Source organism: Apium graveolens, chromosome 10 (assembly GCF_009905375.1).
Source record: "Apium graveolens cultivar Ventura chromosome 10, ASM990537v1, whole genome shotgun sequence".
NCBI classification, from domain to species: Eukaryota; Viridiplantae; Streptophyta; class Magnoliopsida; order Apiales; family Apiaceae; genus Apium; species Apium graveolens.
The window spans coordinates 105181489-105253577 of NC_133656.1; the positions used below are offsets into that span (position 1 = coordinate 105181489).

Sequence of the window (72089 nt, forward strand, 5' to 3'; positions counted from 1 at the left end):
AAGAAAGCAAGCTTTCGTTTTGCTGAGAGTTGAATTTCAAAGGAGCGCTTCCAAGATCTATAGTCTGAGGCACCTTGAAGTTTTGATACACTCACAGAGAGAGGCCCATCAGAGGGGTGTATAAATAGTGGATTTTGCATATCCGCAAGAGTAAATCTAGCACCATTCGCCATAATAAGCTAATAAAGGTGCCCACTTTCTCAGATCTGAAAAGAAAAACAGCAAGAGAAAGGATGAATGAGTGACAGATGACTGAAAAACACTAGCTTTTAGCTCGAAAAATCACCAAAAAGCATGTAAGAAAGGCTCTGATACCATAAAGATTGTTAGAATAATATGCAGATTTGGAAGATGAGCAAGCTAGAGATGTCAAAGGTTAAACATTCATTCATAAAGGAGACAGTACACAATGCATCTTACATATAGGTGTGAAGAGACAACTAGGGAATCAAAATAACAAACTATCAGACCAGAAGACAAACAAGTCCTCACACCAACTAATACATGACTCGCTAGTAGCAAGGTATAAACGACTATTTATTTCTAGTGGTCCTGTAACAGAAACAATAGAACACAGTAGGAAACAAACAGCATGCAAGGTCATAAGGTGGCCTGTTTCCATTAGCAGGCTTTTCCCAGACGATAAATTGTGGCGTAAAACATAAAAATCCACACAACCAAGTTTATAGAGTCTACCGGGCTTCAAAGCAATTCCGCAGCTTGTAAGCTTCTTTTGTCTAATTCATTTTGTGTATAGGCATTTATATCATGTACTCAATCTTACCCATTGTTTTTGTGTATCGTTTTTTTTCTATAACTTTTATTTCATTTACTCAACAATCGGTTATGTGCACGAAGGTTCCTTCTAATATTAGCTAGGGTTTAAGTATTAAGATCTACTCTATATTTTGTGTAATTAACATGTTACATACTAAATATGGCCAAACTAGATTCACCCCTTGGCCTTTGTAAAAAGTATCTAAAGTTTTTACTTTAATATGACACGTGAATTGTTTTGATTTGAAGACGCATATTAGTGCACACACAATGACATATTATTAGAAATACGGACAATCTATCTTACAATATATAATGGGAATTTTTTTAGGACAAATTTTTGGAGTACATAGATTGGTTCCGTCATGCTCCGTATATAATCGGTAAGAACATCACTTGAATCTAGGTATTATAATTTGCAAAATTATTGTAGGATTAATAAATGGGGTTGGGGTTTTCCGGTGTCCGTCCATGAACACACTCAATGGCGGAGCCAGGAATAAAATTTAGGGAGGGCCGAGCTATTAAAAAATTGAATAAACAACATTTTGGAAGATAAAAATTCCATTCAGAAAAATGTGATTTGAAAAGTTAAAGAAGATGGTCTTGGGAATAAAACTGTGGCCTCCCTAGCCAATTTCCTTCATCATCACCACTAGACCAAAGCCACTTTTTTGGCATTTAACAGCACAAATATTACTTAGTCTAAATTTCAGGAAGAGTCAAAGCAGGTGATGGGATCAATGTAGCTCCGCCCTGAACACACTCTAACAACTAATTTTTTATGAGTTAGGATGATTTTAATTGTATTTGATTTTTATGCATACGTGAACATGAGGCCCATTATTATTAGAAAGATATGGGGGTTTTATTTCAAAGAAATATAATAATAAAATTGGCTGGTTTGAAAATTGCTGTAGATTAATTAGTCCAAAGTGGAGCTCAGTTTTTGGGAAATGAGTGATTCCCTTATCTGCTATAGGATGTGTTTTTGTGCCGTGTTTTGACTTTGAGGTGTATTCAATTCAGATTTTTGAGGATTTTTGTGGATTTTGAAAATTATGGAATATTTAATTTAGATTTTAAATAATTCTTTAAAATTTGAAGGTATTCAACAAGAATTGGAAAAAATCCTTTAAAATATGAGTGGATTCAATTTGGATTTTAAATAGTCAATCAAAATTTGGTGGTATTCAATTTAGATTTTAAAAAATCCATCAAAATATGATGGTATTTAAAAATCCATGAATTTTCTTTTATTTTAAAAAATTGTGAATTTTGATAGATTTGCTAGTACATTTTTAATATCTTGAAAGTAAATGAAATTTTGATGAATTTCTGAAAAACTCCACAAAATCTTACAAGATTTTTGGATCAACCCCATCAAAATCCGCGAACAATTAAAATTAACGAAAATCTTTTAAGATTCATAAATTATTAACAATTGTTTTAAATCTGAAATGAATATACCCTTATTTGTAATCATGAGCAACTTGTGAAATGTCCAGTTCAAGATTAGGTAAGGCATGATAACCGAGCATTCTACTAGGTCCCGGGCGGATTTAGGAACGGGAAAAATACTTGCACCTCTTTGAGGCAGAGATTGTCATAGAAATAAAGGGCTGTCTTTAAAAAAACTGAAAGTAGAGGGTGTCGTTAAACTTGTTCTGTTTCAGTCCTGGATCCTCCTTCTATTATTGGATTACAGGGGTGCATTGTGATGATTTCTATAGTTGAAATATATTTTGAGTTGTAAACCTTGAATAATTTCAGTAGAGTTTATGTTGATATATTTTCGGAAATAAGGGTGAAAATTCCTTTTGCAGAGAAAAAATTGCATGGAAAATATAAAATAAGAAGCCTTCTTTTTCTTTGGCTTGTTTGTATGTATGTGGGGGGTTTGGAATCTTATCATATTCATTTGATTGTACCGCCAAGTATACAGAATTGTTTACTTCTGAGTTTAGTTACTGATTCAGTTGTTTCTTTGGGGCCAGCTTTTGTTATCCACAAGGGCAGTGTTATTTGCTCAGTATATGGTTTTCTAGCATGTTGTCTGTTTTTGGCTCTGTTCTTATTGGATTCCTTGTTTTATGTTCATCAATTTTAGGCTTTGGAGTTGGTGAGGACCTCCTTCGGATCCAATACGGATGTATTTGTTGGCAAGCTAGCAAAGAAAGGTTAGAATGGTGCTTGATTAGTGCTTTGAACTTCATGAAGGATGTAGTTTCTAGTTTCCGGTTCATGCATTTTCTTTTTCAACTACTGTTTCGTTCTTAGTTTCTCAACTATCTGAATGTCGCCTGAAGTAGACTGCCCTTTTATGTGCTTTGTTTCAAGCTATTTGTGCTTTCTTTATTATAAGCAAATTGACAAATTTCCTCCATTTTTTTTTTTACAATTAGTTGGTATTTATTTCCTATATTTCTTGTAACACGTGTCAACTTAAGTTGAGCAATTGAATGGTATGCAGCCACACTACTAAATAAATAGCAAAAGAACAAGAAAGAGCTCAGTAGCCATTAATGATACTGATATCATTTGTAAACTTTATTGCTGAACTTTCTACTTTACACGGAGGCAATGACATGAATCACCAGCAAATGCTTAAAACATTACTTACTCAAGAACTGCTAATCATTTTGTTTTTGGTAATTAATAGATATATTAGGGAAAAAGGTCTAATGCGAACTCGCCTGCCAAAGTTGGTTTGATGAGCGTCCTGTTGTGCATTGGAGGTAGAAGCTCCTATATTGTTTGTTGGTCATCATAGTAATATCAGTGAGCTTGATTGAGCTCCAAGTCCTATTACTAAATTATTATTATGTAGATATCCGAAATTTTTACAAAGTGCTACTCTGTGTCCTCAGAGTCTATAGCCAAGGAAGGAGAATTGCTCATGGAAGTATATGGAAGCATTGGAGTAATACTTTTGGGACTTTAAACAAATGATTCCTGATTACTTGAGGACTTGCAAAATTTATTTAAAATTACATCTAACTGAAATCGGAAAGACAAATGAGTATCAAACTGTATCTGTTCCTTGCAAATACTACCGCACAACATCATCTTACATGCCATCACAATTTACTTGACAGTCTTTCTCAACTTGTTCCATCAATTTTCTCAGCCATTTCTCATCCGCTTCTCTCAAGAACTTGAACTTAGAAGGTGGCGAAGAAGATCTCAAATTACTAATCTCTGCATCTACGGACGACTCAAAGAGATGATCAAAATCATTAACATTACAAGTACGGTCTAAAGACTCAACTTCTAATTTTGGTGAAGCCAAAGGAGTAAGATCAGTAGAAGCAAGAAAATCATTCAAACACTTTGTTTCCAAATCCTCCTCTGTTTCTTCCTTGATTGTAAAAAGAAATTTTGGTGGCCCATTAAGATTGTGTAGCCTCATAAGCTCTATATCCACACTTTCACTGCAACAACTTTTCAGCTGCTCCAAATGCTTATCATCATGATCTCCTCCTGCCTCTAAATCTTGTTCATTCCCATTAATCACGTCTGCGTGTTCCTGCGAATTGCGGACCTTGGCCGAACTGGAGTGATTTTTCCACCATAATAAACACAGCTCTGCTATAAGCACTATGAGGACGACCCCAAACAAAAAAATCATGCTAATGACTAGAACATTAAGGAACACCATCTTTTTGGCAGTGGCGTTGTACAAATTATTAAAGAGATTGGGCGGGGAAGAACTTGAAAAGAGATCAAATGTGCTTGATATATGTCAGAGAGATATAAAAATTAGAAAAGCCCCGAGGGGATTATCATGTACAAACATACTTTTATAGAAAAAAACACAAAAAGAAGAATATAGAACAAGAAACAGCTGATTTATGACTCAGAAGAACTTTATCAGAAGTTTAATTGCTGTAAGAATCATATTATGGATATGTGATTCCTTAACATGTGGAATTTTTAAGAAACGTAAGTGCTCTGTAACATGCAAAAAAAGGTAAAATGTATTGCTCTTATTTGATAAGTATATATTATACTTCTTCATAATATGACATGCCAATTAATATATATATATATATATATATAATTCTAAAATTTCCAAAATTTATGAAAAATAAGTTATTTTCGCGTAAATGTAATGTACTAGGCGTCTATTAATATGAATCTCAATAATAAAATTACTTGGGATTTTTTTGAAAGAAAGGCAGGGTCCTATTTATTTCGTGAATTACAAAAAAAAAGAGAGAATAAAATGATAGAAAACATGAATCCATGGTACATGACTGCCTTAACGCTGTTTCTGATTTATCCTTTTTTGTTAGACATCCTTTTCTTCTTGTATGACTGCCTCCCCTGCACCTCACCTCTCTCGCTTTTATCAGATTTGTTTTGTAATCTTCAGGTTTTTTACATTTTCTATTACGGCATATTTGGTTTATTGCAACTGCATTACTGAAGCGCAGCCCAATTGACACGCAAAACATCTGACAAAAGTAGCCAAGAACGTTTATACAAAGAGAATATGAGGTTTAAAAGCTAGAACGTATATAGATCATACCAACAGTCCCCAAGCAAAGGAGTAGAAAATAATTACGGAAATCCATTTAGCATCATCCAATCCTCCAAAAGCATATTTCCGGATAGATATTGCTACGGATTACAGACTTATTATACTTTTTAGTGTCACCATTCCCCCAAATTTTCATAGCCCCCAAGTTTTGTTAAAACAATCTGCGATTAATACAAATAATCAAACAAGTGTGTGCGTGAGTAAACGAGATCAAACGGAGGAAGAAAAGATATAAACTAGAAGAGAGATCCTCGAGTCCAGTTGAAACTGTCTCCTTAAAGCTATTTCGCCTCTCACCATATGTGCGAGTCGATAGCCTCCCAGGATAAAACGAGGTAGCGGCGACGTTACGGATAACGAGCACCTTCAGCGAGCTTGAACGGGCACGAAACTATCACCGAGAGAGAGAGATTTGTGTTTAGAGGCGAATATGTTTTTGGTGTCTAACCCTAACGCCTTAGAGGTGTTTATATAGGTGTAGATAGACTTGTGCGCTACTCTTTTCCATAATTAAATATCATTAATTATGGAATCGGTGTAATACTTGCAAGCTACTCTATTCCATAAATAATCTGAAACAGAATCAGATTAAATATATCAAGACATACACCATATCAATTAATCTGAAACAAAATCAAATTAATTTATGCCATAATATTTGAGTCAAATTCTAATGGAAAATAATAATTTCTATTATTAAGAGAATATCATCATATCTCACACATCTTTTAGTCATAATGCTCAAAAATATGACTTACCAATATGGGACTTATACCCATATTTTCCAACAATCCCCCACATGGGTGAGATTGGTGATCTTAGTAGCACACACCAGACAGACAGACAGACACGGAGTTTGACTTGGTGATAGTTTATTCGATCAGATATAGCATACGATAGGTAGAGAATGCTCCTTGAACCTTCGCTCGAGTAAGCATACCGACTTTACTGGTAGACAGTAGACGTGCTTGTCCTTGAACTGTTCGACCGTTTATGTAAACGATGATATACTTATCACTATATCGTTTCTGACTCGTTCAGCTCTCATGAGTATGTCCATTTTGGCCATGGAACATCGTCCTGGTTCTGCAGAAGTTTCTAAAGAATTGTGCCTCGCAATTCTCCTTTGAAGCGACCCCACTTCTCTCCCACATAGGTGATCTTTATCTTATAGAGTAACCCGCGTTTACTCAACTGAATTCCATGCGTTCACTCCTGAGCTCCATGTATTCATCAAAGATCATTAAAAGCTCAAAGCTTAACCTCGTACCTTACGGGTCTCACTGTTTCCTCATCATAGGAACAGGCCAGGGGTTACCCCCACAGTGATTTGGTCATCATGATTTAGTTGTCCCATTGAACCAAGTTCTTGGGATCTCCAGTCAGCAATGGTTGGGTGTCCACCATGATGCCGTTAAGCAATAGGCTTAAGGCCCATCCCTCTCGATGATTTCTCAACCACTTCTCTTGATAACCCTTTGGTTAGTGGATCCGCGATATTATCCTTTGACGGTATATAGTCAATAGTGATAATTCCGGTTAAGATCAATTGTCTAATGGAACTGTGTCGTCGTCGTATATGACGAGACTTTTCATTATACATCGTGCTCTGTGCTCTGCCAATAGCGGATTGACTATCACAGTGAATCCCTATTACAGTTACAGGCTTTGGCCATCTTGGAATATCCTCCAGAAACTGACGTAGATATTCAGCCTCTTCGGCGCATTTATCTAGTGCCACAAACTTAGCTTCCATCGTGGAATGAGTTATCACCGTTTGTTTTGAGAATTTCCATGATATTGCCGCTCCAGCTAATGTAAACACATAGCCACTCGTAGACTTAAGTGCTTTCTTGCTAGATATCCAATTTGCGTCAGTATATCCTTCGAATACTGCTGGGTATCTGCCATAGTGCAGTCCATAGTCTCGAGTTCCCCTCAAGTACCTTAGTACCCTTATAATCGCTTTCCAGTGATCAGCTCCCGGATTACTCGTAAACCTACTCAACTTGCTAATTGAGTATGCAATGTCTGGTCTTGTACAACTCATGAGGTACTTCAGACTACCAATTATCCTCGAGTATTCCAATTGGGAAACAGCTACACCTTTGTTCTTGGATAGGTGCAAAGTCATATCCACAGGTGTCCTAGCTTTCTCAAAGTCATCCTTAAGAAACTTCTCAAGGATCTTGTCAACATAATGTGGTTGACTTAATGCGAGACCCTCTGATGTTCTAGAAATTTGAATTCCCAGAATAACATTTGCTAGTCCCATATCTTTCATGTCGAACCTTGATTTCAACATGTCCTTTGTAGATTTGATAACTTTATCATTGCTTCCAGCAATAAGTAGATCATCTACATATAGTGTCATCATGACATAGCCATTGTCATTCTCCTTGACATAGCTGTTCTCGTTATCCTTGTAATAGGCACAACTATCACATTCATTGATTTTGAAACCATTGGCCAGCACGACCTCATCAAATTTTTCATGCCATTTCATAGGCGCTTGTTTCAAACCATACAATGATTTCACCAATCTACACACTTTCCTTTCTTGTCCTGGGACAACAAACCCTTCAGGTTGTTCCATATAGATTTCTTCATCTATGTCTCCATTTAGGAAAGCTGTTTTCACATCCATTTGATGTACAGTTAGATTACGCATTGCAGCAATAGCAAACATCATCCTTATGGACGTTATTCTCGTTACAGGAGAATATGTATCAAAGTAATCAAGTCATTTTTGTTGCTTGTATCCTTTAATTACAAGTCTGGCCTTATACTTATCAATAGTGCCATCAGTTTTCAACTTCTTCTTGAAAACCCACTTGCTACCTAATGGTTTGCAACCAGTTGGCAAGTCCACTAATTCCCAAGTATGATTTTGCATAATTGAATCAACTTCATTCTTGATGGCCTCTTTCCACATAGGCCCATCAGGTGAGGTAACCGCCTCCTTATAAGTTTTTGGGTCACCTTCTTCGAGCAAATAGGTCATAAAATCAGACCCATAGGATTTCTCCGTTCATTGTCTTTTGCTCCTTCTCACTACCCCCACATTTTCGTCTTCACTTTCGTCACTCTCATTATCGTCATCTACAGACTCATGAGATCGTTTAGACGTCGTAGGTTGTTGGTTTCCTGGATTACAGGGAAACATCGTCTCAAAAAATGAGGCATTCCTTGATTCCATAATGATATTCTTTTGAATATCAGGAATCTTGGATTCATGAACAAGAAACCGATATGCAGTGCTGTGTGGAGGATATCCGATGAAGACACAATCCACAGTCTTAGGACCTATCTTCACATTCTTCGGTGTAGGGATCAGTACCTTTGCAAGGCACCCCCACACTTTCAGGTGTTGGTAACTTGGTTTCTTTTTCTTCCAAATTTCATAAGGACTTACATCCTTATTCTTGCGCATCGTAATATTTAAAATATTATTTGCGCTTAAGATGGCTTCTCCCCACATCGATTGTGGGAGCCCAGAGCTTAACAACATCGCATTCATCATCTCTTTCAGAGTGCGATTCTTCCTTTCAGCCACACCATTTGACTGAGGGGAGTATGGTGCAGTGACCTCATGGATTATACCATGTTGTGAACAGAATTCCCCAAACGGTTCAACATATTCACCTCCACGATCACTTCGTATCGTTTTGATTTTCTCAGTTTGTTGTGTCTCAACTTCTTCCTTATAGATTTTAAATTTATCTATAGCTTCGTCTTTGCTTTTCAACAAATATACATAGCAGTATTTTGTACAATCATCAATGAATGTAATAAAATACTTGTTTCCTCCTCTTGTTGGAGCGAATTTTAAATCACATATGTCGCTATGTATTAGGTCTAGCACTTTGGTGTTCCTTTCCACACGTTTAAATGATGATCTCGTTAATTTTGCCTCAACACAAGTCTCACACTTATGTTTTGGATCGATAGTAAGTTTAGGTATGTATTCTTTTGCACTTAAACGTCGTAAAGTGTCATAATTTACATGTCCTAATCTAGCATGCCATAAATTAGGAGACTCAAACAAGTAAGTAGAAGAATTCTTCATTTCATTATCGTCCTTAACGGACATTACATTGAGCTTAAAAAGCCCATCAGTTAAATAACCCTTGCCTACAAACATACCACTCTTAGACAAAATAACTTTATCTGACTCTATTACAATGCGAAAGCCATGCTTATTCAACAGAGAACCAGACACAAGGTTCTTGCGAATATCAGGCATATAAAGTACATTCTTCAAAGTCAGATTCTTCCCAGAGGTCATCTTCAGGATCACCGTGCCTTCACCCTCAATGGTAGAAGTTGTTGAGTTCCCCATGTAGAGCTTCTCACCAGCATCGGAAGCTTTGAGGCTAGAGAAAACCGCCTTGTCTAAGCAAACATGCCTAGTAGCACCAGTATCAATCCACCATTCACGTGGATTAGAACCGACCAGGTTCACTTCAGAGACCGTAGCACAGAGGTCTATGTCACCCATCTCCTTGGAGATATTCTCTACCATGTTTGCTTCTTTCTTCTTGTTGGGCTTCTTGGGCTTCTTGCAGTCAGAAGACCTATGACCAACTTTATCACAGTTGTAGCACTTCCCTTGAAATTTCGACTTCGAAATCCCTCCCTTGGGTGTCAGCTTTGCCCCTTTACCAGAATTAGCCTTCTTGGGCTTGGAGCTTTGAGCATGCTCCACCATGTTTGCTTTCTCAGTGGCAACGTTAACTTTCTTCTCGGACCCTATATTGTCTTCTTCAATACGAAGTCTAACAATAAGATCCTCCATAGACATCTCCTTTCGCTTGTGCTTAAGGTATTTCTTGAAATCTTTCCATCCAGGTGGAAGCTTTTCAATAACAGCAGCAACTTGGAAAGACTCACTTATGACCATTCCCTCAGCATGAATGTCATGAATGATCACCTGCAGTTCCTGCACCTGACTGACCACAGTCTTAGAGTCTGCCATCTTATAATCAAGAAAGCGGCCAACAATCCACTTCTTTGCCCCAGCGTCCTCGGTTTTATACTTATGGTCAAGTGACTCCCATAAGACCTTAGCTGTTGGCTTCGCGCTGTATACGTTATACAACGAGTCAGACAAACAATTTAACACATAGTTCCGACAGATGTAGTCGGAGTGCTTCCAAGCATCAGCAGCATACACAGTCTGCATGTTACTCTCAGCAGTGAGCAACGGTGGTTCTTCCTTAAGGAAGCGATCCATATGCAACGTGGTCAGATAAAAGTGCATCTTTTGTTGCCAACGTTTGAAGTTCGTTCCGTTGAACTTCTCAGGTTTTTCAGCATGTGCAGCAGGCACAGTTGGCATAACAGGTGCAGCAGGCACCACGGGTGGAACAGATGGTACGTGCGTCTGTACTACAGGTGTATGCACACCAGTAGGCACCGCAGGTATGATCGGAAGAGTGAATCCTGCCGATATCTGTCCAAGAGGAACACTAAACTATCCAATGACAGTGTGTCCCACAGGCACATGTCCCGAAGGCACATGTCCCGAAGGCACATGTCCAACAGGCGTTTGACCCCCATCAGATCGTACGATCCGTGCGTTAGGGTTAATCGGCTGCTGGTGAACCCCATCAGATCCAGTGATCTGTGCGTTGGGATCAGCCGTCATGTTCATCGAATCGTTCACAGTTTGGTTCTCCATCGATCTGTTACTCAACAAAACAAGCAGATACAGATGTATCAGTCACAGATGTATATAAAATAAATAGCTTTAAGATTGTTAAAACAATCTGCGATTAATACAAATAATCAAACAAGTGTGTGCGTGAGTAAACGAGATCAAACGGAGGAAGAAAAGATATAAACTAGAAGAGAGATCCTCGAGTCCAGTTGAAACTGTCTCCTTAAAGCTATTTCGCCTCTCACCGTATGTGCGAGTCGATAGCCTCCCAGGATAAAACGAGGTAGCGGCGACGTTACGGATAACGAGCACCTTCAGCGAGCTTGAACGGGCACGAAACTATCACCGAGAGAGAGAGATTTGTGTTTAGAGGCGAATATGTTTTTGGTGTCTAACCCTAACGCCTTAGAGGTGTTTATATAGGTGTAGATAGACTTGTGCGCTACTCTTTTCCATAATTAAATATCATTAATTATGGAATCGGTGTAATACTTGCAAGCTACTCTATTCCATAAATAATCTGAAACAGAATCAGATTAAATATATCAAGACATACACCATATCAATTAATCTGAAACAAAATCAAATTAATTTATGCCATAATATTTGAGTCAAATTCTAATGGAAAATAATAATTTCTATTATTAAGAGAATATCATCATATCTCACACATCTTTTAGTCATAATGCTCAAAAATATGACTTACCAATATGGGACTTATACCCATATTTTCCAACAAGTTTGTCAAATATGATTCATAATGTTAAGTTACCGGTTCTTCTACAACTTTAAGGTGTTAAGAAAATGACTTATCAGACTATTATATTCTATACGAAATCCATATGAATTTCATCTGCTCTGTCAACATATAACATATTGCTTACATGTCTTAACACTGGTAAATTAAAATACTGAATTTAACTTGAGCTTAGCTAGTTCACGAAATATTAATACCGAATATCTAGCCAGTAGCCTTATAGGTGAAAAATACATTTCCTCTCAAGTGTCTGGTCCTTGTAATTGTACATTTTCTCTCAAGCTTATAAATTTGTATGTAGAAAATTCTGTTTCTCCATTAGGATTCAACCTTCACATTTGTTGTTTCGACCAAATTCTTAATTGGAACAACACGATCTACACCGTATATGTTTCATATACGATGATTTATCATTGGTCTTCTCCTAATTTTTCTACAACAATAACATTACGCACTGAGCTTTTGCGGAAGAATCAAATGTTATGTTAGTCAAAAAGTAGCCACCTTTGTATACGCACTGGACAAAGTTTAATGTTTCCTTGCAAAGTAGTCAAATTATGTGTGTGTGTGTGTAATTTTAATATGACAATAGCATGCTCATCATTTCATTTGGTTTAAGTTTTAAAACAATGCCTAGGACGGAGATTGGCAGCGGAGGAGATAAAAGATGGTCTCTTGACAGAGCGACTGCTCTGGTCACCGGCGGAACTCGTGGGATAGGGTTCAATAGCATGTCCATTTATAACAATCGCTGATTTTATGATTTGCTATAATTTTTTATGTTTTTCTTGTAGAGTTTATACTTTTTAGAAGATCAGGAACTATCACATGCTATGGTATATTTATCAGTTATGCTCTTTTATTTCATTATGTAGGCATGCAATAGTGGAAGAGCTAGGTGGGTTTGGAGCAGCAATTTATACATGTGCTCGCAATAAGAAAACCCTTGATCAATGTTTAGAAGAATGGAAAACCCATGGTTTTAACGTCACAGGATCCATATGTGACTTAAAATTGCCATCAGAACGTGAGCAGCTGATGGAATCTGTGGCCTCTGTATATGGAGGAAAGCTCAACATTCTGGTATGCTTTTCATTTGTTTTTTATTACAGACTACTTGGTTTGATTTTGAGGTTACTTAATGCAATAAATGCGAAAAAAAATACATGTTTAGGTTAATAATGCTGGCATAGCTTTACTTAAGGAGACTACAGAGTTCACAGCGGAGGATTAATGGGTACCAACTTTGAGGCTTCTTACCATCTGTGTCAACTTGCATATCCTTTACTCAAGGCTTCAGGGAATGGGAACATTGTGTTTATTTCTTCGGTCGCTGGTGTCGTCGCTTTACCTTTGGTCTCTATCTACTCATCTTCCAAAGGTATGTGTACGCAAGCACTCTTAAAATATAATACAAGATCCAATTAAGTCTACCTCATTTTTAGTAGAACTGGTAAGTGGTAACCTAAACACGCACAAGCACATACTCATATGCCATGTTCACAGGGGCAATCAACCAACTGACAAAGAGTTTAGCATGTGAATGGGCACAACACAATATTCGTGTCAACTGTGTTGCGCCTTGGGTCATCAAAACTGATATTGTTGCTGGAATACAAGTAAGTTTGGTGATTAATCTTAATACCTTTCTCTTTTGTTCGATAATTCCTTGAATATTATTTTCAAGATTTAAATCTAAACAATTTAGTTACAATATATGGACTTTTCATGCCCGGGATGAGATGAAACTTTTGGGCCCCCTCATACCTTAAGCCTGTGTTTGCTCCTTCTAAGTGCTACCTATACTCTAAAATTGTTGCTCTTTTCTGATATTATGATATGGTTAGGAGGATCCAGGACACAAAGAAATATTACATGCGATGGTGTATCGGACTCCGATGCGTCGCCCTGGAGAACAGAAGGAAATATCTGGAGTAGTGGCATTCCTTTGCTTGCCTGCAGCTTCTTATATCACTGGCCAAATTGTTTGTGTTGACGGAGGTCACACTGTCTGTGGTTATTAGAGCATCTCCAATCCTTACTTATCTGTTAGCTATATCCTACGTGGACAACAAATTTTAGCTAACGGTTAAGATTTTTGCTTCTCCAAGAGCACAATCTGTTAGCTAAATTTTTAGATAACGCTAAAATGATCCTTTATTAATTGGGTAGCCATTATCTATAATTGCCCCATAAGCTCTGCCTAATTAAAAATATTAAAGTAATATTCTCTTTATAAATCTAATGACGTAAATCATCCACGTGATCTTGATATTTTAAAACTAATACTTATTATTATTTTTAAAGGATAGCTAATCATTATTGATAATAGCATTGTAGCAAAATATCTTTTTCATCATCTAATTTTAGCTAACTATTATTTTATATTATTTTAGCTAATCAAAATGACTAACCCCCTTAGAGATACTCTTAGTAGATGAATAATGTTAGATTTACAAAATTGTATACGAAATTTTTCACAAAATGAACATGTGATATGTATTGATTGAAATAGTCCTCTTCATTCACATCAACAATCCAATTATAACATCACACATCGTGCCACATCATTTTATAAATTTTTTGTTAACCAAATTTTATGTATGTAGCACTAATCTCAGCAGATTATAAGAATGTAGCTAAAATACAAATTTCTTACAAAAATACATACTCCTCTAGCTATCCATTACATAGAAGAATTACTTGATGTGTAAACTAAGGTGATTTCTACTATTTGATTGGTAATTTGTATTAGTCTGCTATAACGTGTTTTAGGATGATCGGTGTTTATCAAGTGATATCCGAGTTAAAACAGTAAGATTTTCCGATTCTTGGGGAATATTTGATATTTGATGGTAATTGACCGGGTGTCACTTATTTACATGTTTTGATTTGTGAGCTGATATATACGCACACTAGATTTTATTTTATTAATTGTAAAGTTACTAATTACATAGATGATACATAAATATTTTGGGAGTTCTACCATTTTTCCGGACATATAAATCTCGTCAAATTCTGGCAGCAGGAATGTGTTTAAGCTTTTCCAACCCCATACCTGATATTTGGTTTAAAAAAATAAAATTTGATACTCATTTCTCAAACCCCAAAATATGAATTTTTAATTTTATTTAAGTAATTAAATATAGATGTTTAATACTAAAACAAATATATGAATAAAAAATATATTAAAATAATAATTAAATTAATTAAATTAAAATATTGACTTAACATATTTCAAATTAAAAATATTCATTCCAGCACTTAAACAAACACATGATATCAGATATGATTCCTGATTCCTGATTCCCATACCACTATAACCCGATTCCTGATTTCAACCCGATACCATATTTTGAACCAAACGGTCCCTAAATTTATGAAACTGTTACACGCACAAATACTATCTGAAAATACTTTCAGTTTAAAGTTTAAACTATTTAAGAAGGACTTGAGGCGCAGTTCGTCATTAAACTTCCTTTCTTGGTGCAATTGTAAAAACCGATTGATAGTTTTTAACAAATTAAGTCTCTGCATGAATCTGTTTACGAAATTTTGCAAGTGCCCATAATAGATATATGTTTCTATACTGTGCATAGTGTAACACACAGTTCTTCACATAAACTCCTGTAATCACATGTCAATAAGCCAGGTTCACAGCTTGATAGACTGTGAAGCTAACTATGTTTGCTTGCCTTCTTATATGAAGACTTTTATGTGATAATAATCTTATTTTTCATTAAATTTGAGTTTGAACTTTTACATAACACGCATTATTCAGTATGTGTATATGTAAGTTAAAGCAAATATCAAAACTATATCACTACTGTGACGCCCTCCAAAACCGGGTCAGAAGTTTGGGGGCCACAACACATATACACACCATATTTAAACCTGTTTATGAATATAATAACATATGCAATGACCCTATTTACCATAATCAAGGATCGCAACAGTTTAAAGTATGTCCACAAGCCACAACCTTATTAATTACAAACGTACCAAATCCCAAATTTATTTATCTTACATTTGAAATCAAACTTTATTACAAACTTCTAGCACACACTAAGCTACATAACTTCCGCTAGCTTATTCCATCTCAACTTGAAAACCTAGCCGGCACACTCGACTGGGGATCTTCGCCATCACCAAATTCCTTTTTAACCGGAAAAGAACATTAACAGATTCGCAAGAGTGAGCTAACTAGCTCAGCAAGTCATAATGACAACACTGAGATTTAATAATGATCAATTGAAATGATATAGGGAATCAAGTTTCCTGATAAGCAATGATTAAAATTGGATATTCACTTTTATTTTAAAAATCAAGGTTAGGCTGCTGATCAGTCACGCACTAACCCCGAGTAAGGCTCCCAGCTTTGTTCTATATACTGGATCTAGGGCACATATTGGCCCAATACGACCACGAATCTGGTCCATATTTAAAAAATAATCCAATTCTATAATAAAAACATGATAAACAATGTAATTCAATAAATTGAATCATAAACAACATTTATCTTGAAGTATAAGGTGATTCACAACACCAGAAAGGTATAGCAAGGTAAACAAGAAGATTGACTTCCAATTCAAGGAAAGAATAAAAGTGTGGAAGACCAAGGGTGCAAAGGTTACAAGGAACGGTCTTCTGTTATACAAGGCATAAAGGTTCGTCTGACAAACAATCTCATATCAAGGATCAGTATGTGGTAGATATGTATTTGTGGAGTAGTATCGGATAGGTGTGGTTCGTATCCAAGAATTCAACAATCAAGGGTTTACAAGAAATCAGGCTCACGACTCAAGATTAATAAGAATCAGGGTTTAGGGTTAAGTACTTTAAAGTACTTGCAAAATAGGATATGAATTACTGGGAATAATTGCAACATAATGAAAAGAGTTCAAAAGTATTCACAAGTATACCATAAGAAAGTTCAGGGACACTTGCCTTATCAATTCGCTTTCACTTCACTAACACTTGTCAATTGGTTCCACTCACTAACCACTTGCTTTCCTTTTCTACGTCTCGCTTTCTCTGTAAGACATCACATATACTCATCAACACTATTTATCAACTCAATATATTCAATACAAGCTTCTATCTACCCTTCGATTCACTCAAATCTGACATACGGATTAAAAGTTACAGCAGACACAGTCAAACAATGCACAAACAATCATTTTATACAACATTCAGGTCACATATAACACATAGCACGTAAGATATTCAATCCAAATAATTTTTCAAAGAAGATTCGGGGTCAAAATGATTTTTCACGTATTTAATACGAATTTTTGAACATTTTTCGGAATTAAAATTGGACTCCGAATCATTTTATAATTAAATAATAAGGTTCGAACACCCGAATTTGACATTAAAATAATTTTATAATAATTATCGAGCCTTAAAAATAATTTAAAATAATATTTTAAAGCTCGAAACTATTTTTACAGAATTTTTAAATCAATTTTAAATAATTAATCCTATTATTAAATTAATTAAAATTAATGAATAATTAATTAAATTAATCAATCAATTAATATTAAATTAATCGATTAATTAAAATAATTAAAAACTAATTAAAATTAACTAATAAAATAAATCAGATTTATTTTTGAATAAGTAAATAATTAAAACAATTGTTCTGAATTTAAAAAATAATTAAATAAACAATTTTCGGATTTTTAAAATAATAGAAATATCATTTTTAAAATAAAAGTAAACATAAATCCAAATTCTGTTAGTTTTTAAAATCCTAGGGACTAATTTGCAAAGTTGAACAAACCAGGGGGTCAAATGGCATTTCTGCCATCTTCCCCGCCCTACGCCGGCGGTCGCCATTGCCGGCGACCCCGAGCTTTCCGGCAAACTGCAAATCAGCACAGATCAACACCAAATTAACAGGAAATAAAGGTTTCACTCCCAGGAACCCCTCTGCAGAAACGAATCACTCAAACAGTCGCTAAATCGGCTGGAAAAGTCGATATAAATTTTCGCCGCCACCGAATTTCAACTTTACGATCTGCTAAACTACGAGTCCTTAAATCTACTAAAAATTATGTTTTGATTCCTGGGAACGTCCTGAATGCAGTGGTGGTATCTGATTTTACCCAGAATCAACAGAAAAGATAACCCTAATTCGAATTAAGAACATTCAAACGGTTATAAACCCTAATTTACAATCCGAGAATCAAACTCAAATTTAACCATGTTATTGAACTCAATTTTTGACATATAATATACCAAATTGACCAGGAAGAAAAGATCTACACGATTGTGCCATCAAATCATATCAAAAACATCAAGAACAAAAATTCATATTTTAATCCATAATTAATTCAAATTTAAATAATTAAATCAGAAAAATACCTTGATTTTTGGGCAAAAAAAATGGTTGATTCAGAAAGAAGATTTCGAGAGCTTCGTTTTGATATATTGCACGCCCGAATCGGAGTTTGATAACGCCTTTGTTTGTGCGATTGATTTTCAAGAATACGGTGTTTTTATAAAGTTTTCTCTGTTTTTCAGGGTTTGTACTGTCTGATTATGATTTTGCGCGTGAAAATGAAAAAAGAAAGAGCTATTTATATTTACAAAATATTAGTACATTCTGGATCGTGTTGGATCGATAAGTACATTTGTTTTGGATAAACATTATCCTTTTTGGATAAACACTATCCTGTTTTGGATAAGCACTATCCTGTTTTGGATAGACGTTATCTTATTTCGGATAATTATCAAAACAGGGCTTTTATAAAATGATTGTACGAAGATAATATTATCGAAAAGGGTTAGCGTATTGAAAATATCGCGCCGGGCCGCGCACGGGTCAAACTGTAATCCAGATCGAAAAAGTCAAAATATGGAAAATATTCGGAATTACAAGATTAGGTTAGGAAGGAGTTTTCGGAAGAGTTTCGGGTTATAAAAACGTAAAAACGGTTGAGGTTGGACGATTTCCGGCTTTATAAAATAATTTAATAATTATTCATAAAATAGTTAATAAATTCATAAATCAATATAAAATCATATAATACTCCAAAAATTACGAGAAAAATACCTTAATTCTCTATATTTTATTCTGGACATAATAAAATTAACATACCTAGACTTTACCACATATGAACATTCAAATAATATCACCAATCATCAAATAATTCACCAAAAATCACATAATAATCATTTAATGATAAAAAAAATTACACATCATGTCCCGGATATTACGTCATCCCCCCCTTAAAAGGATTATGTCCTCAAAATCACCTAAGTAAACAATTGAGGGTACTTTTTTCGCATATCACTTTCTAACTCCCAGGTTGATTCTTCAACCTTAGGGTTTCTCCACAATACTCTTACTAAATTCACAACTTTATTTCTCAATACCTTCTCTTTCTTTTCTAGAATCTCTATTGGATTCTCTACATACGATAAGTCTTCCTGAAGTTCTATCGGCTCATACTCAATTACATGCCTAGAGTCTGGATTATACTTCTTAAGCATCGATACGTGAAAAATATTATGAATATGCCCCATGTGCGGGGGTAACGCCAATTCGTATGCTACCTTGCCGACGCGTTTCAAAACTGAAAGGAATATGTCCTAAGTCCAATCATGTATTAGGATTTAGGAATAACTTCCTATGTAATCTGTTTTGATTTCATTGATTTTAATAAAAGATTTGTTTTGTTTTTATTACGGGCTCTATCTATTTAAGTGTTTAAATAAGATATACCATAGTTTAGAGTAAAGCTTTTTATGGATTATGATGAGATCATAATAGTGAGACCTAAAAGATGATAACTCTAAACTTAAATAGTTTCTGGTCGTAGGATTACTAACTGGTAATTAATAATCCGCTTCATTATGAAGGATGTCTGTTCTCATAGACATTTGTGTGGTGACACTATAGCTAGTATGTAAGTGCTTATTATAGAATAAGTTCACTGAACATGACTCGCACAGCTGAACAACTGATGGAGTTCACTCACGTGTCAGCAGTTGTTCACATAGTGATAGTTGTACAAGTATCCTTAGACTTGAGGTCATCATAGTCATCTTGTGTACACTGAACTATGCTTTGGTTTAGTTCTTAGTCTCCAGGGACAATTATTAGGGCTCTACTGGGTATAGGAATTTGTACACGAAGATAGTGTATTATCAATAAAGGATCTACCCCTTCCAGTGAAGGAAGCGAATGTTCAAGGCTGATCCACTTATGCTAGTTCAGGAATCTCTGGCCAGAGTGAATGAAATTAGAAAGGAGTTTCTAATTTGCATAGAACTAAGCATAGTAAATGGTAAGCAAGTGATTGAATTAGATAGGCTTGACACGAGATCCATGCCTTGTATTTAATCGGGACATTGTAGGGTAGAAGAAGTTTATTGTACGGTAACTATTCACTGAATAGGTTCTTGGTATTCTAAGCAGTGAATTCATATTATCCGGATAGTCGCGATATGCTGAGAAGTATCCCTCACTATGTAGAATAAATGTGATTAATTAATTAATCATATTTAATAAATTAGAGAATTTATATAAATAATGATAAAATAGTTTTATTATTATTTATTTCTACTACCGGCTTAATATTGAACCTACAGGGTCACACCATAAAAAGAGAATGATTTTATGGTGGAGGAATTAATTAATAATGGCTAATAATTATTTATTTGTGAAATAAATAATTAATTGGAAAATTTAATAATTGATTAAATGAGATTTAATTGATTATAAATTAATTAAGAAAAGTTCTTAATATTATTAATTAAGAATTTAATTTTTGGAAATTAAATCAAGAGAGAGAATTTTTTTCTAAAGTGTTTAGAAAAGGATTAATAATTAAAAGGTGTTTTAACTATTAATAAAAATAATAAATGGGATAATAATAATAATAATAATATTTATGGGAAAATTTCAGCTAAAAATTTTGCCTATAAATACACTATTATAAACCCTATTTTTATTCTAACCCGTGAACCCCAAAACCCAAAAAGTTTGGAAAACCCAATTCTCTCCACCTCCTTCCTCATCCTTAACATCGTTTTCTTGGTGGATATCGGTGGAGTGCTTCACACTTGAGGAGCAACTACTAAGGATCTCTGATCGTTGTCTCTGAATTATTTTAAAGGTTAGATTCGATCCCTCGAATTTTTATTCACGATTTATATGCTTTTATTTGGATTTTATATGTGTAAAAGTGTTTTGCCATGCCCCGTTGAGATTAAAAATCCAACAAAAACTTCAAAAGGTCCGACGTATCTAGTGAAAGGTATATGTCCTAAGTCCAATCATGTATTAGGATTTAGGAATAACTTTTATGAAATCTGTTTTGATTTCATTGATATTAATAAAAGACTTGTTTTGTTTTTATTACGGGCTCTATCTATTTAAGTGTTTAAATAAGATATATCATAGTTTAGAGTAAAGCTTTTTATGGATTATGATGAGATCATAATAGTGAGACCTAAAAGATGATAACTCTAAACTTAAATAGTTCCTGGTCATAGGATTACTAACTGGTAATTAATAATCCGCAAAGATCGGTACATACTATGTTTACTTCATTATGAAGGATGTCTGTTCTCATAGATATTTGTGTGGTGACACTATAGCTAGTATGGAGGTGCTTATTATAGAATAAGTTCACTGAACATGACTCGCACAGCTGAACAACTGATGGAGTTCACTCACGTGTCAGCAGTTGTTCACAGAGTGATAGTTGTACAAGTATCCTTAGACTTGAGGTCATCATAGTCATCTTGTGTACACTGAACTATGCTTTGGTTTAGTTCTTAGTCTCCAGGGACAATTATTAGGGCTCTACTGGGTATAGGAATTTGTACACGAAGATAGTGTATGATCAATAAAGGATCTACCCCTTCCAGTGAAGGAAGCGAATGTTCAAGGCTGATCTACTTATGCTAGTTCAGGAATCTCTGGCCAGAGTGAATGAAATTAGAAAGGAGTTTCTTATTTGCATAGAACTAAGCATAGTAAATGGTAAGCAAGTGATTAAATTAGATAGGCTTGACACGAGATCCATGCCTTGTATTTAATCAGGACATTGTAGAGTAAAAGGAGTTTATTGTACGGTAACTATTCACTGAATAGGTTCTTGGTATTCTAAGCAGTGAATTCGTATTATCCGGATAGTCGCGATATGCTGAGAAGTATCCCTCACGATGTAGAATAAATATGATTAATTAATTAATCATATTTAATAAATTAGAGAATTTATATAAATAATGATAAAATAGTTTTATTATTATTTATTTCTACTACCGGCTTAATATTGAACCTACAGGGTCACACCATAAAAAGAAAATGATTTAATGGTGGAGGAATTAATTAATAATGGCTAATAATTATTTATTTATGAAATAAATAATTAATTGGCAAATTTAATAATTGATTAAATGAGATTTAATTGATTATAAATTAATTAAGAAAAGTTCTTAATATTATTAATTAAGAATTTAATTTTTGGAAATTAAATCAAGAGAGAGAATTATTTCTAAAGTGTTTAAAAAAAGGATTAATAATTAAAAGGTGTTTTAATTATTAATGAGAATAATAAATGGGTTAATAATAATAATTTTTTAAGGGAAAATTTCAGCTGAAAATTTTGCCTATAAATATACTATTATAAACCCTATTTTATTCTAACCCGAACCCAAAAGTTTTTAGAAAACCTAATTCTCTCCACCTCCTCCTCCTCCTTAACGTCGTTTTCTTCGTGGATACCGGTGGAGTGCTTCACGTTTGAGGAGCAGCTGCTACGGATCTCTGATCGTTGCTTTTGGATCGCTATTAAAGGTTAGTAATCGATTCATATGTTTTAATCACGATTTATATGCTTTTATTTGGATTTTATATGTGTAAAAGTGTTTTACCATGCCTCCGCTGCGATATAAATCCATCATTGGTATCAGAGCATAGGTTGTATGCATATAGATCTGTGGTAAAAATTTCAGTATTTTATGTGCTTGTATGAATTAATTATAATTTTTACAAGTTATATTATGGATTAATTATGTCTGATGAGAAATCGTTTCTCAGAATAATTTTGAATGTTGATCTGGGTTCTACAAGTGTTGTAGATCGTCTGGGTATTTTTTTCATAATTTTATGATGTATAGATTTTTTATTATGAATTTTTGAAGATCTTGCAATTAAATTCGTAATTAAATAATCATGTATATATATATATAAATTGTTAGTAAGTATGTATATATTTGCTGTTGTCTGCTATTACCTGTTGAATGCACGGAAGACAAAGAAACAGAACTGTTAGGCGCGGCGATCGAGAAAAAGCAACGGCGGCTGCTGCAGGCGCGTGCAGCGCACGCGGGGAAGGGGGTGTCGCGCATTCCGGGAATGCGTTACACCCTGTGGCGCATTCACGGAATGCGTTACACCTTTTAGTGGCTTAAAAGAGTTGTAACGCATCACCGGAATGCATTACAGAGCTAGTAACGCGTTCTTGTAATGCGTTACAGCCCATCTATTATTTTTAAATTTGATTTCTGGGAGTTTCGTAACTCCGTTTTGGGCGTGCAATATATCGTTGGATTCGTTTTTCCGAGATGGATCTAATGAAGTGATCAAATTTTAGTTTATATAAAAGTTTTGAACTGTTTATATTTCCGAAAGTGTTTTAAAGTTGTTTTTAACTGTTTTAACTGCTTTTAAATGCTTCATGTGATACATAGAGATGTATAATGCTTAGACCAATATGCTAGATAATGTAACATGCCTACCTTGATGTTTATTCATGTTGATATATGTGATATATGCTTAGTTTATCATGCGATGATAGATTTAGGTGAACTTAAATGAACATAAGGCGTTTGTTAGACAATCTAATATAGTGAAATTGTTTCATAACCTTAATAATAATATTATGAATATAATCATGAGATTCTTGTGTTTATGAAACACGTAATTGAATATGAATTTTCAATATGAGAGAAAGGATGATTCTGTCAACAACAAATTTCTATCTGTAAGAAAGGGTTATTAAGTGACGCCTCTTGACAATGCTCCACCCGATCTGGGAATCATCTGATTATTGATTATTGATTTGAAATATTTAATTTAAAAGGAAGAATCTCTTTATAATATGTTTATGATTGTAACGTAATATAATCCCTCTAAAATTAAATAATATCAAGTAGTAATTGGCCAATGATACAACGGGCTTGTGTCGGTCATAGCCTTCCAACATGATAGAAAAGTAGTTCTTATTTTTGAATCATTGTCGGTTCGTGCTACAGCCGAGGGCTTTGATTTCGAAATAAGAAATACTTGTCTATTACATAGAGATGTTTACATTGAATAAGAATCTAAAGGTAGGTACGTGCCACAGCCGTGGGCCTTTGGGGACTGATTCAATTGTACGGAATGTTGGGTTAGACTTGACTTAGAATATTAAGTTTGTCGTGCTACAGCCGTGACTCAAGTATTCAAGAGGCTAAAGTTTGATTAGGGAATAACATAAGATGTAATTGACAAGAGTTGTCTGCCTATTGAACATTACATGGCGGTTCGTGCTACAGCCAGGGTTGTGTAATGGAATGTAGGATCCCTATTCCCACTAGCATTATGAATGCTTAATTTTTTATGTAGGGGGTTGAATAATTAGATAAACTAGTGGGAGCCACTTATGAATAAAGACCCGATTCATATAGTGTTTTGAAATGAAATTGAATATTTGCTAAGTGTTGTTATGTGTTTATCATTTACAGATTTACTATATTATGTCTTCTGCACTATCACTCAGGAGCATACTAGAGGCTCACAAGTTGACTGATCCTAATTTAGCTGTATGCTTTCACTGTAACAAGTTAGGGCACTGGAAGAGAAACTGTAAGGTTTACCTTACAGAATTGAAGAAGAAGAAGGGTAGTAAGACTACCGCTTCTGATTCAGGCATGTTCATGATCGAAGTTAATATGTCACTAGGTCAAATTTCTACTTGGGTATTATATACCGCCTGTGGTTCTCATATTTGCAATTCGTTGCGAGGACTAAAGGGAAGTAGGAATCTTGAAAAAGATGAGGTGATTCTACGTATGGGCAATGGAGCAAGGGTTGCGGCCATAGTTGTAGGATCATTTAGTTTACATATGCCTACGGGTAAGACTATTATTTTGAATAATTGTTATTACGTTCCCTCTATTGTGAGGAATATTGTTTCTATCCCTATGTTGGATTTGGATGGTTTTTCATTTATTATTAAGGATAATGAATGTTCTATCCTTAGAGATAATGTTCTTTATGGACGTGGAATTTTAAATAATGGTCTGTATGTATGTGACGTAGAGCATGATTTACTTCAGATTGAACAAACTAATAAAAGAAAACGAGATGATGAAAATCTGACCTATTTATGGCACTGTAGGCTAGGTCATATTAGTGAAAATAGACTTCGGACATTGCATAAGGAAGGGTTACTAGACCTCTTTGATTTTGAATCATATCCTACATGCGAGTCTTGTCTATTGGGTAAAATGACCAAATCTCCATTTAGTGGACATGGAGAGAGGGCTGCAGATTTGCTAGGATTGGTACACACAAATGTATGTGAACCAATGTCTACACAAGCCATGGGAGGATTTTCATACTTCATTACTTTCATAGATGATAGATCTAGATTCGGATATGTGTATTTGATGAAACACAAGTCTGAAGCCTTTGAAAAGTTCAAGGAATATAAACATGAAGTGGAGAAACAAACCAAACACAGTATTATAATTCTTCGATCAGATGGAGGTGGTGAATACTTGAATGGAGAGTTTCTAGATTATCTCAAAGAAAATGGTATAGTCTCCCAGTGGACTCCCCCATATACTCCACAGTTGAATGGGGTATCTGAAAGGAGAAATCGAACTCTGTTAGACATGGTTCGGTCCATGATGAGCTATGCGAATCTTCCAGTATTCCTATAGGGTTACGCATTGGAAACCACAGCATATTTACTGAATAAGGTGCCTTCCAAATCTGTTCCTCAAACTCCATATGAGATATGAAAAGAAAGGAAACCGAGTCTTAAACACGTTAAGATTTGGGGATGTCCAACTTATGTCAAGTAAGTTGACCCAGATAAGCTGGAATATCGATCCGTAAAATGTAGTTTTGTGGGATATCCTAAAGAGACTTTAGGGTATTACTTTTACACCGATCATCGGGTGTTTGTCTCCAGACATGCTACCTTCTTGGAAAAGGAGTTTATCCTTGAAGGAAACAGTGGGAGCAAAATTGAACTTGATGAAGTTCAAGAAGCACAAACTACTACGAATCAAGTGGAAACACCTGTTCTGACTGAACAACCTTCTGTGGAACAACCCATTCGTAGGTCGGGGAGAGTGTCTCGCCAACCTGAGAGGTAATATGGCCTTGTCATTGAGAATGACAATGAGTTGTCGATCATTGATGATGACGACCCTGTGACCTATAATGAGGCTATGAGTAGTGTTGACTCAGAGAAATGGCATAGTGCCATGAAATCCGGAATGAAATCTATGTATACGGGATACAAAAGAATGATTAGAGCAGATGGCCAGGTGGAGACCTTTAAGGCCAGGCTTGTGGCAAAAGAATTCAAACAAAGGCAATGGATTGACTTTGATGAAACCTTTTACCTGTAGCCCTGTTAAAATCAGTTCGGATTTTGCTTGCGATTGCTGCTTACTACGACTATGAGATCTGGCAATTAGCCAGATGATTTTCTTTCCTAGAGAAATGAAAACCTAGTGTGTTAGCTGCTGCGAACCATATGTGGTTTAAAGCAAGCTTCTCGTAGATGGAACATCCGTTTTGATGAGACAATCAAAGAGTTTGGTTTTATGAAAAACGTAGATGAACCATGTGTCTACAAAAGGGTTAGTGGGAGCGCGATAACATTTCTTGTGTTCTATTGAATTAGAGTTGACACACATAACAACATAGCAGACCCACTCACAAAGCTACTTTATGAAAGTCACTTTGATCGTCATAAAGACAAGATGGGTATTAGATACCAGAGTGATTGGATTTAGTACAAGTGGGAGATTGAAAGGTATATGTCCTAAGTCCAATCATGTATTAGGATTTAGGAATAACTTTTATGAAATCTGTTTTGATTTCATTGATATTAATAAAAGAACTTGTTTTGTTTTTATTATGGGCTCTATCTATTTAAGTGTTTAAATAAGATATACCATAGTTTAGAGTAAAGCTTTTTATGGATTATGATGAGATCATAATAGTGAGACCTAAAAGATGATAACTCTAAACTTAAATAGTTCCTGGTCATAGGATTACTAACTGTTAATTAATAATATACAAAGATCGGTACATACTATGCTTGCTTCATTATGAAGGATGTCTGTTCTCATAGATATTTGTGTGGTGACACTATAGCTAGTATGTAGTTGCTTATTATAGAATAAGTTTACTGAACATGACTCGCACAGCTGAACAACTGATGAAGTTCACTCACATGTCAGCAGTTGTTCACAGAGTGATAGTTGTACAAGTATCCTTAGACTTGAGGTCATCATAGTCATCTTGTGTACACTGAACTATGCTTTGGTTTAGTTCTTAGTCTCCAGGGACAATTATTAGGGCTCTACTGGGTATAGGAATTTGTACACGAAGATAGTGTATGATCAATAAAGGATCTACCCCTTCCAGTGAAGGAAGCGAATGTTCAAGGCTGATCCACTTATGCTAGTTCAGGAATCTCTGGCCAGAGTGAACGATAGAAAGGAGTTTCTAATTTGCATAGAACTAAGCATAGTAAATGGTAAGCAAGTGATTAAATTAGATAGGCTTGACACGAGATCCATGCCTTGTATTTAATCAGAACATTGTAGGGTAAAAGGAGTTTATTGTACGGTAACTATTCACTGAATAGGTTCTTGGTATTCTAAGCAGTGAATTCGTATTATCCGGATAGTCGCGATAAAAAGAAAATGATTTAATGGTGGAGGAATTAATTAATAATGGCTAATAATTATTTATTTATGAAATAAATAATTAATTGGCAAATTTAATAATTGATTAAATGAGATTTAATTGATTATAAATTAATTAAGAAAAGTTCTTAATATTATTAATTAAGAATTTAATTTTTGGAAATTAAATCAAGATAGAGAATTATTTCTAAAGTGTTTAGAAAAAGGATTAATAATTAAAAGGTGTTTTAATTATTAATGAGACTAATAAATGGGTTAATAATAATAATATTTTATGGGAAAATTTCAGCTGAAAATTTTGCCTATAAATATACTATTATAAACCCTATTTTATTCTAACCCGAACCCAAAAGTTTTTAGAAAACCTAATTCTCTCCACCTCCTCCTCCTCCTTAACGTCGTTTTCTTGGTGGATACCGGTGGAGTGCTTCACGTTTGAGGAGCAGCTGCTAAAGATCTCCGATCGTTGCTTTTGGATCGCTATTAAAGGTTAGTAATCGATTCATAATTCATATGTTTTAATCACGATTTATATGCTTTTATTTGGATTTTATATGTGTAAAAGTGTTTTACCATGCCTCCGCTGCGATTAAAAATCCAACATCTAGGACTCAACTTCCCTTTCTTTCCGAATCTCGATAATCCTTTCCACGGTGACACTTTGAGTAACACTAAATTTCCTTCTTCGAATATCATATCCTTTCTGGATTGGTCTGCATATTTCCTTTGACGATCTTGTGCTGCAGTTAGCCTTCTCTGAATAACCTCAACAACTTCCTTGGTTTGCTGTACCAACTCAGGTCCAAGTATCTTACGTTCTCCGACTTCGTCCCAATATACTAGTGATCGACATTTGCGTCCATAAAGAGCTTCATAGGGAGGCATTCCGATACTGGCATGATAACTGTTGTTGTAAGCAAACTCCACTAAGGGCAAATGCTCATCCCAATTTCCTTTGAAATCAATGGCACATACACGTAACATATCTTTGATTGTTTGGATTGTTCTCTCGCTTTGGCCGTCCGTCTGTGGATGATAAGCCGTGCTCATATGTAACTTAGTTTCCAAATATTCTTGGAAACTTCTTCAAAATCTTGAATTGAATCGTGGATCACGATCAAATACGATAGACACAGGGACTCCATGACGCATTACTATTTCCTTCAGATACATGTAAACCAACTTATCTAGTAAAAATCTTTCATTGATAGGAAAGAAATGCGCTGATTTGGTTAGTCTTTCCACTATAACCCAAATAGCATCGTGGTTCGCTTTTGTCCTTGGTAAGCCAACTATAAAATTCATAGCAATGTGATCCACTCTGGAATCTCTAGTGGCTGTAATAATCCACTCGGTCTCTGGTGTTCTGCCTTAACTCTCTGACACGTATAACATTTATTAACCCATTCTGTAATTTCTCTCTTCATGTCTGGCCACCAATAATTCTCTTTTAAATCTCTGTACATCTTGGTACTTCTCGGATGAATGGAATACCTTGAGTTGTGAGTTTCTTATAGAATTTCACTCTTCAATTCTGCCACTGGTGGTATCCGAATTCTGGATGAAAATCTGAGAATACCTTGATCGTCCTTCCGAGTGCATAATTCTTCTCCAACCAACCGATTGATATCCTGATTCATTATTTCATCTTGGCACTTTCTTATATTCTCTAGCAATTCTGGTTGAAAAGTCATACTGTACATCTTTGCTTCATCAGGTTTTCAAATTCTGACTTCCAAGTCCAATTTCTGAAATTCCTTATATAATTCTTCTGGTATCGTCAACATGTTCAGTCTTTCCTTTCTGCTTAGTGCATTTGCCACCACATTCGCTTTTCCTGGATGATAGTTAATTGTGCAATCATAGTCTTTGATCAACTCCAACCATCTCCTCTATCTCATATTAAGTTGCTTTTGCGTGAATATGTACTTCAAGCTCTTATGATCCGTATAAATCTCGCATCTTTCTCCATATAAATAGTGTCTCCAAATATTTAAGGCAAATACTATCGCTGCTAGTTCTAAATCATGAGTAAGATACTTCTGCTCATGAGGTTTCAGTTGTTTATACGCATACGAAATGACTTTATCATGCTGCATCAAAACACAACCTAATCCCTAATGAGAATCATCACTATAGATTACAAAATTTCCTTGATCATCTGGAAGTGACAAAACAGGTGCCGTGATTAGCCTCTTCTTCAATTCTTGAAAGCTTTCTTCGCACTTCTCATTCCATATAAATTTCTCATTCTTCCTGGTAAGCTTCGTCAAAGGCGTCGCAATCTTCAAGAAATCTTGAATAAATCGTCGATAATATCCTGCCAGTCCTAAGAAACTTCTCACCTCTATTGGTGTATTTGGTCTTTCCCAATTCATAATAGCTTCAATCTTCGCTGGGTCCACTTTGATCCCTTCATGACTTACCATGTGTCCTAAGAATTGAACTTCTTGTAATCAAAATTCACACTTCGAAAACTTTGCAGATAACTTCTTCCTTCTCAAAATTTCCAAAGCTGTCCTTAGATGCTCCGCATGATCTTTCGTTGACTTTGAGTAAATCAAAATATCATCAATAAACACAATGACAAACTTGTCCAGATATTCCTTGAAAATTCTGTTCATCAAGTCCATAAATACAGCTGGGGCATTCGTCAACCCAAAAGACATTACTAAGAATTCATAATGACCGTACCTTGTTCTGAAATCTGTCTTTGGTATATCTTCAAGTTTGATCTTCAATTGGTGATATCCGGATCTCAAATCAATCTTAGAGAAGTACTTGGCTCCTTTCAGCTCATCAAACAAATCGTCAATTCGAGGTAATGGATACTTGTTCTTGATCGTAAACTTATTGAGTTCTCGATAGTCGATGCATAATCTCATACTCCCATCTTTCTTCTTAACAAATAATACTGGTGCACCCCATGGGGATATATTGGGTCTAATCACTCCTTTCTCCAACAATTCTTACAATTGCTTTGCCAATTCCTTCATTTCCACTGGCGCCATTTTATATGGGGCCTTAGATACTGGTTCTGTTCCAGGTGCCAAGTCAATTGCAAATTCGATTTCTCTATCTGGAGGAAGTCCTGGTAATTCTTCTGGGAATATGTCTGGAAATTCATTTACCACTGGAATGTCTTCCAGCTTGGCTGGCTCCTGAGATCTATCTATCACCTAGGCGATGAAATGCTCGCATCCTTGTTGTAGTAACTTCTTAGCTTGAATCATTATCAAGAACTTCTTCGCTTGTCTCTGGCCTCTAAACATCACCACTTTTTCGTCTGGCATCTTCAATATTACTTTCTTATTACGACAGTCTATCTGAGCATCGTGCTTAGATAGCCAATCCATTCCTAAAATAACGTCAAACTCTCCTAACTTAAATGGTATCAAGTCAGCATCAAACTTATGGCCAGTAATTTCAATCTCACAGCTCTTACACACTTGGTTAACATATACATGCTCCTAATTTGCTAATTCTACCGTCATAATCTCATTAACAATTCAACCAGATAATTCAACTTATCAACAAAACCTTGAGAAATAAATGATCGAGTTGCTCCCGAATCTACTAGCACTTTAGCTTATAAGTATTTCACAGTAAACATACCTGCCATAACATCCTTATCTATAATAGCATCCTTCACGGACATGTCATAAACTCTAGCTCTGGGAGGTTCATTCATTGTTGAAGTATCTCCCATGATATGCAATATGTTTTTGACTGAAATTGGTGCCTTGCAATCCCTTGTGATATGTCCTAGCTTCCCGCACTTAAAATAAGTAAATCCAATTGCTAGAACCTTGCCTTCCTGATTCTTGGTAGGCTGGTCCTTGCTGACTAGCTCTGTGACTGGCTGATTACGGCACTCCCTTGAATAGTGCCCCTTCTGGCTGCATCTGTAGCAGACCATATTCAACTTATTGCAAACTCCACCATGTTTCTTCCCACAGACTTGACAGTCTGGTATAGATGGCCTTCTGCACAACTCCCGCATACGTGTCCAACTCAAATATGGCCACCTTCCCTCAGATCCATGGCTTGAGTCCTTGTTGAAACCTTTTAGCTTTCTTCCTATCAGTGTCCGTAATATGATGGCACAAACCTAGACAAATCCTCAAACTTACTTTCATAATCCGCCACTGACATATTCCCATGCTTTAGCTCCAGAAACTTCAACTCCATTTGATCCTGAATAAATTGAGGGAAATACTTCTCTAAAAACAACTCCTTGAATCTATCTCACACCACATCATCTGTACCCTCCAACGCCTTAACAGTTTCCCACCAGTAGGTGGCTTCATTCTTCAAGTAGTAACTTGAAAACTCAGTCTTCTGCTCCCCCTTACTTTAACTAAGGCAAATGCCTTCTTAATTTCCTTTAACCAGATTCTTGCCTCAATAGGATCTACAGAACCCTTAAATTCTGGTGGATTCACCGCCTGAAAGGTCTTAAAGGTTACCTGAGGGTTGGTCAGCCTCTGCTGTTATTGAGTTAGGTGAACTATTTGTTAAGCCAAGATCTGTAGAATTTGGGCTACAGTTGGGTCTAGGGGACCTGGGTTGGCATTCTGGTTGTTACTGTCTTGGGTGTTGTTGTTGTTGTTGTTTTCTTCATTCTGGTTGGTGGAACGGGTATTTCTTCTGGTAGACATTTTCTGTAAAGAATCAAACAATTTATTTAGCCTGTAAAATATAATCTTTTTTGTGAAAAGATTTCGTAAAACCGAAATATCTCTTTTTGAAAACATTTTCAATAGTTGAACTAAGTAAATTGCATGCTTCTTTACAGAATGTAAACATTTAAGGGGAATAGGGTACATGTTATCACAAGAGTTTCATAACTGGTGCAGTAAGATAAAACAGGTATGGTAAAGTAAATGACAATGTTGGAAAGGAAAGGTATTGATATATATCAAAGTTTGGTGGTACAAGCGCAAAACATTTAATTAAAGGCAAAGGTACAACAGGTCTACTCTTTATTCAACAAGTCTAGTTTATTCGCACTCCTACCAAAAGTCCGATAATACACACTACACCCTTATACATATAGCACTTATCACATCATTCTTGTCGTTTAACGTTATGGAAACTCTGGTCCACCAAATCTTTCGAAATCCTCCAATGCTTCTCTAGCCCACCCCATCAGGGCATCTGGGGCTGCATACTCATAAATGGCTCCATGAAGTCTAGTCTCACGCCACGAAATGGAATAGCTTGTAATGGTGTAACCGTCGCAACTAATACTATAGCTAACACTGGTGGAAGAGCAGGGCGTCGATCAGCTGACGGTCCTCCAACTGACGGCTCCGAGTGATCAGATGCTATCGAAATAAGGGAATCTGCCATCGCCGCTATCTGAAAATTACGCTTCTAGATAAGAATCTCGAATCTCACCAAGAATCATACTACAACCTACTATTTATCCGCACTCAACCTCTCAACATTCTATTTTCTTTATTTTCTAATAATAATCTTAACCCTCTACCCATTCCTGACAATATAGGCTTGTGACAGTGACTTTAAACCTTAGTTCTGATACCAAACCTGTGACGCCCTCCAAACCCGGGTCAGAAGTTTGGGGTCCACAACATATACACACATCATATATAAACCTATTTATAAATATAATAATATATGCAATGACCCTACTTACCATAATCAATGATCGCAACAGTTTAAAGTATGTCCACAAGCCACAACCTTATTTATTACAAACGTACCAAATCCCAAATTTATTTATCTTACATTTGAATTCAAACTTTATTACAAACTTCTAGCACACACTAAGCCACATAACTTCCGCTAGCTTATTCCATCTCAACTTGAAAACCTAGCCGGCAAACTCGACTGGGGATCTTCGCCATCACCAAATTTCTTTTTAACTGCAAAAGAACATTAATAGATTCGCAAGAGTGAGCAATGATTAGAATTAGATATTCACTTTTATTTTAAAAACCAAGGTTAGGCTACTGATATATCACGCACTAACCCCGAGCAAGGCTCCCAGCTTTTCTCTGTATACAGGATCCAAGGCACACATTGGCCCAATACGACCACGAATCTGGTATGACCACGAATCTGGTCCATATTTAAAAATAATCCAATTCTATAATAATAACATGATAAAAAATATAATTCAATAAACTGAATTATAAACAACATTTATCTTGAAGCTTAAGGTGATTCACAATACCAGAAAGGTATAACAAGGTAAACAAGAAGATTGACTTCCAATTCAAGGAAAGAATCAAAGTGTAGAAGACCAAGGGTGTAAAGGTTACAAGGAACGGTCTTCTGTTATACAAGGCATAAAGGTTCGTCTGACAAACAATCTCATATCAAGGATCAGTATGTGGTAGATATGTATTTGTAGAGTAGTATCGGATAGGTGTGGTTCGTATCCATGAATTCGACAATCAAGGGTTTACAAAAAATCAGGCTCATGGCTCAAGATTAATAAGAATCAGGGTTTGAGGTTAAGTACTTCAAAGTACTTGCAAAATAGGGTAGGAATTACTGGTAATAATTGCAACATAATGAAAAGAGTTCAAAAGTATTCACAAGTATACCATAAGAAAGTTCAGGGACACTTGCCTTATCAATTCGCTTTCACTTCACTAACACTTGTCAATTGGTTCCCACTCACTAACCACTTTCTTTCCTTTTCTACATCTCGCTTCCTCTGTTAGACATCACATATACTCATTAACACTATTTCTCAACTCATTTTATTCGATACAAGCTTCTATCACCCCTTTGGTTCACCCAAATCCGACGTACAGATTAAAAGTTACAGCAAAAATAGTCAAACAATGCACAAACAATCATTTTATACAGCAATTAGGTCACATATAACACATAGCACGTAAGATATTCATTCCAAATAATTTTTCAAAGAAGATTCGGGGTCAAAATGATTTTCCAGGTATTTAATACGAATTTGTGAACATTTTTCAGAATTAAAATTGGACTCTGAATCATTTTATAATTAAATAATAAGGTTCGAACACCCGAATTTGACATTCAAATAATTTTATAATAATTATTGAGCCTTGAAAATAATTTAAAATATTATTTTAAAGCTCGAAACTATTTTTTCAGAATTTTTAAATCAATTTTATATAATTAAATCCAATTATTAAATTAATTAAAATTAATTAATAATTAATTAAATTAATCAATCAATTAATATCAAATTAATAAATTAATTTAAATAATTAAAAACTAATTAAAATTAATTAATAAAACAAATCAGATTTATTTTTAATTTAGTAAATATTAAAACAATTTTTCTGAATTTAAAAAAAAATAAATAAACAATTTTCGAATTTTTTAAATAATAAAAATATCATTTTTAAAATAAAAGTAAACAAAAATCCAATTTCTGTTAGTTTTTAAAATCCCAGGGACTAATTTACAAAGTTGAACAAACTAGGGGGGTCAAATGGCATTTCTGCCATCTTCGCCGCCCTATACGCCGGCAATGGCGATTTCCGGCGACCCCGAGCTTTCCGGCGAACTGCAAATCAGCACAGATCAACACCAAATTAACAGGAAATAAAGTTTTTACTCCCAGGAACCCCTCTGCAGAAACAAATCACTCAAACAGTCGCTAAATCGGCCGGAAAACTCGACGGAAATTTCCGCCGCCGCCAAACTTCAACTTTCCGATCTGCTAAACTACGAGTCCTTAAATCAACTAAAAATTATGGTTTGATTCCTGGGAACGTCCTGAATGCAGTGGTGATATATGATTTTACCCAGAATCAACAGAAAAGATAATCCTAATTCGAATTAAGAACATTAAAACGATTATAAACCCTAATTTACAATCCGAGAATCTAAATTTAACCATGTTATTGAACTCAGTTTCTGACATATAATATACCAAATTGACCAGGAAGAAAAGATCTACACGATTGTCATCAAATCATATCAAAAACATCAAGAACAAAAATTCATATTTTAATCCATAATTAATTCGAATTTAAGAAATTAAATCAGAAAAATAACTTGATTTCTAAGCAAAAAAAAAATGGTTGATTCAGAAAGAAGATTTCGAGAGCTTTGTTTTGATATATTGCAAGCCCGAATCGGAGTTCGATAACGCCTTCGTTTGTGCGATTGATTTTCAAGAATACGGTGTTTTATAAAGTTTTCTCTGTTTTTCAGGGTTTGTATGTCTGATTATGATTTTGCGCGTGAAAATGAAAGAAGAAATGGCTATTTATATTTACGGCATATTAGTACATTCTGGATCGTGTTGGATCGATAAATACGTTTGTTTTGGATAAACAATATTCTTTTTGATAAACACTATCCTGTTTTGGATAAGAACTATCCTGTTTTGGATAAGCACTATCTTGTTTTAGATAGATGTTATCCTATTTCGGATAATTATCAAAACCAGGCTTTTATAAAACGATTGTACGAAGATAATATTATCGAAAATGGTTAGCGTATCGAAAATATCGTGTCGGGCCGCGCACGGGTCAAACCGTAATCTGGATCGAAAAAGTCAAAACATAGAAAAATGTTTGGAATTACCAGATTAGGTTAAGAAGGAGTTTTCGGAAGAGTTTCGGGTTATAAAAACGTAAAAACGGTTGAGGTTGGACGATTCTTGGCTTTATAAAATTATTTTATAATTATTCAGAAAATAGTTAATAAATTCATAAATCAATATAAAATCATATAATACTCCAAAAATTACGAGATACCTTAATTCTTTATATTTTATTCTGGACATAATAAAATTAACATACCTAGACTTTACCACATATGAACATTCAAATAATATCACCAATCATCAAATAATTTACCAAAAATCACATAATAATCATTTATTGATAAAAAGAATTACACGTCATGTCCCGGATATTGCAACTACAGTGCTTCATTTTGATGTCAACAAATTAAATATGGGACATAATTTACCTCTTTTACCTGATCACCTTATCGATTTAAAGGTTCTAAAACTGCTAGACGGTTAAAGTCAATTAGTAATAAAGTCACTTATTACTAATTGACTTTATAAGTCACACACTAAGATTCATGATACTAACAAACAAGGACCCAAAATTATGTGAGTACCTAAGAGAACGAATCTTTTCCAAGTGTGCTTGAAAGTCCATGTTTCGCAACAAATGGATCATTGATAGTGGATGATCTTGTCACATAATTGGTAAAAAGTCCAAGTTTCTCTTACTAGAAGCTAAAGAGGGAGGCCTAGTTACACTTAGTGATTCTAACATTGTGCGTATCATCGGTAAAGGTACCATAGGTAATGATAGGTTTGATATTAATAATGTTCATTTAGTTGATAGTTAAAAATATAATCTTATTAGTGTGAGTCAACCAACAGGTGCTGGTCATAAGGTTATTTTCGATAAGGATTTTGTTTTATTGGTACTAAAGCTAAAAAGTTTGCCTTAATTGCCAAAAGATAGGGAAATATTTTTATCTTAGATTTTGATGAACGGCATGAATAAATCTGTCTTGATTCTATTCAAGGAAAACAAAATCTTTGGCATAGGCATCTCGGTCATGTACATATGGATTTGCTTTGCAAAATATCATCTCATGATCTTGTCTGAGGTCTACCAAAGCTCAAGTACAAGAACGTGGAACCTTGTACAACCTGTCAGCTTGGTAAACAGGTGAAAACTTCCTTTCTTGCTAAAAATAGAGTTTTAACTACTGATCCATTGCAGGCACTTCATCTAGACTTGTTTGGTCATGAACGATATGTAAGTCTTGGAGGTAAGAATTATGCTTTTGTTATAGTCAATGATTATGCTCATTTTACTTGGGTATTATTCTACGTACTAAAGATGAAGCATTTGTTAAGTTGTAAGATCTTATTACTAATCTTGAGACCAAGTATTCTTTTAAGCTCAAGACAATTCGTAGTGATCATAGTGGATAATTCGAGAAGGATTTTATTACTTATTACAAATCTAGAGAAATCGCTCATAAATTTTCAACTCCACGCGCTCCTCAACAAAATGGAGTAGTTGAACGCAAAAACATGACTCTACAGGAAACTGCTAGAACTTTGCTTCAGAAAAGTAAATTGCCTCGTAAACTTTGGGCAGAAGCGGTAAACACTTCCTGTTATGTTTTAAATAGAGTGCCTATTCGTCCTATTTTGCTTAAAACTCCTTATAAATTTCTTAAGAAAAAGACTCCTAACATTAGTTATTTTTGAGTATTTGGTTAAAAATATTTTATTATAGATACTCAGAATAACTGAGGTAAGTTCGATCCAAGATCGACAGAAGGTATTTTCTTGGGATATTCTACAAACAACAAGGCTTATCGTGTCTATAATTCTCTAAAGAACAAGGTTGAAGAATCTATCAATATTGCTTTCAATGAATCCACTCTTAACATATCTTAAATTGAAGAAGATGTTGATGATCTATCGTCTCATTCTCAAATGAAACAACCACTTTCTTAGAAAAGTCAGTCTTCTCCAGATAAATCAGGCAGTCAAGATTCTCCTAGTTCATCCCAGTCTTCTGCCGATTCTCCAGACTCCCTTCATGGCTCAAATCATTCATCTGGTTCTCTAAGGACTCTTGGACAGTGTTCAAATGATTTCACTGTTTTTTCATAGGATAAATCTTCATAGGAAGAAATGAGACAGTCTCATTCAAATGAGATAACCCCTATTCATTTTCAGGCAGATAATTCTAATGAAGAAGAAATGAGTAATATTCCTCTTCTAAAGTCTTCTAGGACAATGAAGAATCATCTTCCTGATAATCTCCTAACAGATTTGGATCAAGGAATCTCAACAAGAAGCGGACTTCAAAATTTATGTGCTTTCGGTCCTTTTGTTGTTGAATTCGAACCAAAGAATGCTTAAAAGGCTGTTGTAGATGAACACTGGTCAGTTTCTATGCAGGAAGAATTGAATCGGTTCGAAAGGTGTCAAGTATGGGAACTCGTTCCACATCCTAAAGATGCCAAAATCATTGGTACTCGTTGGGTTTTCAAGAACAGAAAGGATGAAGATGACAACATTATTCGAAATAAAGCTCGTTTGGTAGCTCAAGGCGACAATCAACAAGAAGGAATCTGTTAGGAAATGAATAACACACAGAGGGGGGTGAATGTGTTTTACTGTTTCTGAGCTTTTCTTGATTTTTTATGGTTGAACAAAGTAAATTAAATCTTTTAGTAAAAATGTGTTCATGCAGAAATTAAGCTTGCAGAAAATAAGGAACACAAATATTCAAAACTCACTTAATTTTATATTAAAATTAAGAATATTTTGCTACAAAATTTCTAGGCTTTTTGTTGATAAAGAGCTTAGCTTATTCTTGTGAGTATTACAAGATTTTCTATCTGAATTGTTCCCAGGTTTCCTTTTATTCTTTTCGGGAGCTAAATAGTCATTCTGGGGTGGGGTTCCCCGGGATTGCTGAATGTAGTTGTTCTCTCTATCCACTTTGAATCTTTTTTCTCTTCTGTACGGTGAACGTTTCTCTGGGGATTCATCCTCATCATGGATTCTTCTGTTCATCTTCATCGACTTCAGAAAGTCATTTTCCTTTATGAATTTTGATGCTAGTGCATAAGCTGAAGTAAGGCTTTCGGGTTCCCTGCGGATTAGGTCTTTAACATAGCTCTCGCAAGAGATCGGGTGAAAGTTTCTCTGGAAGATATTCACTGCTTCCTTCTCTTCCAGATTGGAGAGTTGGTTGACTGCTTCTTGAAACCTTTTGATAAAGTCTGGGAGTGATTATTTGCTTCTTTGTTGGATGGTTTCCAGATGGCACATCTGCAGCTCATTCATACGGTTTTTCCGGAATCTTTTCAGGAACATCTCTCGAAAATCTTTTCAAGAGTCTATGCTCTTCGACGTGATTCTGCTAAACCATTTCTGAGCCCCTCCCTTCAGTGTGGATGCGAAGAAATGACACCTCGTGAGGTTAGTGTAGTCGTAGATATTCGATATCTGCTCAAAGTAGTTCAGATGTTCCTCGGGATCCGCCAGTCCATCGAAAGAGTCGAAATTGAAGTGCTTGAGGCCAGATTCTCTGGGTGTAAGTTCTAGTTTTCTAGTGAAGGGGGTGGCTGCCACTCCAACTTCTACGTCCCATTCGACTTTCCTCTTGAGGTCATAGAGAGCCCGGGCCATCTGCTCTTGATTGGACTCTCTTTCGGGCTCGGAGTCCGAGGAGAGTGAACTATGTGGGTTTTCTTTTTCAGCTTAGCCTCCTCTTCATGGATTCCCTTCTCAATGTTTTTCTTGGCCTTATCTTCCTCTTCTTTCCAAAATCGGTCCCAGAGTGAGGCTTTTCAAATTTCATCCCAGACATCATCCGTTGACCTTTTTATATTTTTCGCAGTCAGGTACAGAACCGAATCGCGGGTTTGTTTGGAGTGCTCTTCCTGATCCCCTGGGAGGGTTTTGGGTTCAGGGTGGTTTTTCTCCTTCCAAAGGCTCATGACCGCCTGAATCTGCTCCGTGGTCATGTTTCCCCAAGGAGTTGTAGAAGTTTCCACGTATTTGTGAGTTGCCTTCTCTATTGTTATCCTTTGGTCTCCTGGTTGGAGTTGTTGGGATGAGATGCGAGTCAAGGGGAGCCCCTCGTCTATTTCTTCGATGTCGCCATCCCTGGGTGGGACGACGGTAGGGTGAACCGGACCGGAAAAAGTTGTTTTACTCTTCCTTATGGTCATTTTTTCAGGATAAAACATGCAAAATACCACAAATATAATAATATGTATGGTTTTAAGGTACGAACGGTACGAGAAGCAGATATATGAGAGAGGATGAGTGTTAACCTTAATGGGAGCAAAGTTTTCAGACTCTGGGGTGGAGTGACACAGACGAAAATGATGACACCACTGTATCTGAGGTTCGACCCCTCCCTCTAGCGCCAATAATAACCCTGCTTCTTACCTGGGTCTTCTCCTTTCCTTACACAAGTTAGAGCTCCGTTTATGCGGTAAGGACGGTGTGTGGTTGAGCTGCGAGGTGGGGTTTCTGCAAAACAGAACCGGAGGGGGGCGGTGTCCCCACGCTAACTCCGGTGTAAGAATATGAATGTGGTTTCTTGAAGAAGAAGAGGAAGAAGAAAAGAGCTATTCAAATATATAATGCAATGGTGTGTGTATATGTTTAGAGAGCAAGTAATAATTTGTAACCCCCTAAACCCCTTTTTTTGGGCCTTTTATAGGCTCCCATTTTTAGGGTTTTGGGATTTTGTACCTCTTCATCCTAGCCATTGGTAAATCTTGGTTGGTGGATGACTGAATGGTCTAGATCATTAACGGGGCCCAGCTGCCCCCTTGATACTGGGATGTCTTGAGATTTATACACACGAACGGCTGAGATGCTGTCATTCCATTTCGGGTAATATGAGACCATTGACATCTTGATTGGCTGCCACGTGTCTAGGGACCATACTAGTTCGGGTCTGGGGTGCTCTTTCCTTGGACTTATATAATGTTCTTTGGGCCCAATAATATCATGGCCTATCAATACTGGCAATTTGACACTAGAAATTTGTGATTTAGGTGAGACATCTTCTACATTATATACAACAAGTTTTCATCACTTTAGACTCATGTATATTGAACTACGCACATTATAATAAACGCAACATATTTGACTTTAAAATCACATACAATCATAATATTTGTTATCACAAAATCACCAAGTCTGAAGTCTGAAAAAAGAAGAACAATAATAATTATAACACAAAAAATTATCACTTGAAATTCTAAATTATCATTGAATGTAAACTGCCAGTACTATTATTTTTTGTATACTTTAATTAAGTACTATTACTTTACTTTTTAATTCCAAAAAATTTATACACTGTATTTCGATATAAAAGCTAAGGGTTATTTTGCTTGTTATCGTTTAATGTCCCAAAAAAAAGTTGAACGTCCAAACGGGCTAAAAATTGTATCCGGATCACATTTTCGTAAACAATTCACTCATCATCGACAGTGGGCTTCACCATTTTGGGCCTAAATTCCGGGTCACAAAAATCATAAACTAACGTCCCCGTTATAACGCCAGAAAATATCTGGGAAAAAAATACACGGCACTCTGTAACAGATACCGTCACTGCTTCTTCATTTTCTTGTCTCTATTTATTTTGTATCCATCTCTATCTCTGTATTGCACGCCCTTGTGTCTCTCTTCAACCCCTTCACAACAATTATTTGCTTCAACAATTCAAACCCTTATCTCAAAAGGTACTGTCTTTATAACCCAACTCTCTTTTTGTATAATTTTGTGTTTTTTCAAGAATTTATAGGCTTTTCAATTTTGATTACTGTTTGTTTTATTTTGTTGTACCGATGATGTTTTGATGTTTTTTATGTTAATTTGGTGAATAGCCATAAGTTTTCTTGGTTAAAAGATTGAATCTTGAAGTAAAAAGATTGAATTTTGAGGTGTTGGAAGAGAATTATATATGTTGAAGTGTTGTGTGTTGTTGTTTTTGTTGATTTTCTAGGAGGGTGTTTGATAATTAGTAGTTGGGTGTATTTGAAGTGCTTAAGAGATTATTGGGTTTAGAGATATGGGGGAGGATTTACTTACTACTTTGTCTATTGAGAATTATCATCCATCTACATTCCTGTCTATGGATCCAAATGGTAATATTCATGAGGATTCGGACCGGGATATGAACCGGGCTGTTGTTCTTTCGGGGCCTCCTGATATTAATTTGCCTTTGTCTGTTGAGCCTAGTCCACCTCCGTCATGGACTCATGACTCTTTTGATATGTTGGATGTTAGTCTTGGGCATCAGAATAATGAGACAGATTCGCTTCTTAATATGTCTAAGAGTGTTAGGAAGTGTGCGAAGAGATTGGATAGTATTTGGGGGGCTTGGTTTTTCTTTAGCTTTTACTTTAAGCCTGTTTTGAAGGATGAGTCTAAGTGCAATGTGGTTCGTGATAGTAATGGAGTGTCGGGGTTTGATAAATCGGATCTTCAGCTTGATGTTTTTATGGTTCAGCATGATATGGAGAATATGTATATGTGGGTTTTTAAGGAGAGACCGGAGAATGCTTTAGGTAAAATGCAGTTAAGGAGTTATATGAATGGCCATTCTCGCCAGGGTGAACGTCCGTTTCCGTTTAGTGTTGAAAGGGGGTTTGTGCGGTCTCATAGAATGCAGAGGAAGCACTATAGGGGCCTATCTAATCCACAGTGTGTTCATGGAATTGAACATATTCCGTCTCCCAATCTTATGATTTTCGATGAGGATGAACAGAAAAAATGGATGGAACTTACTGGCAGGGATCTGAATTTTTCCGTGCCACCTGAAGCAAGGGAATTTTGTTCTTGGAGAACTCTTCCTAACACAGAGTTTGAGCTCGAGAGGCCCCTTCCTGTTCTAAAGAATAATTCACATCCTTCAAAAAAGTTACTTAATGGGTCTGGTTTGAATTTGTCTACTCAGTCATCAAGCCATGTAAATGGCAATGGAGTTGATCACTTACCTGCTTGCAACAAGAGGAAGAAAGATCTTTTTCCGAATGGTAATGATGATGATTGCTGTTACACCACCAATCAACATCCAGAGCGAATTCAAGACATGGAGCACCTTCCTGTTGAACCGTCTTGGTTAAATGAATTCAGTGGAGTGATGAAGAGTGTGTATGGGCCTGTTACTGCTGCAAAATCTATATACGAGGATGACGAAGGATATTTAATCATGGTTGCCCTTCCTTTTGCTGATCCAGGACGGGTTAAAGTTCATTGGTGGAACAACCTTACACATGGTATTGTGAAAATTTCTTCGGAGAGCACCGCTTGTATGCCCTTCCTTCAGAGGAATGATAGAACATTTAAGCTCACTGATCCATCTCCTGAACATTGTCCTCATGGAGAGTTTAAACGGGAAATTCCACTTGCTACCCGAATTCCAGATGATGCCAAGCTAGAAGCGTACTTTGACAAAACTGGAACAATTCTAGAGATCATAGTACCTAAGCATCGTGTGGGACCAGAGGAGCACGAAGTTCCTGTTTGTCTCAGGCCTCCTAACGAGTTTATGTAGTCTCAAAGGCTTCATTTTGTTGGGAAAATATGTAAGATTAGCCATTTTAGTCCAAGATTACAACTTAAATCTAAAAAGAAAAAACCATTGTTATCATAGTTTTAGCCTTACTGTTTATAAAGTCATTTCAACTTGGATGGTAATCATTGTCTTTTGTGGCATGTTTCGCTAATTTTGGATATAATTCCTAATGGTCTTTCACTTTATGATTTTTTCCCATAATCTGAATGCATGCGTCCCATCAAATGTTATGTATAACATTGTTGCATTTTCATGTCATAGAAGCTATTGTTGCATATTTTTAGTGTAATTTTTATGGGAGTTTCTAAATAGATATTTTTTAGCAAGTATAATTGTATTGTGAAAAAATTGCATAACATTGTAACTTAATGTAAGTTTTAACACAACACGTTTCCTTCCACCTAGTCTGGCAAATTTTGTGGTTTCAATGTAAATGTGATTCGAGTCGTAGTATATTATGTAGTCTGAATATTACTATCTATTATCATGATCTGGATGAAGTTGCATATACTTACAAATTGTCCTGAAATTTGTTAGGAACTGTCTTCACTTTTGTCTGACACTGAATGCTGGTTGTCTGAAAATATCATGTCTAGATTCTGAGCTTTAGCTTGTTCTTGGTTGCCACCTACTTGCCAAAGATTAAATGGTTAATTATTAAGTTTTAGTGTATTAGACATTTGTGACCGTGAATTCACTATTATTATCATGATCTGGATTCTGGATAGGTAATCAAGTTGAATTTGTAAAAAAGCAAGTTGTATTTTCTTACAAATTGCAAACTGTCTTTAGATTTGTCAGTGTACTCAAATTTGTCAAACACTGAAGTTGTGTCTGAAACTATCATGTCTCAGTTTTGAGCAGCTTCTTGGGTATTACCTACTAGCCAAAAATTGAACAGCCAATTAAGAAGTTGTAGTATTTTATGTGAGTTATTGTAAAATCATAAATATTTACCATTTATTATGATGATTTGGATATATATGACGAAAGCAAGTTGTGTATTGCAAGCTACAAAATGTCATCAGATTTGTCGGGCACGTCTGAAAATTTAATCTCTGAACTTTGAGCTTTGGCTTGTTCTTGGGTCTCACCTAGTAGCCAAAGATTGAAAGGCAAGCTAAGGCCTTATTGTATATTCATGTTTGTTACCCGAAATTCTATACCTTTACAGTTCATTTGAGCAACTGTCCTGAGATTGTCAGGCACAGAGTACTAGTTATGTCTGAATATACCATGTCTGGATATCGAGCTTGGCTTTTGCTTGGATATCACCTACTTTGCCAAAGATTGAACAGCCAATTAAGAGGCTTTAGTATTACATATGTTTGTTGCTGTAAATGTCCAAATCGTCAAAACTTAAACATGTTACATGAAATATTCAAAATTCTCTATGATGTGTAGCCTCTGTCACTTGACAGATAATATCGTTGTCTAGGTAGACTGTTTTTATTTTGTTGTAAATTTCCAAGTTAGCAATTCGGTTATAATCGTCTTGACTGTTTATTTGCAATGCGACGTAACTTTGGTAATTATTTGGTGCCGCATCATGTAATGCAACAACGTGAAGAGTGATGATATGAATAGTTACACTGCATATAATCTGATGCAATGCTACACTGAAGAGATTACTTATGAGATTTCTTTCTGCAAACAACTATACTCCGTGCGGCCAAGATGTGCGTAATTACTTGTGCTAAAATTAACTGTCATTACAGAAATTAGAAAACTTGGTTATTCATTTAATAATTTCGTCTTTTCTATTCCTCGAAACTGAATATAGGTTAAGGAAAAAAAAGGAGAAATATGTGAACATTTAACGAGGCGACGAGCAACATAGTCAACTTGCGTAGCAATTTAATAATTTCACATTGCCTCTGTCCAGAGCCGTAAGCCTTATCTGAGATTTTAAGTGTTCTGTTCAAAATTTAAAAAAGTGTCGTACTAATTTCTTTTAAAATTTTTTACATGAAATAATAAAATTTGAAGTTTATAACAAAATATAATAATTAAAATACAAAAAGTAATTTTATTACATGATCAAAATTAAATAAAAAAACAGTTATACATGTAAATTTTAATATATTATACTATATTTTAGAAATTAAATATTTATATTAAAAAGATAAGTTATACATGTGACTTATGATATATTATTTTATAAAAAAGTAAGATATAATATTGATAAACAAAAAATATTCAAATAAAAATTAATTTATACATAAACTTATAATTTAGATCTCTTCAACCCATTATTTAATTTATTTTATATTAAATTAACTTGTTTCATAAAATATATACATTAAAATTAGATATTTTAAGATGAATAATATACCTAAAATTTGAATCATAATTTGAATGCATAATAATATATATATATATATTATTACCAATAAAAAATAACTATATATAATTATATTAGTTAACTATAAACTTTTCATTAATAGTAATAGCTTTCCTAGTCAAACTAAAATATTAATTGTGATTTACAATGCAACTTTCATTTTTAAATAATTTTTATATAAGTATTTATTCAAGATAATAATTTAATATTATTTAAATGTATAATATTTTTTTAATTATTTTTCATTTACAAATTTTTAACATTAAAAAAATTATATTTTTTTACTAAACATTTTTTTTCCTATTTTAATAAATATATACACAAAAAATGTGCCACTCGCACACCCTCAGCCACGGCTCTGCCTCTTGTATTTAAAAAAGGGTGAAAAAGAAGAGCAACGAGATAGTTATGTTTCTAAGGATATGTTTTTAAGGAGTATCAAGCAGTAACAGCTAATCCCCGAATCTTAAGTAGTTTCTCAGATAAGGTATGTGGAAAGATTGTTGTTCAGTAATGAGTTTTAAGTTCCAGACCGGACTGGTTAAATTTTGTACGATGGAAAAATCCCTGAAATAGCAAAATCATCTTGGTGCTAAAAAAATTTGTGACAATCTCATAACCAATATTAAGAATAAGAGATAAAAAGGATGGACTGAAAACTAGCTAATTCAACATTATAACTTGATAACCAAACCACATCCCTTAGCACGGAGCAGAAACATTCAACACAAACATAGTTCTCTCTACCACTAGAACAATAACTCAGATAACAAATTACTTAAAAAAAACTTCCACAATCACAATTCAACAACCATCTTAATCGACCTCCTCAATCTTAGGCCCTGCACCTGAGCCGCTTCCACTACCGACTGAGGGACCATCTTCATCCATTGCACCTCCGCCCATACCCATGCCGCCGCCACCTGCTTGATACATCTTGGCAATAATGGGGTTACAGATCCCTTCCAGCTCCTTCATCTTGTCCTCAAATTCATCAACCTCGCCTAGCTGATTCCCGTCAAGCCACTGGATTGCCTCCTCAACTGCGTCCTCAATCTTCTTCTTGTCTGCAGCATCAAGGTTTGAAGCTATTTTCTCATCCTTGATTGTGTTCCTCATGTTGTAGGCATAGTTTTCCAGAGCATTCTTAGCCTCTACCTTCTTCTTATGCTCCTCGTCCTCGGATTTGTATCTTTCTGCTTCTTGCACCATCTTTTCAATCTCTTCCTTGGATAGCCTTCCCTTGTCGTTGGTAATTGTGATCTTATTCTTCTGTCCAGTGGTTTTATCCTCTGCAGACACATTCAAGATGCCATTTGCATCAATGTCGAAACAGACAGTAATCTGAGGCACACCCCTTGGAGCAGGAGGGATTCCAGATAGCTCAAACTTTCCCAAGAGATTGTTATCTCTTGTCCGGGTTCTTTCACCCTCAAACACTTGAATCAGCACACCAGGTTGATTGTCAGAATAAGTTGAGAACACCTGTTCCTTCTTGGTTGGGATTGTTGTATTCCTTGGTATCAAGACAGTCATCACCCCTCCAGCAGTTTCCAACCCAAGCGAAAGTGGAGTAACATCCAACAGCAGCAAGTCTTGCACCTTCTCATTGCCTTCGCCACTAAGAATTGCAGCCTGAACAGCGGCACCATAAGCAACAGCTTCATCGGGGTTAATGCTCTTGCACAACTCCTTCCCATTGAAAAAGTCCTGTAACAATTGTTGGACCTTGGGAATCCTTGTAGAACCTCCGACAAGAACCACATCATGGACTGTGCTCTTATCCATCTTTGCATCTCTCAAACACTTCTCAACAGGGTCCATACACTTTCTAAAGAGATCCATGTTGAGCTCTTCGAATCTAGCCCTTGTAATTGTTGTGTAAAAGTCAATACCTTCAAACAAAGAATCAATTTCAATTGTGGTCTGAGCAGTTGAAGAAAGAGTCCTCTTTGCCCTCTCACAAGCAGTCCTCAACCTCCTCAATGCCCTCGCACTTCCACTAATATCTTTCTTATTCTTTCTCTTGAACTCTTGTACAAAATGATTCACCATCCTATTATCAAAATCTTCACCGCCTAAATGGGTGTCTCCAGCAGTGGCCTTAACCTCGAAAATACCCTCTTCAATTGTAAGAAGTGACACATCAAAAGTACCACCACCCAAATCAAAGATCAGTACATTCTTCTCACCAACACTCGAAGCCTTCTTGTCAAGACCATAGGCAATAGCAGCTGCAGTAGGCTCGTTAATAATTCGCAGTACATTAAGGCCAGAAATAACCCCAGCATCCTTTGTTGCCTGTCTTTGTGAATCGTTGAAATAAGCAGGAACAGTAACAACAGCATTCTTTACAGTAGTGCCAAGAAAAGCCTCCGCAATCTCTCTCATCTTTGTAAGAACCATAGAAGAGATCTCTTCAGCAGCAAATTGTTTGTCCTCACCTTTGTAGTTAACTACAATCATCGGCTTTTCAGCAGGCCCGGATACAACCTTAAAAGGCCATAACTTCATATCACTTTGCACAGAGGCATCACTGATCCTCCTTCCAATCAATCTCTTAGCATCTGAAAATACGCATAGAACAATTATCAGTCACTTGTTACATACAATTTCAAGGCCAAAGTACTTGAGCATCAGGCAATAACTAAAAAACACGCATACACCCAATCCAATAAATAAATTCAAACTTGAAATCTTCAAAAATTTCAAAATCATAAACTAAGCTATTTAAAAAAGCATATACCCAATCCAGTAAACAAATTCGAAATTTAAAATCTTTACAAATTTCAAAACACTTATTCACCCACTAGTAACAAATAAGAAAGACAAAGTAGTTTGCTTCATCTAATTACAATCATTACCCGGTAACTCATTCAGCTTAATTTTCAATTATACTTTTACATAAGGATTTCTGCTTCATCGATAAATTATTCAACTTAAAATCATATCAAAGATTATCAATCCAACTAGTTAATTTCTACTGGATTAAAACCAGAACCAGAGCAAGACCCAACAATCCGCAAATTAAATTCAGAATTTAGGCTGCCTAATGATTATGCAAACAGATAATCTTCGAGAGTCGAGACTAATATACTAGATTATTTCAAAAGGCTGAGATCATAAAAACCAACATAACAATCAAATAATCACCAAGACAGGGCATCTAAATTTTAGAAAATCTCATCTAAAAACCTATTTCAATCGAAGAAAAAAAATCAACTACATAAAACTAATTTAGCAATCACAAAGTAATAAAACAAATATAACGAGGAGAAAATAATAAAAAAATATATATAAAAAAGGCATACCAAAAACAGTGTTGGTAGGGTTCATAGCAACTTGATTCTTAGCAGCATCACCAATCAGCCTCTCGGTATCCGTAAACGCAACATAAGAAGGCGTAGTTCTATTTCCCTGATCATTAGCGATTATTTCTACTCTATCATGTTGCCATACTCCTACACATGAGTACGTCGTTCCCAAATCAATCCCGATCGCCGGCCCTTCTCCTTTTCCAGCCATTCGATAAATTTCAAAATTCAAAAATTAAATTTATATTTGATGATAAAATAGTTTCGCAGTGAATGAAAGTTGTGTGTGGTGGTAAAAGGGAGGGGAGGTGGGGGTTTATAAGGAGGAAGGAGGGTTTCCAGAATGTTCGGATGGTGGAATTTGGGCCGTTGGATTGGAACAGATGGAAGGGTGGTACCGTTTTGAATAGAAATATAATCCTTTTTTCTTAAAGGACTCCCGCGGTTTGTGCGTTTCTAGGTTCTTCCAGAGACTTCTGCTCCACCTGTTACGAGTTTAGGCGCTCCCCTCACATTTAGGATGGGCATTTTACCGACCCACACCTACCCGATCCGATCTCATTCCGAATAGTCGGGAATTTGAAAAAAAAATTGGATTCGGGGCGGGTAACATAAAACCTTATTAAAAAAAACGGGGATCGGGGTGGATATTAGGGACCAGGATATCCCGACCCCAAACCCCGAGTATTATATTTAATATTAATAAATCATAATTTAAATGTGTTTAAATTAAAATATTATGAATAAATATAATATTATGAATAAAAATAATGAAGATACGTTTTTAAATTTTTATTATTTTTATAGTAGAACTTGATTTAATAAAATTAATTTTAATATTATCTTTTATTTTAAATACAATCCAATTCGATTCGAATTTTTATTTAAAATATGATTTAAATTTAAATAATTATAAGGCATGATTTATTAAATTATTTTATTGAAAATGAATTATAATATATATTTTGTTATTTAATTAAAAAAATATTAGAATCCCTGATTACCCGCGGGAATCCTCGTTCCCCATTAGGGGCGGGGATCAAGGAGTAAAATTGTCCCCGTTCGGGGATCGGGGCGGGTTCAGGGAATGTGTTAGGGTTTATATTAGATTAAAGATTCTTCTAAGAGAGTCGTGTCTCATTGACATGCTATGGGAATTCCGAGAAGATTAAGGTTTTAACGGAATCATATCGAGAAATGCAAATAATCAAGAAAAGATTCATACAACAACATGCATACAATCATAAATTTTATTCATAAAGAATATTTTACTTTAAAAAGTTCTTTTTAAATAAACAATTCCATCCTAATAACCCTAACATCTAGAAATCTAGATTCTATTGTTGGAAGAGGAGGAAACACTGCCTTGATTGCCACTTTCATTGTCATTCCTTCGAGAGTTGGCACAAGCAGCAGCAAGAGAAGCAGCTTCACATGCTCTCTTTTCTTTGATTGCTACATGGATGAGGACCAGGACAGCAGGTATCTCTTCCTCCGCGATATGATCACTGAATATCATCCCCTCAACTACAATTTTATTGATGTTGTGAAGGAAAATGATTGCCATTTTGAAGAGAGGTGGAGGTTGAGAGATGAAACTGAAAGAAAAGTGATGAAGCAGACGAGTATATTAAGGTCAAGAAAATTCATGACTGAATATCTAAGGTCGGGAGTCCCTTAAATAATTTATTGAATCTTGAGATGTACATCAAACGGTAGAAAGGTGAGTTAAATAATATTTTAAGCTGAAAAACCACACCAAATATGACCTATCGCAACGCCATCCAAAAAAAATGTTACCCCAAAATGTTACCTTAGCTATACTACTTATGAGCTAGTTTAACATTGTGTTTAGCAAAAAAAATTATGATATTGCATTAGCTAAGTGTTATAGCCAAAATTTGGTAATGGATCATTTCGGGTCAAGAACGGGCCAATTGAAATCAAATTGGGGCAAAAGGATGAAGGATTAGGTTTTAGGCCGCAACGCATGAGGGGAGGACGCGCCCTAGGGTTAGCACGCGCCCTCATTTAATGAAATGCAAGATATGGACTATGTTGGGATTTAAGCTATAATACAACGGAAGTGGATGTGTCCTAGGGGTAGGGGCACATCCTAGTCAAGTAGAATGCACTACATGGCTTGTTTGGATGAACAGGCTTGTCCACGCTCAGTGTTGAGTGACATTTATGACACTTTATAATGCTCTATTAAGTTTTGAATTGATGCGTTTGTACTCAATTTGTTAAGTATTTTAACGTGTTTTCTAGTATTTTTTGCATTTCAGGCATTATTTAGGTAATCAGGTGAATTAGCATTGTTTTGGTGCTAATTTGGTGTCAAGGTGGTGCTGGAATAAAGCTCGTGGAATGCCGGCTCGAAGCAGCAAAGAAAAAGAAGAAAATCTGAAGTTTTTTTCCAGAGGTACGGCGCGCCCGCGCTGGTCAAGTGTGTAGTCGCGCCAGGATGTCAGAAAGGCAGCGCGCCCGCGCTGTGATAGCGCACGGCCGCACCGGTGCGAATTCAGAAAATCCTAATTCTATTCTAAACATAATTGGAGGACTTCTAGATTGCATGGGGGTGCTATATATATTCAAATAAAGGACGTTTTCAAGAGAGAGACGTACCAGAGCGCAAGGAGAGCCGTAAGAAGACCGTTTTAACACAAATTCAACGAAGACGAAGAAGATCTGATTTTTACTTGTGAATTTTTGTTCTAAATTGTAACTTGGATGCTGGTTTTCTTATTTGTGAACCTTACTCTTGTTTCGTACTTGGTTTTGTTATTTAAGTATAAAGACTACGTTTATTATACTATGCTTTCATCGGAACCCATGTTGATGATGAGTCCGATTATTGGCTAATCGTTATCATGGGGTTTTACCGAATTTATTTATGGATTTCCTTAGTTAATTTGTTTCGATACCTTAGTGTGTGGTGATTGTATGATAACCTAGTATTGATTGTACGTATTTGTCTTATAAGAGTCGCGAACTTATAAGATAGTGTGTTAATCTTTAATGAAGCGACAGTGAATTTAAGGATTTAGAACTTGCCATGCTAGCATAGGTTCATGTGTTATAGTTATGCATGATTCGTAGGTAATTTTAACCATCTTACTTGCCCTATGTAATCAAGATAGATAACTTGTGCTTAAACCGTTATGTTGTCAAATTCTATAGACATATAGGGTCTTAATATAATTGGTGTCTATTCAGCTTCTATCTCTTTTGTGGATGTCTAGTAGTATGTTATTCATGCAACGAAATTTGGCGTTTATCAGTTTCGTGTTATCTGATTAGTGTCATCACCATTACATGCTAAGGTTAAGAATGAAAAGGCTATTGAATGAAGTATTTAATGAAGTTAGAATCCCATGTTTGTAATATATATTAATTCAGTCATTCTTATTCTCTTAGTTATAATTGTTAGGCTAATTTTTAGTTATAAACAACCTCAATTTGTTATCATCTTGGCATTGAATAATAACCATACATTGTTGCTTAAGTGCATAAATTAATTAGTTAACCAAAGCCAGTCTCTGTGGGAATGAATCTGATTTATATCTTATACTACTTGCGAGCGCGTATACTTGTGTGAATTATTAGCGCGTGTTTAGCGACTAACAAGTTTTTGGCGCCGCTGCCGCGGACTGCAGTGTTAATTTTTAGTTTATGTATTTTCCATCAGTGGTCGTTAAAGTTCATTGACTCAGACATTATTACTTATTTGTTTCCTTGTTTTATTTCAGGTACTCTAACGAGGGTGTATGCATACGCGTTCACGTACTCGTAAGAGTACACTGGATAAAGCCAAGGAAGAAGTTGTGGTGGTTCGAAAGGAAGTTTTTGAAGAAGAAAAGAAGGTAGAAGGAGAAGAGAAAGTCGAGGAACCAATTTTAGTAGAGATGTGTGATCTAGCAGAAAATTCTAAGGCTTTGATGGACTATTCTCAGCCTAAGATCAATGACATTCAGTCAAGCATCATCAGGCCAGCCATCAGGGCTAACACTTTTGAGATCAAGTCAAGCACGATTCAGATTATACAGAACTCAGTTCGGTTTGGGGGTTCTCCTACTGAAGACCCCAACATGCACATCAGGGATGTTAGATATATTTGAGATGTCATGTATAATATGATTTGTGTTTAGTTTTCAGAACTTAACAACAGGACATATCAGGTCTTACTGAAGTCAGAGCTTAATATCAAAACTTAAGATACATATCAGTACTTAAGTGCGGGAAGACTTTCAGTTAAGAAATGAAGCTGATTTACAGGAGAAGATCGAGACTAAAACAATATAAGATATGCATGGAATAGAGGACTAGAAGACTTGTAGAAGATATCTGATTGATATATTTTAGGAGACAGAATTATATTCCATATCAATTAGAATTTATCTTGTAACTGTGTACTATATAAACACAACTTAGGGTTTACACTATATATATGTTATCATTATCGAGAAGATTATACATTGTAACCTAGTAGCTCTTAGTGATATTTGTTTATCACTGAGAGAGAACAACAGTTCATATTGTAACAGAGTTTATTGAATATACTAAATCTTTGTTACATACTTGTGTTGAAATCGATTTAATTGTATAAACACTGTATTCAACCACCTTCTACAGTATTGTGTGACCTAACAATTGGTATCAGAGCTTTTCTGTTAACACACATACAGTAAAGTTCCAAACAATCATGTCTGAAGAAACACAAACCCCAACTAAGCCCACCAAAACTCAAGAAACTCAAAACACTCAAACCCACAGTCGATATGAGACTATTAGGGTTCCCATACTGAGACCTTCTGAGTATCCCATATGGAAAGTGAAGATGGCTATGTATATGGAAGCTACAAATCCAGAATACCTTGATAGGATTAATGAAGGACCATATAAGCCTACCAAGCTCTCTGTTGCAGTTGCTGATCAACTAGCAAAGTCCATACCAAAGGAGAAAGGTGATTACACAACTGAAGACATCTCATCTATTGCCAAGGATGCAAGAGTAATACATTTGCTGCATAGTGCCATTGATAATGTCATGTCAAACAGGGTAATTGGATGCAAGACTTCAAAGGAGATATGGGATGCTTTGGAGACAAGATGCCAGGGAACTGATGCAATCAAAAAGAACAGGAGGACTATATCACTCAAGAGTATGAGCACTTTGACTCAAAAGTTGATGAGTCACTAACTGACTTATATGACAGGTTTGTCAAACTCTTGAATGATCTGTCACTGGTGGACAAGGAATATGATCTTGAAGATTCAAATCTAAAATTCCTTTTAGCTCTTCCTGAAAGTTGAGATTTGAAGTCTACTACCATAAGAGACAACTATGACCTTACTGAAACTACTCTTGATGAAATTTATAACATGCTCAAGACTTATGAACTTGAGATGGATCAAAGGAGCAAGAGGCATGGAAGAAAGTCAAGGATATTTGCTCTTAAAGCTGAGGAGGAATCTCCTAAAGTGGTTGCCTCAAAGAGGGGCAAATGAAAGGCTCTCATCATAAAGTCTGATTTAGAGTCATCATATTCTGATGATGATGATTCAGAATCTGAAAGTTTTACCTGAAATGGATGTTGATGCAGAGATGATGCAACTCTGTGCTCTTATGTTGAAGGGTATCACAAAGATAGCCTATAGGAAATTCAGAAAGGGCAAGAAGTTTTCCAGGAAAGGTGGAAGTTCTGATAAGAAATGATTCAGAAAGTCTGAAGGCAAAGGAGGAAAAGTCTGACAGAGGAGACACCTCAAATGTCAAATGCTACAATTTTGGTGAAAGATGCCACATATCTCCTGACTGCAAGAAAGGAAAAAGTGACAAAGGCAAGACACTTGTCACAAAGAAGAAACGCTGGACAGACACTTCAGATTCTAAAAATGAGGTGAACTATGCCTTGATGGCAAATGCTGATAGCAGTACTGAAACTGCTGAATTGAAGGTACCTCAAACAACTTATGCTTTTCATATTGATGATATTATTGAGTTGAGATTATCTTAAAACCATGTTCATTAGTTATAGAGATCAGACTTTAACATGTGAAAGATTAACATCTGAAAATCTTGCTTTTAAAAACAGAAATGACTATTTAGAAAAGGAGTTAGTTTTTCTTCATCAAACTAATAAAGAAAGAGATGATGCTTTGTATGTTAGAGATGAAGTGTTAATATTGAATAAATCTCTACAAGATGACTTAGAAAAGGAAAGAGAGATTATCAGAACTTGGACTAACTCTGACAGAACAACTCAGAATTTACTAAGCAGTGGAAACTAGAAAGAGGGCTTAGGTTATGAAGATGATAAAAGTGAGAAAGGAACTGTGCAAATTGAGCCAATTGTTGTTAAACAGACTGCTAAGCCAAAGGTAAATCCTGTTAAGTTTATAGCAAAAACTATAAAGTCTGATTCTGAAAAGATGAAAGAATCTAGGATAGAAGTCAAAGAAAAGTCAACTTCTGACAAATTAAAATAGGATAAATCAGCTGAAGTAAACATAGGCTTAATGACAAAGAAGCAGCTTAAGCCTAAGCTGAAAGAGATTAGAAATATGAACAAGGTAAAAGAAGCTAGGAAAAATAGAAATGGAAAGGAAGGTGTGAATAAAAGCAATAATTATATGTCTGTTCCTAATGCTCCTAGAAAGAAATGTTATAACTGTGGAAACTCTAACCATCTTGCTTCTTTTTACAGGAAAAATAAAGATATAAACTATTTACCTCCTAAATCAGGAGTTAAGAGTCAGTCTATTAGGTTTAAACCATAAAATTCTTATTTTCATTGTGGTAGTTTATGGAATTCCATTTATAATTGTAAGGAATATTATAGTTTATACTATGATTATTATCAAATAAAACCTTCTTTGAAGAAAGTTAGTATTATTCCTTCTAATGTAAAGTCTGATGCAAAGTCTGATATAAATTTTGATAAACAGCATGTTAGCATAAACTCTGAAATTAAATCCGCTGCAAATGCTAACAAACTTAAAAAGGCCAAAAGATCCAAGCAAGTCTGGATCCTTAAAACTAATCAATAGTGGTCTTTGTGATTGCAGGGCAACAGGAAAAACATCCTAGCGCTGGACAGTGGATGTTCATGACATATGACTGGAAATAAAGCCCTGTTATCAGACTTTGTGGAGAAAGCTGGCCCGGGAGTTTCTTATGGAGATGGCAACATGGGAAAAACTCTGGGATATGGCAATATCAATCTTGGGAATGTCATCATTGAAACAGTAGCTCTTGTCTCAGGACTTAAACACAATCTGCCAAGTGTGAGTCAAATCTGTGACATAGGTTATCATGTGGATTTCTTTGAAGAAAACTGTGAAGTTGTAAGTAATTCTACAGGCAAAGTAGTTCTGAAAGGTTACAGGCTTGGTAACATATATGAAGCCAAACTTTCAACAAACTCTGATGGTTCTGCAATCTGTCTATTGAGTAGAGTATCAATTGAAGAAAGCTGGAATTGCCATAAAAGACTCTCTCATTTAAATTTCAACAACATAAATGAGCTTGTAAAGAAAGATGTTGTGAGAGGACTACCAAAATCAGTATTTGCTCCTGATGGCCTTTGTGATTCATGTCAACAGGCAAAACAAAGAAAATCTTCATTCAAGAGCAAAATTGAATCTTGAATTCTTGAGCCTTATCACCTACTGCATGTTGATCTATTTGGTCCAGTCAATGTCATGTCTTTTGTAAAGAAGAAATATGCTATGGTTATAGTGGATGAGTTCACAAGATACACTTGGGTGTATTTCTTGCACAAGAAGAATGAAACTGCATCTACTCTAACGGATCATGTCAAACAGCTGGATAAATTGGTCAAAGATTCTGTTAAAATAATAAGAAGTGATAATGGCACTGAGTTCAAGAATTCAATCATGGAAGAGTTCTGCAAAGAGCATGGAATAAAACAGGAATTTTCTACACCTGGAACTCCACAACAAAATGGAGTTGTAGAAAGAAAGAACAGGACTCTCATTGAAGCTGCACGAACTATGCTTGATGAAGCAAAGCTACCAACCTACTTTTGGGCTGAAGCTGTGCAGACTGTTTGTTTTACACAGAATGCTACACTCATAAACAAGCATGGAAAAATATCATATTAGATGGTGAAGAAAAAGAAGCCAAATCTGAAATACTTTCATGTATTTGGATGTAAGTGTTTTGTTCTTAAGACTCATCTTGAACAGCTGCCAAAATTTGATCTAAAAGCTGATGAAGGATTTTTTGTTGGATATCCACTTTCTACAAAAGCCTTCAGAGTCTACAATTTAAGAACAAGGGTTATCATGGAATCTATCAATGTATCTTTTGATGATAAGAAGATTATTGGACTTAAAGATTTCAATGATCATGATCAGCTGAGATTTGAAAATGAATATTTAAATTCTGACTCTCCAAATTCTGATGGCTTAAATCCTGATCATGTAAGTTCTGATGGGTTAAATTCTGATGTCATTGAAACTGTGGTAACTACTCCAAGGGAAAGTGCACCTGTTCAGGGGGAGCAAGTTGAAGATCCTAACACAACTCAAGACTCACAAGAAGCATCAGAACCTGTCACTGGCTCTTCAAGTTCTGATTCATCAAGTTCTGATGAGCAAAATTCTGACAATTCTGGAAACTCTGATTCTTCAAATCCTGAAGGATCCAACTCAAATTCTGAAGTCTTAGAGAGGATAACTACAGGGGGAGCATCAGAAAATGCTGATGGAGATAGCATGGATCATGGGAGAGGATCCAGTTCTAGAAATCAACTTCCATCTGCAAGGAAGTGGAACAAATCATATACACCTGACTTAATAATTGGAGATCCTGAAGCAGGTGTCAGAACTAGAACTTCAACATCAAATGAATGTCTCTATCATTTCTTTCTATCTCAGACTGAACAAAAGAAAGTGGAAGAAGCTCTTCAAGATGCTGATTGGGTGCAAGCAATGCAGGAAGAGTTAAATGAATTTGAAAGAAATAAAGTCTAGACCCTAGTGCCAAGACCAAAGAATAGATCAATTGTTGGCACAAAATGGGTGTTCAGAAACAAAACTGATAGTGATGGCATAACTACAAGGAACAAAGCAAGGCTGGTTGCTAAAGGTTACTCTCAACAGGAGGGTATTGATTATGATGAAACATTTGCACCAGTTGCTAGATTGGAAGCCATAAGAACCTTTTTGGCTTATGTTACTCACAAAAAGTTTAAAGTCTTTCAAATGGATGTGAAAAATGCTTTTCTCAATGGAGAATTAGAAGAAGAGGTATATGTTGAACAACCTCCAGGATTTGTAGATCCAAAATTTCCAAGTCATGTCTACAGACTTGAGAAAGCACTTTATGGCCTTAAGCAAGCCCCAAGAGCATGGTATGAGACTTTAACTCAATTCCTTCTGGAAAGTGGATTTCACAGAGGTACAATTGATAAAACACTGTTCTACCTCAACCATGGAAAGGACTTACTTTTGGTACAGATATATGTTGATGATATCATATTTGGTTCTACAAATGCCAAACTCTGTGAAAGGTTTGCAAAGCTAATGCAGTCAAGATATCAAATGAGTATGATGGGAGAACTTAGCTATTTTCTGGGAGTTCAAGTCAAGCAAAATGAAGAAGTTACCTTCATAAATCAATCCAAGTATACCATAAATTTATTAAAGAAATTTGGAATGCTAGACTGTTGAACTGCATCCACTCCCATGGCCACTGCAACCAAGTTAGATAAAAATACTGGAGCATCAGTAGATATTACTAACTACAGAGGTATGATTGGCTCTTTACTCTATTTAACTGTAAGTAGACCTGATATCATGTATGCTACCTGTCTTTGTGCAAGATTTCATTCTGATCCAAGAGAACCTCATCTAATAGCTGTGAAAAGAATTTTCAAGTACCTCAAGGGTACAGCTGATCTAGGATTGTGGTATCCTAGAGAATCATATTTTAAGCTAATAGGTTACTCAGATGCAGATTTTGCAGGATGCAAAATAGACAGGAAAAGAACTAGTGGAAGCTACCAATTTCTTGGAGGCAGATTGGTTTCTTGGTTTAGCAAGAAACAGAAATCAATTTCCACATCAACTGCAGAAGCATAATATATTGCTGTAGGAAGCTGTTGTGCACAGATTCTATGGATGAAGAATTAGTTACTGGACTATGGTAAAATTTTCTAAAATACCTATTTACTGTGATAATCAAAGTTCTATTGCTATGACAGGTAATCCAGTTCAACACTCAAGGACAAAGCACATCAGCATTAGGTACCATTTCATAAGGGAACATGTGATGGAAGGTATAGTGGAATTGCATTTTGTTCCAACAGATCAACAACTAGCAGATTTCTTCACAAAACCACTATGTGAAGCTACTTTTACAAGACTGGTAAATGAACTTGGAATGGTTTCAGGTTCTTTCTCTAAATTTGCTTAGTTTTTGTTCTCATGCATCAAACTTTATGATCAGTGTTTACAGATTGTCTTATCTTCATGTAATATGTGCTTAAATTGTAATACATTAAATACTGATTGTTATCTGATATGGATCTATATACTCTGATTGTGTTTTGAATGTTCTGTGACTATTCAATCCAATGCGGATATCTGTGTTAAATGCTGACCTGGTAGTCTTTAACATACTAGAAATCCCATATTTGAATTAGTTGTTTATGTGGAAATTCATTAACACAAGCAAATTTTGAAGTTGAGCTTAGTCAAATTTACTTTGTGTATCTTATTACTAAGTCACAAACTAGATTCTTGCTTCTTATCTGTCAAAATCTGATGTCAGTAAATCTTAAGGATGAACCACATGCTTGATAAGCCTCACTTATCTGAAAAAAGAAAAGAAAAGAAAATTGAAGTCAGGTACTCCTTTGAGATCTAGAGTACATATGTGGAAGGGAAGACCTAAGTGCATTGCTGGTATTAAGTAATATGCATTAGAAAAGCAAATAAATTTTTCTTGGTGACTTTTCACATTCTCTGATTACTGGAGAAATACTCTGATAATAGCATAAATTCTGATAGCAGTTGTGACTCACTTACACTGAGAAACCACTGTAAAAAAAAAATTCAAAAGATGCATAAAATGAGCACAAACAGTTGAGGTGGATTCCTGCATAAATTTATTCTATAGTAGACTTCATTATTAATGACAAATTTTAAGCACTTTTCTTAGTTATGCCTTATTTCTAAGATGTACTGAAGTTTATCAGACTTTAATCTTTATCTGATATTTTGCTAATGCACATACTTTCACTCCATATGAATGATGAAAATTACTGTGGTGATTAAGTTATTTTTGGCAAACAGTTAAGTGTCATTTACATAAATTCTGAGAACAAGTTCTGATGGAAGTTCTGATGATTAAACTCTGAAGAAACAAGTCAGTATTTGTATGAAGAATCACATAAACAAACATTCACTTTTTGAGTACAGAAGCCATGTTCTGATGACCGTTAAAATCTGATAATAGTCGAGTTCTGATATTAAATTCTGATGGAAACTCTAATGCTTACGTGGCATTATTTATTTACTTGACTTATTTGTGGTAAATACTGTAACAGTCATATTTTATCAGAATATAATTAGGTGAGATAAAAATAGTCATAATCATTTAGTTAGAGGGAAGCGTGTTTTATTTGAAACACAGCATGTGCACATTTATTACTGCTTATTTCCCGTGCCCACTAATAATGTTTTGACTAATGACATGCTGCCAGGTGTCTAAAGTCTGTTCTGCTTCAATCATAACAGTTGTCAAATAGAGAGTATAAATATAGGAGTTAAAAGATATTATAATCATTTACCTACTTTTCTTTCTTTAATCTCTCTTATTCTCCCTCTCACTAATATTCTCTGAAGCTATTTTCTTACAGGCCTTTTATCAAACACCTTGTGTACACTTTATTTTCTCACTTATTTTTCACAAAAATGGCACCAAAAGACATTGTTTTCAATAGATCTAAGTTTGTTCCTAACAACTACTTAGCTATTCTCAGCAAGGATGAAGCCCCATCAGATCTTCATTTCATTCAGGACTTCCTTGCTAACAGCGAGATTGGGTATGCACTGACCCAACCTCAATCACTCTCAGGAACACAGGTACTGGAGCTTTGGAGAAGTGCTCTTTATGATGATGGTGGACAAGGTGGGTCCCCAAGCATCATCTTTACTACAGGAGAGGATGAACATGTGGTGACTGTGGCTACAGTTCGCCAAGAACTACAATTGCCAGAAAACTGCACTTATTCAACAGTTGAGGAGCCAGCTCTTCAACAGCTAATGGCCAATCTGGGATATGAAAAATCATTGTTCAAGTTGGGACAACTGAAAAGGCCATATATAAGGAAGGAATGGAGTTTCTTCTTTGATTGCATCACAAGAGCCTTTGCAAACAAGTGCTCCAACTTTGATGCTATACCAATCGTAAGTCAGCAAATTGGGTATGCTCTGATTACTCAATCTCATTTTGATAATGCTAGTGTTGTACTAGGTTTCATAGGTGATAGGCTGACAGAAGATAGAAATACTGTATATTTTTCCAGATTCTGTCAGCTTATTTATAGTTGTAGCTCTGATAAGCCCCATGTAATAACCCCAAAATTTTCAACTTTTTGTAACCCTTGTGAATAGTGTTTTAGCTGAATGAAGAAACTTTTCATGCCACACTATGTAGGGGTTCTGTTATGGATATTCTGGGATATTATTAGTACTCTATGAAGTATATAAGTGTATGTAAAGATCGTCAGAATCCAATTCCGAACACTTTGGTTTTTCCCGGAAATCCACAAGATACGGAGAGAATTGAGTATAAGGTAACAGGATAAAAAGGATTTAAATTAAAGGATTATAATAGAGGATCATAAAAAGGAATATAATGTATTGAGAAAGGTTAAGGGAACCTAAGTAATAAGATCCCGGGTATGATCCTTCAAACGATAAACGAGAACGAAAGTTAAGCGAACCGTATAACAGATCAGCGGTCATTAGGCAAACGATTAGGAAGTTAATCAAAAGGATTAGGGGGAATGATGTCATCCAACCAATAAAAAGAGGACAAGGAAGGGAGGATGACATCATGAGGATGACATAAGCATGACATGGGAAGGAAGGAGGTGTGGTAGCTTTGTAACCACACAATTTCAAGGGCAAGAAAGTAATTGACTAAATCAAATACAAAACAAGTCAACCAAGCCAAGTAAAAATCATTCTCATCAAAAATCAAAAGCAACCAAGGCATGAGTTCTTCATTTGCTCTCGGCTTTTAGCATTTTTAAAGGCATAGAATTTCAAAACTCAAGATCCAAGCCTCCTAAATTGGTAAGATAATTCCCTAATCATCTTCATGCTTAGTTAGGACTATATCATGAGTTTAAGCCATTAATTCTTTCTCAATCTTCTTCATTTAATCAAAGAAGAAGACAATGAATAGTGTTTTCAAGTTTTTAACTTGAACTTTTTCTTGTTTTTCTTGAAGATCCAAGCATTCTTAAGACTTCTCAAAGCTTCTTAAGGCTTCCTAGCTCCACCCACCACTTCAAGGAAGGTATACCATCTCCAAACCCTAGATTCCTATATATTATAAGATGATTTTGATTAGTGGGTTGATATTGTAGCTTGTTATTATGATTTAGAGTTTGGGATTTGGAATGGTAGTGAAATGGAATGGTAATTGTTGTGGTTTTGATTTAAAGGAACTTAAGTATGATTAAAGTTAAGTTTAAGCATAAGTATGAATGATTAAATTGAATTGGTTGGGGTTGTTATGATGTGATAAGGATGGATGTTGGTTGTATGTTGGATTTGAGGTTGGTTTGTGGTTGGTTTTGTATGGTTTAAAATTTGGAAATCGCGTAAACATAGCCGTCGTAACGTCCGATTTTCTTTGGACTGTTTTTGTGCATAGCATTAGGACCCGAGAACCCCCTGCTAGATTATGACCACTGCCATGATTAGATAGCTCATGTTACGAGCTTCGTTTTGATATGTAGTTCGTTCGATTCCGATGCACGGTTTAGGAGAAACGACCGTTTCAAGTAACGGCGTTTCGCGAACGAAACTTTTTCCCTCGCCTTACTTTGAAACATAGGTTAAAGACCAAAAAGGGTTAATTAATGTATGAAACATTTATGGTAAGTGTGTTAGGCAGTTGGTAAGACACTCGCGAAGGAATCGCTTTAAAACTCGTAAAGGTTAAATTATTAAAAATGGTGGAGCCGAGGGTACCCGAGTGACTTAAGCGAATCGGTGAGCGCAAAACAAGCGTTAGAGTCTAAGTTAGTTAAAGTATAGATTTACAAGTGATTTTGGTTTAATTCCAACTTACTTGTTGTTTATAGGTTACCAGACTCGTCCCGAGCCTTTCTCACCCCCAAGTCGCTCAGGCAAGTATTCTATCCGTTATACTGTTGTTGTGATGTATACATTTGTATATGCATGATCTTGCGATAAATGCATATTGGTTAATTAGCAAATTCTTGCGATATATTGTAGCATGTGATATGGTATATATGCATGCCTATTTCATATTCTTGAAATATATATCTGTTGGTTCAGTTGATAATACCTATGCTAGAGGATAGCGGTATCTTGCATATACCCTTAGTATAGGGACCCAAAGGTGAAAATATTTTCTAAAACCGGGAGTCGAGGATCCCGAGTAGATTTTGTATATATATGGATATGGATATATATATATATATATATATATTTATATATATATATGGTCATAGTTTTCAAAACTATTAATCGAATAAGGTTTATTCGATAACTTTAACTTTATTTTATTATTGAATATTATTTCGAATATTATTCGAAGGCGTATGACTCCTTTATATTAAATGAATATTATTTTGAATATTCATTCAAGGACTTATGACTCCTTTTATTTATTTATCTGAATATTATTTGAATATTCATTCGAGGGCTTATGACTCAGTTATATTATTTAATGAATATTATTTGAATATTCATTTGAGGATCTATGACTCCGATTATTTGCTGAGATATATTCTTTATTTTATTAAAGAATAAGGTGTAAATAATCAAACTTATTTTCGATTATTCAAATAAAGATAGTACTTTCATATAAGTATATCTTTGGTTATTTAATACTCGTTTCAAGTATAAGTTTTAATACTTCTACTTCAATTATTTTTATAAAGATAATTCTTTGTGGGAATATTATTTAAATAATAATATTCAGACATTTTCTAAAAATACTGGGGACTGATTTACTTCATTAAATCAGTTTTACTCCAAACACTCTTTAAAGTGTTTTCGAGTCTTCAAAATGATTTTTAAAAGTTAGAGCGGATCCCAAAACTCATTTTTATATTTAAGATCTTCCTTTTTAAGGGGATTTAAATACTCGCTCAAAACCTGGGGAATCCGGCTCTGTGGTGTATTTTATATTCGCAACAAGGTTGCTGTCTTGGTAAAAGAGTTTTTGATTACTTACCCAATATTCGGGAAGTAAAATTCTTGGAACAAGTTAATCCATTAACAGGCATCGCCTGGGAAATATCGGTGAGTTTTCCTTTCCAACTAGATACGACTTCTTGGTGAAGCCGTATCAACAAGTTTCTACTTGGGGAAAGGGGGAACGAGCTTTACGTTTCAGAGTCATGGATTTCATCTGAACTAGGAGTGGCGTAAGTGGTCGAGTAGCGCCGGCCCAGCCTTATTATATTGGCCCAAATGGCCTGGAAGTTCCGCTAAGGCGGTCCATTCCTTAGGAGTTCAGTGTTCGGTTGACAAGTAAATCCGACAGGTTCTCCTCTACATGTAGAAAATGGTGGGGTTGTACTACTACGACTGATCATCGTAAGTGGTCTTCCTGGCGCGGTAAACTCCCGTAATGAGTTCATCATCCATTTGGATAATTCTGCAACACTACCCGTAGCATTTCGATCGAAAGGCTACTAATGGGTGGTTGCCGAAGCATTGACAGGGTCAAACATTTTTATTGGTGTATCCATTGAATGAAGTATCTCGTAACTTCATCTCTTTTCAAAATATTTCAAAGATCAAATATTTTCAAGTTTTATTTGTGGTCTCATCTATGGGATGACCTCGTGAATCTTATAATACTTTGAACGGTGATAGTTCAAGTAGCTTTATAAATGATATAAGTGTGGGGAAGTATTGGTAACTTCATTCCTTGTTTTTACTTATATCTAGTAAGTAATTATCTTACACACGATAAAGATTCTAGTAAGTATCCATTTAGATACTTGTATTATTGTTATCACTACATATTATCTTGCGAGCTGTAAGGCTCACTCTTGCTTTATTTCTTCATCACACAACAACAGTTAGGAGAGATGGCCAGACTCCAGCAGACCCAGCGCAAGCGCGTGGGAAGCGTCCCGCGTCTTCCCGATGATGTTGTAGCTGCTATAGCTGCAGAGGTAGATCCATTGTAGTTCAGACCATCTACTTTTGAGAATCAAATTATGTATAATTATAACTTGTGGCAGATAATGGCAATTAACTGTAAATTATCAAGTAATCATTTTGGGTTGTAATAATTTTAAATTGTGGATTCAAAGACTTGTACTTATTTCAATTTCATCTCTGAGACTATAACGGGTTGTGGTGTGTGTTAGTGTGGGGTCACAACATGAGGTTATTTATTATTAATTAAGTGAAGTGATATTGTGGAAAGAAAGACCGTGACAACCCGGATCCCCGACCCCGGATCTGGGGGTGTTACACCCCAACTAGCTAGTGAGTTGATTTCACCATTTAAACTTGCTAAGAGAGCTTTTACTAATTTATTATCCACTGATAATAATAAAACTGTTCTAAGACCCCTCCAAATTTCCATAACTGTCAAATAAGTCTTAGTAAATGCTGACCCAAACACCTATACTGCCATATATCCTGATGTTCAACCATCCCAACCTCCATCAGCACCTCCAACCACTACACAACCAACCACCTCTCAATCTCAACCAACTCAACCTACCATCAGAACATACTTCCAACCATCACAATCCTCACAACAACAACCAACAGCACCTACCATCAGACCTTCATCTTCCAGGCAAAAGAGAGCAAAGTCTATTCCTAAATCTCCACCAAGGAGAAGAAGGATGATTCTCAGGGATGAATCTGTTAATGAAGAGGAGCAAGTACAGGTTCATGCATCAGAAACTGTGACTGTTGAAGCTGAAAATGTCAATTTTCGGAAAGAAATAACAGCTGAAAAGGAAACTTCTCAGATATATACTGAAGCTGAAGGTTATGATACTTTGAAGAGAAAGAGAACTGTAAGTTCTGATGCTGCTAAGGAAACTCTTTCTCTATCAAGGAGATCAAAGAAACAAAGAGCAGGAAGGCACATGGCTCAACCTCAGTATGAAGATACACAAGAAGCTGAGGAAGGAGATCAGGAATCTCTGATCTCATCAGAACCTGTTATAATTGAAGCTTTGCCATCCCCAACTCAAGCTCAAGACACTGTTCCAGATACAATGCTCACACCTCCCGTCTCTCCAATTAAAGCTATAGATAATGCTGAAGAACAAGACACAAGTTCTGACATATATATTCACAATCTGAATATTCCTATTGTTCTTTATTTGGAAGGTCCAACAGTAACTCAACCATCTACAGTCAACTCTCCAATCTTAAATGCTGAGATACCATCTACACCAATTCTGGAGATAAATTCTGATGATCAGAATTTAGATGAAGCTACTGTAGAATCTCCAACAATAACACATACACTAGTACTGTCAGAAGATAATGAGTCTTCTTCAAGTTCTGAAGATAGTGTTTCTGTTGATACTCCAGCTCCCATTCTATGAAAGGAGGAACTTAATGAGAATTTGTTGAGAAAGCTACTCCTATTCCTTGGGAAGATACTCACAGAGGTGTGGAGTGGACTAAGAAGTGGAATGAAACTAATTTCATTCCAAGCTGCAAAGTATTGACAGACCATATTGGAAAAGCTGATGAGTTGCTCACAAATTTTGATTTCAAGACACAACTCAAAGTCACAGCTCTATCTACTAAAAATATTCAAGGTCTACACTCTCAAACTCATGCCAAGGTTGATAAACTTCTTGAGTTAGCTGAAAAGCTAGATATGACTCTCAAGTTAGACAAGTCAAGACTTATAAGACCTATACATGAAAAGGTTGAAGCTATTGAGAAGGTACAAGAGAAGTAACATGCCCAAATTACTGAGGTCCTGCAGAATCAAACCTCTCAACAAGCTCAACTTAATGAAATCCAATCTTTAGTTGAACTTCTTCTCTCTCTCCTACTACCTGATGATGCCAAAAAGGGGGAGAAGATAGTCAAGTCCAAATGCTCTAATACTCAGATACTAAAAAAAAGGGATAATAATGAAGATGACTAGGGAAACCCTAGTAAGGGTCAAGGTCAAGGTCAAAGCAACAAGGTTTCTTCTAGGAAACTAATTACTGATGCAAGCAAATCTTCTATTCAAAAGAAGACAAGTTCTGAAGCTGCTCAAACTCAAAATCTGATAGCAAGTGTTGATAATCAAAATCTGATATCAAGTTCTGATGAGCAAAGTCTGATCACAAAGCATGATGTTCTGATTCAAGGTGGAAGTCAAGACTCTCAGAAGTTTCTGCAAACTCTAAAGCTCAAGGAAAAGCAGACTACTGTCTACTACAAGGATCCCAAGATTCAGACACTTGATGAAGAGATTGCTAGAAAATTATTTCCGAAGCATAATCCTGGAATGGATTTAGAAAATTTCAAGGAGGAAGAAGCTAGATTTAAAGCTGAAAAGACAAATCTAAAGCCAAAAGCTTCTGTTGCAAAGAAACCCCTAAGGCCTAAGGAAAAAGGCATTGTAATCAAGGAGAAATCAAATACTGAGGCATCAAAGCCCAAAATAAGATCACACATTGAGATTGATACCAAAGATAAAGGAAAGGGAAAAGTTGATGAACCAATAAAGCCACAAGAGATGAAAATTCCTCAAATCCTGATAAAACCTGTGTGTGCAAACTGGTTCAAGTTCATGATGATAATCTTGTTGAAGATGAAGATGTTCAAACTTTGAAAAGAAGGAAGATAACTGAAGAATCCAAGATAACCTCTGACAAGGCTCAAGTTGTTCAGAGTGAAGAACAGAAAGCTATAGAAGAAACAACAAGTTCTGATAAAGTCATCAAGACATCAACCTCTGACATAGCTCAAGTTGATTTAGACAAGATGAAAGTATCTGACAAAAAGAAACTTCTATGGAAAAATGTCAAACCATCAGATCCAAAGAAAAGCCAATTGCTGTCTGATTTTATGACTATTGGGTTGAATGCTAGAGAACCAAGAGACAGAGCAGGGCTAGGTTCTGATGAAGCTAAGATGAAGACATGAGTTGAAGTTGCTACTAGAGATCCATTTCTGTTGACTGACAGACCTCTTGAAGATGTTACACAGAAATACCTTGATAAGGTTATCTCTGTTCAAGTGGTACTGGATGCTCATGACAAGCATAATGTCAAAGAAAATCTGATTCTATTTCTTGAAGATGGAAGGACATATCAAATGTCAGAATCAGATGTGCTGAATAAATCTTTGAAAGAACTTCAATTCTTTCATTATCTTTTAGAGATAAAGTCTGATATTAATAGGAGATGGTCAAATTTCATATTTGTTATTCCCAGTGGACTAACAATGAGATTTACAAAAGGGGGGTTGAATGTAAATCTCAAAACTTTTTCAAGTTTTGAGCAGTTTATAAGACTAAGTGTTTGGGTGATCAAATGTGTGTGAATTGCTTGGAGCTGATGCAGAGAGATATATATTCAAACACAAATGTAATGAACACACAGAACTTAAAAACTTTTCTGGTGGATTTGTTGTTCCACCAGAGATGTGTTATTTCAAAAAATCTGTGATTCAAAACTAAATCACAGCTGCTTCCTAGTACAAACTAGATGATTTTCTCTCTTGATATTTCTAAACAGCTCAGGGAAAATTCTCACCTAATTACTAGCTACTACTTGGTTTATATAACACCAAGTTTACAAGTGAAGACAAAGATAAAGTACAATAAGACAATAGTTCTCCACTTGTTTATGTTCCATTTTTATCCAGTGTAATATGGAACTATCTGTTGACTTTCCATTCTGAACCAGACTAAAAACGGCTGCTTTTTCTGCTGTTCCTGAAATAGGCTACCACATCTCTGTCAATCCATGTGCCTCTGTCAGCTTTGTTAACTGTCACTATCAACTGCTATGAGACTGAGCATCCGTTGAAGCTTTCATCCGTTAATGGCTTTATCTGTTGATGCTCTAGTAGTGCATCCATTGAAGCTTTCATCCGTTGATGGCTTTATCCGTTGATGCTCTAGCAGTTGAAGCTTTATCCGTTGAAGCACTTATCCGTTGATGGATATTATCCGTTGAAGCGTTAGAGACATCCGTTGAAGCTTAGTTTCTTATCCGTTGAAGGTCTTCAATATCCGTTGACACTTCTTCACTTATACAAAATTACAAGGCATGAAATATTTACAACTAGCCCTCCTATTTGTACATCCATTAGTAGTCAACATGACTGATTATCTCCTAACAACATCTAAGAATTACAGCTTGAAACCAGAGAGTGAGATGTGCTACAATACCAAACTTATTGCTAAGTAAGGCTACTCCTTCAACGGATAGCCAAGATGGTCTTATCCGTTGAGGCTACAAACACTAGATTTCTACTTAAGTGTTTTGCTGAACTTATCATCAAACTAATACACATATTCCTAACAATCTCCCCCTATTTATGTCTACTAGAACTGTAGGCATAAATTTGGGTTTAGCTTGATGATAACAAAACACTTAACAAATATATAAACTGTAACAAAGCAGAAATTCAAAAGTGCTGCAAAAGTGTATATACTGAGATGAAATTGAAGAAATACATTATTTCCAAGGGTGCTCCTTTAGCCTGAGCAAATTACTTTCTTTTCCTTTGATCCCTGGTTTTCTTTCCTAGCCTCCTGTCATTCTCCTCTATTTGAAGTTGAAGTTGTCTGTAGAATTCAGCTTCATCTTCTTCATTGATATCTAACTTAGATTGCATATCCTTGAGAGTTTCATTACTGGCAATCTTTAGCTGATCTTCAATTTTGAAAAATCTTCTGACTCCTTTGTTGTCTCTGAACTCCATCAACCAATGAGGTGATTTGTGAATTGTGATACATCTCTCTTGAATGAGTAAAGTTCTAGGCAAGGCATTGGGCTCCCTCCAAGTTTTCCCTATGTTGGCAATCTTGTTGAGAATCTCAGTCCTGGCAGTTCTGGTAAAGCCAGAATCCTTATGTATGGCTGAGTAGACTCTAATCAAGGTAGAGTAGCCTTCATTCAGAATTCTGTGAAGAGGCCATGTTCTTTCCCCAGCTCCTTTGTATTTGAACACTAGTCTTCTGGTAGCTGTCTGTAGGCAGCCCCCTTACATCCTCCAGCTCATCCAGATAGAGTTCAATGTCTGAAAATTCTTTTATGTCACAGATGTGAACATAATCATATTTAGAGGTTTAAGGTTTAGGCTTAGGCTTCTGTGTGAATTTGATTGAGGCTTTAGAGGGTGTTGATTTGATTCTTCTTTTCTATTTCTTTGATGGTGGAAAGGAGGTTAGGAAGGTGGGCGATTTGATGGTGTCCCAATCAATTGGTTCCTCCTTGGGAATGATTGTTTCACCATGAATGTTCATGAAGGGGTCAGGTACAATGGGTTCAGGAATAGAGGGTAGTGGTTTGGATATTGATTGGGTTTCTTCAGTCTTATCTATCTTCTTTCTCTTTGCATTGACCTTCTTTCTTTTCCCTTTCTGCCATTCTTCCTTACTTCTTTCCTCCATCTCAGTACCAACCATGTCCCCCATAGCTTCATCTTCACCTTTGTCTTCAATTTCTTTCTGTTCTTCAGCCTGAATTGACTTTAGCTGTTTTTCAAGCTTTACTTGTGCTCTTTTGTCAGCCTTTAGCTGTTTGGCTTCTTCCTTCAACCTTTTGGTTTCTTCCCTCTTGGCTATTGAGAATTTGGGATGTCCTTGCATTACACATATGCTCTTTCCCTCTCTAAAGATAATAGCCATGTTTCTCCTTACAGCCTCATCCATGGTCTCTTTGAGATATGCAATACTTCTTCCTAAAAGCTTGTCCTCATCTGCTTTTGGAAGAGGAAAATCCACCTCTTTTAGAGGATTCTTTGTAGAGTCCTTATTGGATTTGTTGTTGGGCTTGAAAACCATAGGTTGCAGATCTTTGGAAGAAGTTTCTCCATCCTTATGCCTCCCTACTGGCTTGAGTTCCATAATAATTGATTCCACTTTTGTGCTATGCTTCACATATTGTGATTGAGAAGTTGTAGAACCAAATATTAGTTGCATCTTTTCATCAATCTTCTTCCTTTGCTCTTTGACTTGCAATTCAGCTGCGATTAGATCAATTCCATCTAGCTTTCCTTTGACTTGAACTGGTGGAGAAGTTGTGATGACAGGAACTAGCACTTGAGAAATCTGAACTGTTGTAGATGACTCTCCTTCCCCTTTCCTTTTATTCTCCCCCTTTTTCTTATCATCAAGGGTAGGGGTCAAGCCTTGTGCTTGTGCCAGCTGCATGAGTAGATTTGTTTGAGTTTGTTGATTCTGAA

The 72089-nt window shown here is 35.7% G+C and overlaps 3 protein-coding genes, 1 long non-coding RNA gene and 1 pseudogene across 5 annotated transcripts in view; 3 read left to right on the forward strand and 2 right to left on the reverse strand.

The window, feature by feature from the left end:
• LOC141690832 (uncharacterized) overlaps window positions 1-173 on the reverse strand; it is a 798-nt gene extending 625 nt beyond the window's left edge. The window contains exon 1 of the mRNA XM_074495594.1: window positions 1-173. This exon is cut by the window's left edge and continues 625 nt beyond it. Within this exon, the coding sequence (XP_074351695.1) occupies window positions 1-173 (173 nt within the window).
• A 2645-nt stretch (window positions 174-2818) lies between these two features.
• On the forward strand, window positions 2819-4730 carry LOC141688992 (uncharacterized). Its single transcript, XR_012562207.1, has 3 exons — window positions 2819-2957; window positions 3440-3515; window positions 3648-4730. It is a non-coding gene; the product is annotated as an uncharacterized LOC141688992 (long non-coding RNA).
• A 7601-nt stretch (window positions 4731-12331) lies between these two features.
• On the forward strand, window positions 12332-13926 carry LOC141688991 (tropinone reductase homolog; annotated as a pseudogene).
• Window positions 13927-41780: 27854 nt separating this feature from the next.
• Window positions 41781-43960, forward strand: LOC141690219 (uncharacterized). Of its 2 annotated transcripts, none has more exons than XM_074494912.1 (2): window positions 41781-41937; window positions 42201-43960. In XM_074494912.1, the coding sequence occupies exon 2, from the start codon at window positions 42267-42269 to the stop codon at window positions 43752-43754; it is 1488 nt and encodes a 495-aa protein (XP_074351013.1). In that variant the 5' UTR covers window positions 41781-41937; window positions 42201-42266; the 3' UTR covers window positions 43755-43960. The 2 variants fall into 2 exon arrangements, with proteins under 2 accessions (XP_074351013.1, XP_074351012.1); XM_074494911.1 differs by having other exon boundaries at window positions 41786-41937; window positions 42082-43960.
• A 2807-nt stretch (window positions 43961-46767) lies between these two features.
• LOC141689997 (heat shock cognate 70 kDa protein 2-like) lies at window positions 46768-49747 on the reverse strand. Its single transcript, XM_074494559.1, has 2 exons — window positions 49431-49747; window positions 46768-48686 (listed from the first exon to the last, which is right to left on the reverse strand). The coding sequence occupies exons 1-2, from the start codon at window positions 49642-49644 to the stop codon at window positions 46936-46938; spliced, it is 1965 nt and encodes a 654-aa protein (XP_074350660.1). The 5' UTR covers window positions 49645-49747; the 3' UTR covers window positions 46768-46935.
• Between the last annotated feature and the right edge of the window lie 22342 nt (window positions 49748-72089).

Bases quoted from the DNA above. Each gene is read 5' to 3' on its own strand.
- LOC141690219 (XM_074494912.1), top strand. From the start codon at position 42,267: ATGGGGGAGGATTTACTTACTACTTTGTCTATTGAGAATTATCATCCA.
- LOC141689997 (XM_074494559.1), bottom strand. From the start codon at position 49,644: ATGGCTGGAAAAGGAGAAGGGCCGGCGATCGGGATTGATTTGGGAACG. The intron at 48,687-49,430 runs GTATGCCTTTTT...GCGTATTTTCAG, and splicing joins CCCTACCAACACTGTTTTTG to ATGCTAAGAGATTGATTGGA.